Genomic DNA, 72,089 nt, shown 5'->3' with positions numbered 1-72,089 from the left:
AGTGTTCCTCTTAAGGACTGTGGTGCTGCCAGACATTGTGACACCTCTGTTCTCTGTTTCTCTGTTCTCTGTTTACATTTTTGTCCCATTGACACACACACACACACACACACACCTACACACACACACACACACACACACACACACACACACACACACACACACACACACACACACACACACACACACACACACACACACACACACACAAGGAGGCATTGTGACATCACTGATGATGTCATCAGTGATGTCATACAACTGATGATGTCATCAGTGATGTCATAAAAGGGCACGCACACACACACACACACACACACTGATGATGTCATCAGTGATGTCATAAGGGGGCACACACACATACAAGGAGGATTTGTGACATCGCCCGACTCCTCACCCACACCAAATCCTGGCACCACATCACCCCAGTCCTAAATCCTCCCGGTCCCTCAGATCCACCTCTGTCCAACCTCGAACACCGAAACCTCCGCAGTTTCGGTGACAGAGCCTTCTCCAGGGCAGCTCCCAAGCTCTGGAACTCTCTCCCCCCAGACATTAGAGAGTCCCTAAATGTAATCCAATCCCGCCTCAAGACGCATCTCTTCTTCTCTGCCTTCTCTTAAGTTCCCCCTGCCTATCCCTGTGTGTCTGTGTCGTGTTTGTCCATTGTCTGTTGCACCTTCGTCGCCCCGCCCTTTTAGTGTTTAGTGTAAAGCGTCTTTGAGTCCTTGAAAAGCGCTATATAAATCCCATATTTATTATTATTATTATCACTGACGATGTCATCATCAGTGGCAATAGGGCAGGCGAGGCCACGTAGCAGCCGAGCTGCGGGCAAGGCCGCGCAGCGGCCGAGCTGCATATGCCAGCTGCAGGACCAGCTCGGCGAGCTTCAGGGCAGGCGAGGCCAAGCTATGTAATAAAGTGGCACATCTTCAGCATCCCTTCCCTGCTTCCCACTGATGATGTCACGAATGATGTAATTGATGTCTCTGTTGACATTGTGATGTCACTGTTGAAATAATTTACATCACTGATGATGTCACTGCTGACATTATGATGTCACTGCTGACATTTTGATGTCACTGTTGACATTAATGATGTCACAGATGATGTCACTTTGACAGTTACATAATTCAGTTATGGTGGAAAGTAAAATGGTCGCTATGGCAACTACAAGGCGTTTTTATGATGGCTCCATATCTGACAATGTTCAGAACCCCAAACTGTACAAGTGTACCAGTGTACCAAGTTTCATGCTTTTATGAAAAATTGGACGATCTTTTCCCCACGTATCACCTGGACTATACTAATGTACAATGTTAGCTCACACTCCTATCCAGAACTATGTATTATGACATTACAAACAACCAAGTAAGGATAAGAGCCACAGTGCTATAATCATCAATTACCTCAATAATCATGTAACAGAAGTGCCAGGAAAAGAAATACAATTGTGCGAAGGAGAGAAGTAGAGAAGATATTTTCAAAGTCAAATTCACTTGATTTCATTGTTTATTGGTTTTGGCTTCTTGTGTTTAAAAAAATCACACCCTCTGTCGCTGGAAGTGTGCTGACGTAAGACGTTTGGTCTGACCACGTGTCGTGAGAATACTACTATATCCAAATAATACGAACCCCGACTCTCGACCTTCCTATCCCTAGCTATGGCCCCTTATCCCTAGCCCCACCCCTTTCTTGACCACACCCCCTGTCACCACCCAGATTCACCTAGCCACTCCCCTACGGACTCCTTGAACCCTGTCTCTCTATGACCTTCCTATCCCTAGCTATGCCCCCTTTTCCCTAGCCCTGCCCCTTTCTTGACCATGCCCCCTCCCACCACCCAGATACACCTGGAGGAGGAAACAACTTGGAAAACTGTGAATGCCATTGGAGGGAGGTTTACTGATGAATGGTACTAGCTAGTAATACATCCTAGTGTTTTAATCCCAAACATCACAAGCAATGCAAGAAAACAGTACTAAACTAGTAGAAATGCACTTGGAGAGTGCAGACCTCCGCCAAGGCGAACACTCCAGTCTGCTATGATATGCAAATTGTGTGAGTGGCATCAGAACCCTAACCCTGACCCACTCACATGACCACATCCACTCCCCCTACCCACCCCTCGAACCCTGATTCTCTCCAACCTTCCCGTCCTTAGCTACGGCCCCTTTTCCCTAGCCCTGCCCCTTTCCTGACCACGCCCCTCCCACCACCCACATATACCTAGCCACTCCCCCTAGTCACCCCTCGAATCCCGACTCTCTACAACCTTCCTATCCCTAGCTACGACCCCTTTTCTTTAGCCCCGCCCCCCTCCCTTGACCCGAATCGGATCAGATCCACGCCAAAATTTAATAGGTTCTTCGTTGGCCCATGCTACACCCACCAAGTTTCATGAAAATCAGCCCAGTATAGCTAATAATCCTGCTACCAAACAGAGAAACAAACAGACAAACGGATAAACGGCACCGAAAACTATAACCTCCTTGGCGCGAGATTAAAAAAAGAAAATTGAAATTAAATTGCTACATTCATTACATTAACTTACATTACATTACATTATAGTCAAGTTAACACAATCTGATCATTATTGGTATTATCTGGTATGATCAGAGTCTTCCAAGTGATCAATAATTTGGTGTGTACGTGTGCGATACTGTAGCCGTCCATCCACCTGTAAGCATTACTCACGACCACTAACTGCCAAGCCCGAGATGAAAGGAAGCTGATTGAGCCACAGGAAACACAGAGTAGGAACAGGCGTTGCCAGGTCTGCGTGCCGTTCACGCTTGGCCTGGAGATCTAAGCCAAGTTAGGTTCATAACGACATGCACAGGACGTCTGCACGCAGGCAGGTATGACCTCAGTGTTTCCACCCAGCTGGGTCCTTGTTCTTTCTGGACTATCTCGAGAAAATATATCTGGACATTATAAAATCTCAAATGATAAATACATTCGCTTATCCAAAAGGCACTATATCATGGGTGGCCCAAGTGCGAAACTGAAAAATCTAACCCTCCCGCAGTGTCACGCTTTAGCTGAATATAATTCACCTTCAGAATAATATTTAGATTAATACTGGTTACAGGTGTATTCCATGAAAGAGAGGTTCACCTATTAGAACCCAACACAAATAGTGAAGTTGAAGCAAAACAAATAAGAAGTTTGGCCAGGTGGTTCGAGGGAAACACTGCAAAACCATTTACCAGAGGCGTGTGTGTGTGTGTGTGTGTGTGTGTGTGTGTGTGTGTGTGTGTGTGTGTGTGTGTGTGTGTGTGTGGGTGTGTGTGTGTGTGTGTGTGTGTGTGTGTGGTGTGACTAGCAGTACAGCCATGACTATTTGCATTGCAAATTACTTTAACAAGCCTAAATTGCCAATAGTGAGCTCCAGCACGAAGCGTCTGACAGTAAAATTGGCAGCGGTAATGAAAATGTTTTCTGTGTAAACAATACCTGCACAGGGAGAACACATTAAACCCAATAGAGCAGCATCAACAAAAACAGCGACTCAATTATTCATCAAAATGGAACCAGCTGTGCAGAATGTGAACATCCTCTCCGCTTCGCTTCTCCTTTTCACTTCGATACGGCAAAGAGTTTGTCGCTACAGAAGCAAAATGCTTTTGGGCTGTTTTTTCTTCTTCTTTTTTTCAAGCAAGCTGAATTAAGAACACATTTCAAACAAACAGCTTTGGGGAAGAGCTGAATGGGAACGCAAGGAGATGACGTACAAACACACAGTGATTCTTGGTAGCTTCCCAGTACAACTGCAGCCTTGAGCAGCTAAACCAAAGCATCTGGGCTCTTAGTACCTTGCTCAAGGGCACACAAAGGGTGAGGGGACACCTTTCTTTCACTTCATGTGTATTGTTATGTGTTTATATATATATAATATTTATATACAGTATGGCGCCTTTATCATAATGGGGTTTGTAACGGTTTGATGTGGCATGTGTTTTACTTTATATATTATGTGTATGATTGTGTATTTTGAGGATGTGTCTCTTCTTAAGGGACACTTCACCCCAAATCAAAAATATATTATTTCCTCTTACCTCTTAGTGCTGTTTATCAATCTAGATAGTTTTGGTGTGAGTTGCCGAGTTTTGGAGATATCAGCCGTAGACATTTCTGCCTTCTCTCGAATACAATGGAAGTGGATGGCATCGCCTTGTGGTGCGGCAAAAAAATACATTTGAAAGAAAAACTCAACAGCAATGTCTCTTTCCAGAAATCATGACCTGTTTACTCAAGATAATCCACAGACTTTGTTGTGAGCAGTTTCATGTAGGAGCTATTTTCTTTTGACCGAACTACACGCGCTGCTGCTAGCTATCCACTGAACCTAACCAAATTACACCGACTAGCTGCTACTCTAAGTTTGGTAGAAAGAAAATTCTTCTTCTGCTTCTACATGAAACTGCTTACAACATCTGTGGATTATTATCTTGAGTAACCTGGTTATGATTTCTGGAAAGAGACATTGCTGTTTAGCTTTTCAAATGTATATATATATATATATATATATATTTATATTTTGTTTTTCTTTTTTGGCACTTTGAGCACCACAAGCCGAGTTCCATCCAGTTCGGAGAGAAAGCAAAACTCGGCAACTCACACCAAAACGGTCTAGATGGATAAATAGCATGACAAGAAAATATGTATTTTTCATTTGGGGGTGAACTGTTCCTTTAAAGTTGTTTTGTTACCATGTGTTCTTTTGCTGTGTTTCATGTCGTTTCTTTTATTGTCTCTTGTGTGTTTTAAAAAGTTGCTCTATAAATACAGTTTTACTTCGTTTCGAACTCAAGCTCTCACTAGTGCCTACAACGCTGCGTAGCAGCACTATGGAAGACTGTAATTTTGCTCCAAAATTATTTTTCATTAAAACCTGACCACCCACCTTTAGGTGGCGTGGTGCCCCCCTGGGGCTGACATGGCCACCCACCTCACCCACGTGACTACGTCACGTCCTGTCAGCCCCAGGGTCCGTCACTCTACGTTTCTTCCAGCCACTGAGAAGACGTGTTTTTGAAAGCTCCGCGGTTAGCTCTGAGATAGCTCTCACATAGCTTTAGTTACTAGGCTCGTTCCTTCTTATTAGCCCACCTTAAGAGGTTTGCGTGGAACGAGGTAAAAGCAGGCTTCGGGGACCCGATCCTGTTCTCTCCACCGGCGGCGTCGGGACAAGTCATCTAAAAGCTAAGAGTATCTTCCTTAGTTAACTGTTTATTGCTACCGCCGTGTAGTTGTGCTTGCTACCGCCGTGTAGTGGGTTATTGCTGCCGCCGAGTAGCTGTGCTTCGCGGGGTCAGCTCGCCATTCCGAAGTGTCGGCATTCCGATCATTGACTTCTATGCTTTCGGAGAGGCGGCCCTTTTTATCTCCAAAAAATGTTTCGCCGAGAGGTTAGGTTCTGGGGGAGGTTAGGCTTAGGCGTGGGGGGTGGGAGAGGTTAGGTTTAGGGTTAGGGTCTGGGGGAGGGTTCTTTCGCAATGGCGAGACAGATCTCAATTTTGTCGGAATGCCGGTATTTCGGAGTGCCGACATTTCGGAATGCCGAGGTGTCCCCGTGCTTCGCTCCCCCGGCTGGGGCAGCGTTATCGTTGAGGGCTGACTTAGGTCCGCGCTCAAATACTGTTAGGCTAGGTTGCATACGTGCTGTTAGCTTACAGTTTAGCACTAGAACAATAGGCTATCTAGCCTGGGTTCTTGCGGATAGCCTAGATTGCACCCGTGTGGTTAGCTTCCGTGTGCTTGTGTTTTAGGCGCCGGCTTTGTTCTCAAAGCGCGCGCGTTACTCCGGCTGGAGTGGCGCTAGACTAGTTAGCTAGTTGCTTAGTGCAGTTAGCTTCGACTAGCTTTTAGCATCCCAGCTATCTTCACCATCGTAAGCTACTGTTAAAAGTTCAAGCTTACGCGGTGCACTCCCGCTAATTCCTGGTTCAGTCGGCGGGCTTGTTGCGAGTTAGCTTCGCTGAACTCGCGCATGGACCGATCGGCCACCATAAGAAAGGGAGGGACAGTTAGAACCTGTGTTAGCTGTGACGCTACTCTGGCGAGTTTCGACCGTCACAGGGAGTGTGTGTTTTGCCTCGGGCACAACCATGCTACCGATGCCCTTCTGAAGGCTGACTTCTGTCAGACCTGCAACGGCTTCGCCCTGGGCGACCTGCGCGAGAGAGCTTTGCTCTTTGTCCAGGTGGGACCAGCCCTCAGCCATGCACCTCCCGAGGGAGGCGCTACCGCTGGGTCAGACTGCTGGGTCGAAGGGGAGCTGCCTGACGAGCAGGCTTCTCCGGTCCAACCTGAGCAGCAGACGCAGCGAAGCTCCGTTCTGAGTTGGGGGGATGAGCCCATCGATCCCGTGTTAGAACGGGGTGGGCTCTTTCCTTACGACCCCATAGTCGCCCCCCCCCCCCCCTAGACACCCCCCAAGAGGAGATGTCAGGCGGGGAGGACTGGGACGGTGCAACCACTGTCACCTCTCTGGCAGGGGCCCTCTCGGAGACGAGCGTCAACGAGCCCTACCAGAGGCAGTTTCAAGGGGTGATGGCTAGGGCCGCAGCGAAGCTCGGCATCGCTCGGGCCGAACCACCCCCGCCCCCCGAGTCAGTGCTGCTGGGGTGTTACTTCCAGCCGCGCCAGGCACCACAGGCGCCCCGCCCGAAGCCCCTCTTACCCGTCTGTATAGACGTGGTTCGCGTGGTGAAGATGGGATGGGACAAGCCTCAGGAGGCCAAGCCGCTCTGCGGGGGCATGGCTCCTTGGTCAGCTTTAGAAGGGGGGGATAAGCTCGCGTTCGCCGCAATGCCTCCCCTCGAGGAGATGGTGGCCAGACACCTGGCCCCCAACCCCGCGAGGCCCACCTTGCCTTCAAGGGCGTGCCAACTTACAGCCAAGCTGGCCGAGAGGTCATACTTGGCGGCGGACTGGCCCGCCGCCATGTCCAATAACCTGGCTATCCTGCAGGGCTACCAGGCGGTACTCTTGCGGGAGATGCAGGGTGACCCCGCCCCCGAGCTATTTACAGAGCTCAGGATGGCCACGGACTACGCCCTGTGTATGGTCGACTGCTTAGCGCAGAATAGCGGGAAGGTCATGGCCTTCTCCGTTATGACTCACCGTCACCTGTGACTGAACCTCACCCAGCTCCCGGAGCAGGATAAGAGGAGGCTGCTAGGCGTCCAGATCTCCCTGGAGGGACTGTTCGGTCCTTCCGTGGAGGATTTAGCGCAGCGGTTAGAGAAGCAGCAGCGGGACTCCGTGGCGGTCAGTACCCTCTTGCCTAGGCGCAAGGGGGAGGACCGCCGGTTCCAGGTGCAAACGCGCTCACAGAGTCGCCCTCCGGTGCCTCCAGCGCAGCGTACCGCCCCACGCCCACGGGTACGGGCACCACCTAGGGCACCTCTGTTGGATGCGCCCCACCCAGCCGCAGTGGGCCCCGCCTGGGTCCCACGGCAGGCCAGGGTACGCGGCCCCCGCCCCCCCAAAGTGGGGGGGTGCCCGGGGAGCCGGTGACCAGTCCCACACTTAGTCTCCTCCCGGGGGAAGGGGGGGGGGCTATGAGCCCACCGTCGTTGGAGCTCAGCGCTCAACTTCGGGCCGGGACTCAGCAAGGGCCTACCCAAACCGTCACTCACCGGTGCCTTACGCCCGGCGGGGACGGCAGCTCGCCAGGTCTTGGCTTCAGGGCCAGCCTTTGGTTTGCAGCTATAGGGACAAGCCCACAGTTTGGTCGGGAGCTCTCCCAGGGTATCATACCCACCGTTAAGAGGCCCCCAGGACAGGCCCACCAGCACTGGCGCCAGGTGCACATTGTTGGTTGGGAGCTCTCCGGGGGACCACACGAGCGGACAAGTCCGCCCGCGGCGGTCGAAAGAGAGCTTTGCCTCCTTGGTCCCCCCAGCCTGTGAAAGCCGCACGGCGGGGGGGTTTCGCCGGTTCAACACGCTCACAGGGCACGTCAGTAGGCGGAGCCCGCGTAAAGAACCGGCAGGGGGGCATTGCCTTTTCTGTCCGCCCCCCCCCCCATTTTCTTCCCCAACCAAGATACCGGGCCATAACCCGGTACCCAACAATTTACTCATGGCCAAGGGGGCGGGCTCCGCCCCCTTTGGCCTCAAGAGACCATCTCTGTCCAGCAGGCTCGATGCCTGGGAACGTCTGTGTTCCCCGTCCCCTTGGTTGCGGCGTACCCTCCAGAAGGGATACGCCCTGCAATTTGCCAGGCCCCCGCCCAGGTTCGACGGGACCCACGATACGGTCGTGGAAGGGGAGTCCACAAGGAGGTTATTTCGCTCCTCGCCAAAGGGGCAATCTGCTCGGTTCCCGAGGCGGAGGTGCGCTCGGGTTTCTACCACAGGTACTTTGTCGTGCCCAAAAAGGACGGCTCCATGCGTCCAATCCTGGACCTTCGGCGTCTCAACAAGACGCTGAGGAAGCTCCTGTTCCGAATGCTCTCCTTTTCCCACCTGTTCAACGCGTTGAGACAGGGGGACTTCTTTACTTTCGTGGACCTGAAAGATGCATTCTTCCATGTCCACGTGGTCAAGAGGCACAGGAAATACCTGAGGTTCTCCTTCCTAGGGAAGGCTTACGAGTTCTGTGTCTTGCCTTTCGGCATGTCTTTGAGCCCGCGAACCTTCACGGCATGCGTGGAGACGGCCTTGGCCCCCCTCCGCGCGAGGGGGATTCGCATCTTCCTCTATCTCGACGACGCTCTTATTGTAGCAGACTCGAGGGCTGGTGCCACGAAACATACCAGGGTGGTGACCAATCACCTACATACCTTGGGGTTCTTGGTGAACTGGAAAAAGAGCTGCCTCGCCCCAGAGCAGACGGCTACCTTCCTGGGGCTCGAGTTGAACTCCAGGGCCATGTGAGCCCGCCTGTCACCGAAGAGACAGGCTCGCACGGTGCGGACAGCGAGGACATTAAGTCTTTGCTCCTCAGTGTCAGTACATCAGTGCACAGTCATGTTGGGCCTGATGGCCTCGGCACTGCATGTGCTCCCTCTGGGGAGGCTACACATGCGTCCGTTCCAGATCTGGTTCCTCAGGCTACGCATGGATCCGGCCAGGGACCGTCATTGCAGGGTTCCTATGACAGGCCAGGCCCGCCAGGCGTTGGTCATATGGGCAGACCCCCGTTACCTCTCGAGGGGCACTCGATTGGGTCCGGTCCCGCTCAGGTTAGTGATTCGCACCGACGCCTCCCTCTGGGGTTGGGGTGCGGTGTGCGGGAATTTGTCGGCAAACGGCCGGTGGGAGGCTCAGGAGCTTCGCCACATGAATGTGCTGGAGCTGGAGGCGATTCGCCTGGCACTGCTTCACTTCCAGCGGATCATACATGGACGCCATGTGCTGATTCGCTCGGACAACATGGCGGCGATCGCCCACCTGAACAAACAGGGCGGTGTGCGGTCGAGGGCGCTGAACCAGTTAGCGATCTTGTCAGTGTCGGCGGTCTATCTGCCGGGACGGCTGAATTACGGCACCGACCTGCTGTCTCGAGGCTACCCCCGTCATACGGAGTGGTGCCTCCACCCTCAGGTGGTGGAACAGATTTGGGCCAGGTTCGGTGGTGCCCGCGTCGATCTCTTCGCATCGTGGCGCGCGACGCACTGCCCATTGTGGTTCTCGATCCAGGAGGACAACCCCCCGTTGGGACACGACGCGTTAGCGAACGTGTGGCCACGGGAGGGGCTCTATGCGTTTCCACCGATCCCCCTGATCCGTCAGGTGTTGGACAGGGTGAAGGAACAGCGCCTCCGGCTCGTTCTAGTGGCTCCGGTCTGGCCCAGGCAGACATGGTTTGCGGACCTGGTCTCCCTGGCGCAGGGTCCGCCTTGGGCGTTGCCGGTGAGGACCGATCTCCTATCCCAGGCGGAGGGGGAGGTGTTCCACCCCTCCCCAGGCAGGTGGAAGCTAGCAGTCTGGCTCCTGAACGGGACCAGTTGCTAGCCCAGGGCTTGCCCGATAATGTGGTACGCACTATTCAGAGTGCTAGGGCTGCTTCGACCCGCACTCAGTACGCGTACAAGTGGCGGGTCTTTCCGCGTTGGTGCACAAGTAAAGGTGTGAATCCAGTGAACTGCGGTGTGCGACCAGTTCTCTGTTTTCTTCAGAGCTTGCTTGACGCGGGTCAGTCCCCGCAGTCGCTTAAGGTGTACGTAGCCGCGATCTCGGCTTGCCACATGGGAATTGAAGGGAGCCCCGTTGGGGCTTGCCCTTTGGTCTCGCGCTTCATGAAGGGGGCGTGTAAACTGCGCCCGCCGTCACGGTGCGTTTTTCCCAAATGGGACCTGGTTACGGTGCTGGACGGGCTAACGGGTCATCCGTTTGAGCCCTTGGACTCCGCCGATTTAAAGGTTCTGTCCTTAAAGACCGCGCTGCTGCTGGCCTTATCGTCAGGTAAGAGAGTCGGTGACCTGATCGCCCTCTCGGTGCAGCAGGCCTGTATGGTTTTTGGGGATGATGGGCGCAGGGTTACGTTGCGACCTAACCCGGCTTACCAACCCAAGAATATTAATGCCAGCTATAGGTCTATGGTCATAGACTTATCAGCATTCTGTCCCCCGCCGTTCAGTTCGGGTGAGGAGAGACGCTTGCACATGCTGTGCCCCGTAAGGGCGCTCTCAGCCTATGTGGCCAGGACGCGTTCATTACGCGTTACAGACCAGTTGTTGGTCTGCTTTGGGCAAAAAGCCCAGGGCGGGGCCCTTTCCAAGGATCGCTTATCACACTGGATAGTGGAGGCGATCGCGTTGGCTTACTCTGCCATGGGCAAGGTTCCCCCGGAGGGTATCAGGGCGCATTCTACGCGAGGTGTTGCGGCATCCTCTGCGTTGTTGTGTGGTGTTTCGGTGGAGGACATGTGTGCCGCGGCCTCATGGTCCTCTCATCACACTTTTGTTAGGTACTACAGTCTCGACGTGTCCGGTTCGCAATTCGCGCACGCGGTGCTGTCGGTGGCAAGAAAGTAGTATCGTTGCCACTCTAATATGTCAGACGGTCAGGCATGAACGTTGCCATATGGCCGTGGTTCACCGGTTCCTTCCGGGTCGGCCTGTGGGGTGCTCCCGGCAGCAAGGTCGGTTGAATTAAGGCACTAGTGAGAGCTTGAGTTCGAAACGAAGTAAAACATTAGGGTTGTGCTACAACCCAGGTTTTACGAGTGAGAACGAGAGCTCTCACTACCCAGCCTTGCTGCGTCGATGCGTCACGGGGTGCGTCGGATCTCAGCTGGCTGGAAGAAATGAGTGGCGGACCCTGGGGCTGACAGGACGTGACGTAGTCACGTGGGTGAGGTGGGTGGCCATGTCAGCCCCAGGGGGGCACCACGCCACCTAAAGGTGGGTGGTCAGGTTTTAATGAAAAATAATTTTGGAGCAAAATTACAGTCTTCCATAGTGCTGCTACGCAGCGTTGTAGGCACTAGTGAGAGCTCTCGTTCTCACTCGTAAAACCTGGGTTGTAGCACAACCCTAATGTTTTACTTACTTCCTTATCCAGATTCTGTTAGCCAGGCTGTGGATTCAAACCAGGAACACCCCATGCTGCTCACAGTGCAATGGATTTTACATCCGTATTGAGTCTTAAATCTTTTTCTTTCTTTTTCTTTCTTTTACTGGCCAATGGCCAGATATCATTTGGCTTGTCTCCAATGCAAATCAAGTTGTTTCAATAGTTTTCTCGAATGAAATGCCATTGTCTTGGCAGTGGAGTGGTCTGCCGTCTACCTTCTTTTCTAGATATTGACACTTGCTTCTAGAGAAAACTGCCTTGGGAAGAAGAGGATTTAGGATCAAACTGTAAATGTAACTAAATTTTTAAGGCTGAATATAAAACGAAATGGCTTGCTCTCTGACTAGACTCTGCTCTGTGAGTCTCTCCACCTCAGCCAGCGCTGGCTAACCAAAACGAGACTCTGCCCATAGAGCTATCTGCGTGCAAAGAATGCACTCGCAGCTCCAAGTCAAACCAGGATCTTCCTCCTCGTGATGGATAGGGTTTGAAACTCTCTCTCTCTCTGTCTCTCTCTTCTCTGTTTCCTTCTGTCTCCAGTGGCCCTCTCCCACTCTTCTCTCTTCCTCTCATTCACACACACACACACACACACACACACACACACACACACACACACACACACACACACACACACACACACACACAGATCCCCTTTCTTTCTCTTTCACACACATCCACACACAGACCCAGTGCTTCCCTCGGCTCGTGCAGCTCCACCCACCTGCAGATAAAAGCCTATAGTCCACACCAGGGGCTGCTGCTGTTCAGCACACTCCTCAAGCTCCTGTGATATCCACCCAGCAGCAGTGGCTCCCTGACAGAGGTAAGTGGCAGGTCACTCCCGGCACAGCGTGATCTGCTTTTAGTGCTTTGAAGGCCTTTTCTGCTGCCAGTGTGTTTGTGTGTGTGTGTGTGTGTGTGTGTGTGTGTGTGTGTGTGTGTGTGTGTGTGTGTGTGTGTGTGTGTGTGTGTGTGTGTGTGTGTGTGCGTGCGTGCGTGCGTGTGTGTGTGTGTGTGTGTGCGTGTGTGTGTGTGTCCAGCACATGAGTCTGTTTACTGGTGTGTGTTTTTTCTTGCATGGCTTGATCTCCTGCGTCTGACTGGAATGCTTTGAGTTGGATCGTTCTCCCTCTCCGAATTCTTTAGGGAAAAGAAAGCGATTTGGCGCCAGGTGTCACCAATTTCAGATCCTTGGCTGGAAGGACTCGATTGTTTTTGAAGGTCCCATATGTGAGTGATGCAGCTGAGTTTGAGGAAAGGGACATGGGGATGGAGAGGTCGAAAAGCAGCAAGGGTCTCCTCAGTAATCTTTCCTCTCTGGTGTCCAAAAAGATGTCATAAACATCTATTTCACAGAGAGCCTACAGACTTCGAACTCTCTCGATTCTGTTCGATGTTTGCCAAATCCAAAGGAAATCCAGAGTAGACACCTGCGGAGAATAAATCGTGTTACTACAGCATGTTGATAGGATTTAGCCCCTGGTAATGGGGTGTCATGACATCATGTTTTTTCTACACCTAACACGTCTCACTCTGAGCTTCTCCGTCTCCCCTCTCCCTTTGTCAGTGAGGAATGTTAGCGGTGCAGTTTGAGGGGAAACCAAAGGAAAAATGTGCAAATCTTTCCCCTCGGTGGGACAAGTGAAGACAAGTATTGTAGTTTAATTCAAAATGTTACGGGTATCCTTTTAATGTATCACCCATAAATCAGAGAAAATGAAAAATCAGGGTTAAAATCTAGTAAGTTTTAGGAAGGAGCATTTCTGGCAGCATCTTGGATCAGAAAAATGTGTGAGGGATGGAAGCTTTGCGGCCAGGAAATCCTTTACATAGTGTGAATGTAACCAAAGTGATTTCCTTTTTCAATGTGAGGGTTTTCCTTAGAGATTTAGCTTTGGCGGACCAGGCCTTCGCACCTCATATGTGTTCCTGACCCTTGATGAAGATGGGTTCATGGCCGTACCGACCATTGAGGTCACAGAGATCCAGACCTTTGTATTTTGTCCGACCTAAAAATAACTTCACAAACATTCATGTTTAAGAATGAAATAATGTAGTGTTGAAGGCAGAGAGACATGATATCAGAGACAGGGAGCAGGTTGTGAAAAGCACACGGAAAAGGAGGCTGAGACAAAGAGCACATGAGACACACAGTGGACAGAGAGAGAGAGAGAGAGACCAGGCAAGCAAAGCTACTGGAGGAGACCAGGCTGGAAAAAAGGATGCTCATTGCCAACAGTGTGTAGCAGCGACATGTGAAGGGTTCTCGCAGATCACCACACATACATGATGGTGTGTTATCAACAATCAACATTCATGTAGGCTAATTCATGTAATTTCAGTGAGTCTAGATGGACACGGTTACTGCCCACTCTTCGGGTTAACACACAAACACAGATACTGCCGACTGGCACTGACATGGTTTTATTGTTATCCAATGTTTGCTCTCCAAACGTCTTAAAATGCACCGATTTAGATCAGGGAACACGAACAATTTCTGGGTGAGCATGCCCCCGAACCTCCCAGTGCGGTATTTGGACCTCGCTATTTCTAAAAACCCTGCGTATGGCCCTGGATGGGTTCCCTATAAACATTCCTTGTTACTTACCGGTAAATGTCTGATAGTTTGAAATAATAAACTACTGCCAAATGCTTTTTACTGTACCTGTACAGAATCCTACTGTATAATATGCACCATCTCAGAACAGCTGGTTAATGCACACGGCACATGTGAACATACAAGTTGTGAATGTTGGAAATGTTGGGGGTCACAGCGATATCTTAAGCACAGTGTGTGTGACTAAACCTGCTTAAACAAGGTTGGGAATCATCATACAAAGATTTATCATTGTTAAACATACCCAAAGTGTTTATACTGTATCTGCTACTTAGAATAATAATGAAGAAAGTGGTCATTTTTTCCTGGTACCTTTTGGATGGGATTTCTGGTGCGGGAAATTCAAGAAATTTAAGTGAAAGCATAAAATGACAATAAGATTGTATACTTTTCAGTTTTTTTACATGCCTCAAAAACATACAGTTACTCCATTCTCTGCTAAATAAAATTTTCCAAGTAAAAAACTGGTTTATTCTCTTTTAGCATGTTTAGCTGTTCATAACGATCAGATGTTAATCACAGTTAAAATAATCCCACAATAAGCATATCACCTGCCATAAATATACCACACTCCCTTTGGGCCAATCAGTGATAGTAAATTCCTTGAAAAAATAATCCTAAATTCTGGAAAATGGCTGCAGCTCAAACAAATCAGCAGATAAGCTTGTTGATAGTTTTCACTTGATTGCCATAATGCCCCTCTCAGGGTGAATCAGCATAAAGCCAGGGTATCACTGCATTATTCACCGCAAGGCCGTACAGTAGTTTCCAATACGTTTTTGGCAACTAACGTGCGGCGAAATCTTGGTTTTTGCCTGACACTGACATTGAATGAAATAAGTGGCTACATTTGAAAGGACTGTTGGCATCAGTAAGATACTCTCATGGGTTCTTCTAATTCTCGGCACCCTGGAAAAATACAACACAGTTCTGCAGATGTGAGGAAATGAAGTCAAGAAACTCCAGTTTAGAGAGTCTAGAGCTGCAGGGTCCTGGAGTCCGGCCCAAGGATGTAATTTATGGGGGGGACACAGGGGACATGTTGTCCCCTGCACATTTTTAGAAGGCAGTATTGTACCCTTGCACTTTTTTAACCTCTTAAACTCCTCGCGGACATCCTCGGCTGACATGTCTTTCAGAGGCTCTAGCGGGCTCATAAAGCTAATGTGAAGATACTGGTATCATATGAAACTAGAAGACCTACGGCATCCATTGAGATGGTACCCAACCACCTCATGCTAGCTTGTCGGAAAGCGAGCTATATAGCTCCAAAATTAGTCAAAATTTTGGCGAATGGAAAAACTGGCCTGGCCATTTTCAAAGGGGTCCCTTGACTTCAAGATATCTGAATGAGAATGGGTTATGGGTACCGCTGAGTTAGCCTGGGTAAACCCATCCCCCACGTGACCTGCTCTCAGACCTGTTCTCAGTCACTATGGTCTGGATTCCCACCATTGTTAAACGATTTCCTGTGGTTGTTGGGCCCCCCCCGATAGACCACTCCATTACGCAACCATCATCCAACCAGTTTAGTGCACAGAGCACATGCGCAGTGCAGCAGATGGCGTCATCACTCTGCGACCTTTGTTGTTAGCGCATGAGCTAACACTTTTCATTTCAGTACTGCTAGCACGCAAATGGTTACAACCAGCTACAAGAAGAGAGAACATCGCGTGACGGTGGTCAGGGAATGAAAGAGGAACAGGACAACTCAACTGTCTACACGGACCCAAACCTCGATCCCTGCTGCAGATGGCCGCAGATCTGGAGAGATATTTGTGGCTGTGAAGAACAGTCATCATCTATACAGCTGCTGCCAACCTGATGAGGAAACAGGCGTGCTTGTTATGCTGGACACTGAATGCCAGTCTGCAGACTTCATCCTCCAGTGCTGTTCGCCTCAGGACTTGAAGGCCTAACGTTGTACCATGGACTGTATACATTCTGTGCTAATAATGCTAGCATGCTAACATCCTTTTCACACACACACACTGAATATACCGAAATGCTAGATTTGATCATGGACTTAACGCTAATGTTAATCAAAAACGGCCGCAGTCATAACGGTAAGGTGTGTTTGACCTAATTGAAATATTAACGTTAATGCCCTCACATTTCAGCGTGGTTACAGATAAACCTATTTAACGCTAGCTAGCTACAGTAGATTTTTGGAGGCGTTAATGTGAATGTCATGACGTAGTGAGCGTAGTATTATACTGTATATTATACATAATCCAGATGTAACCTAGCTATAGCTAGACGTTAAGAGGTTAGCGTGAATGCGACTGAGACCTGACATTACTGGCTTGATATCATATTCCAGATGCAACCTAGCTAGATAAGCGCCACACTGCTGTATGAGTAGCTACAATCAAATGTATCAAGCCTTGATATCATATTCCAGATCCAACCTAGCTAGCTAGATGTTAAGAGGTAGGAATATACCGAAATGCTAGACTTGATCGTGGACTTAATGTTAATCAAAAACGGCCACACTCATAACGTTAAGGTGTGTTTGACCTAGCTAGAAATATTAACGTTAATGCCCTCACATTTCAGCGTGGTTACAGATAAACCTATTTAACGCTAGCTAGCTACATTACTGGCTTGATATCATATTCCAGATGCAACCTAGCTAGATAAGCTCCACACGGCTGTATGAGTAGCTACAATCAAATGTATCAAGCCTTGATATCATATTCCAACGTGAATTCAGCTGAGGGGTTCGCTCCAGAACGAGACTGTTGCGTTCAATATTTGTACACGTTACTGTGCAGTAGTTAGTGCAGGCTAGTTAATTGTTGGAAGTGAGGTTTTTTAATTCTGTATATTATACATAATCCAGATGTAACCTAGCTATAGCTAGACGTTAAGAGGTTAGCGTGAATGCGACTGAGACCTGACATTACTGAAGTGAATACAAGTGACCTATATTTTTCAATCCTGTCTTTGAATAAAAGTTGTACATTGTGTTATATTTGAAAACCATGTCTTTGCTCCCTTATGTGTTCACAATTACAACAAATCTGTATGGTTTATCTGTTGGCATTAAACCGTGGTATTTCCTTGGGTGATATTCCATATTTGTCATTAAACCTAGCTGTTCACATAAATTTGCAATGATGATCGACCACGTGAGATATCACAAGTAGCCTACTTTTATTAAAAAATAAAATGCAAAGAGAGGTTTCCTTCTCTAACTATTGGTGCGTTCACAAAATATTTACACGAGATTTTTTTTATAAATAATAATCAATAACGTGGATAATGATGACATCTGCAGCTGCTGGACGAGAGACAGAAGAAACTACGAACGAAGATTGGAGCAGAGGACATGACTACAGAGAAACTTAACCGACCAGCACTCTGCTTCAATCAATGAATGCTTATAAATAAACCATACACATGAGAATTACCGTTAACGTTACAGCATTTAATAACATAAATATGGTGATATCTGGTGGTCTGAAATTACTCTCTATCTACAGTAGGGTAACTGGCTCCTATTGTGTCTTATTATTGTAACGTTTGAATCAGCGTTTCATAACTATAATAGCCTAATGTTACTGTAGCCTGGATGACGTCAGCTAATGCTACCCAGCCTTCCAGCGTTTATCTTCCATAATGCATTAAATCATAATCACAATGCGAAGACATTAGCTGATCACCACAGAGCTGCACAGACAAGTTTATCAGATAATTTCGCCGTAAAATGTGTCCAGGTGATCAGCTCTGAAGCCCCGGCTTGTATGGTCCGCTAAAATCCGATTTCGATAGGTGTTATTTTGATCAATATTGTATAGCTGGCTAGACAGAGGAGTTTATCTGGAATCAGTGTGACAAGATCCCTGCTGCTAGCTTGTCTGCCTTTCTGTGTCAGAGTATCTAGCTACATTATCTGCATTACATGCTACACCATGCAAATATATTTCGATATAATTCAAACAATTAGCCCACTGTACTACTGGACTGTGTATTGCTGTGAATAAGTTAGATTTGATTGTGTAAAGTGTTACATGTTATATTTTTAACTGAGCTTTGCAGAATTACCTCAACACAATTGTGTTGTGTATCAGCTTTAAATATCCAATATATACAGCATTAAACAAACGACCAGCAGCATTCAAATGTGCAAAAACGTTATATTTATTGAAATGTGGTGATCTCATGTCACATTACATAATGTTATGCCCAAATGGTCTACTGCCCAGAAGCGTCACTTTACATGTTTGGTAGGGAATTATTTTAATTATGTTAAACCAGCGTTTATCTTCCATAATGCATTAAATCATAATCACAATGCTATGAAGACATTAGCTGATCACCACAGAGCAGCACAGACAAGTTTATCAGATAATTTCGCCATAAAATGTGTCCAGGTGATCAGCTCTGAAGCCCTGGCTTGTAGTCCGCTAAAATCCGATTTCGATAACGCTAGGTGTTATTTTGATCAACAGACCTCAACCTCAACAGCTGTTTTCACTTGAATTTCCTCACGTAGTTGCATAGCCATATAGCTAGCCAGCTAGTAGCTAGCTCGGGAGCTATGCTTTAGAGAGGCCAAATGCTAACGGCTAGGTAGTGCTAAGCCGCTGCAGCTGTTACACGTCATTGACAAAGACGCACTCTCTGATTGGCCGATCACGGCAGGACTGATGTTGGCAGTCACGCCGTCACTCATTGGCTGCGGGGTGGCTGCGGGTCTGCGCGGGTCTTTCAATCGGCCCAGAAATCGTTGTGAATGGCCAGGAGTCTAGACGCTAGTGACTGGGAACTGAGAGAGCAGGTCACGTGGTGGCTGGGTTTACCTAGGCTACCGCTGAGTCTCTCCTTTACAGACATGCACACTTTATGCTAATCCGATGCAGTTTTTGGCATAAAAAAACACACGTGATTGTTTCTTTTCTTTTTTCAAAATGTTTTTTCTACCTCGGGTAGGGGTATCTAAAAAAACTAGCAAAACATTGAATTCCATTTGATGTCTCCAGGTCAAGATGCAGTTCTTTAAAATAATTTGCATTATGCAAAACAGTATATCTGTGAATAACATTTTGGGTGAAGCAAGATTTAGCTCAAGAAACGCATGCAAATATAAATTAATGGTCTTGTTTTGTTTCTTTGACAGAGGCGTCATCCATTAATTTCTGATAATGTACACCTCGTCGTACATTAACCCTTATCCTGCCTTATGCAAAGGATGTGTAATTGGCTCATTTTAACACACATTTCAGAAAAATCACTTTTCACGATGTCAACAGAGCAATTGACTTTGTGCCCTGGCATGTGGCCTAAAAATAAAAAAAATTGCGACGCCAAAGGCCAGATGGCCTTGCCCCTAAAATGACAAAATTCCCCCCCTGTCGCCACCAAAATCTTTCGCTGGCAACCTTGGTTGCCACCGAATGTTGCCCCCTCAGAATTTTGGCTTGCATAATGCCCCTGAGGTACAGTATGCTTGTGTTTCTATAGGCTACTTAAGAGCAACAGATGCCTTCACAATCAGGGGCGTAGTCGAGGGTAAACGCAAGTAAACACAGTTTACTCATCTCTTTGAAATGAGGCAGAGTTTACTCATGTAGTCTATTTTCAGATCATCTGTATCAGTCAGTGAGGGGAAACAAGGTGGGTAAACTACTCACCTTGGATAGTTGGCCCACCTCTGTACATTATTTACCACTACACCCCTGTTCGCAATGATAAAAAAAAAAAGATGAGGAAGGTGAGGATATTTTGTTGGTCCTCACATGGGTAGTTGAGGGTTTGGATCTGGGTTTAGACTATAGGGACTTTTTGGAGAAATTGACTTGTTGGTCAACTTAGAGTTTGCAGTTTAGGAAATGATTGTAGTCAAAGGAGGTCCACACCAGAGGTGGAAAGTACTCAAGTAAAAGTACTCAAGTACATGTACTTGAGTAGTTTTTTTGAGGATTTGTATTTTTCAAGTATTTTTATAATGCTATACTTTTACTCTTTACTTGAGTCATTTTAATATTAGATAATCTACTTGAGTATTTTGAAATGTACACTGAGTAAATGAGTAAATTTAGATTTTTGTTTTGCACACTATGAAAACAGCACAGTAGCATTGGGACTGCATCTGAACAAATGAAAGACAAGACAGACAAAGACAGGGACAGCTTAGGTAACACGTAACATGTTAAATGTGTGAAATGTATTGGGGTACATCATTAAAATATATATATTTTTTAAAGTAACGCCAAATTATAGCTTAGATCAGGCCCAAAAAAACAAGCCCGACCCGAGCATGTTCTGTCTGAGCCAAGCCCGGCCCGAATCCGAAATTGTCTTAGTAAGTTGGCTGTTTGTCTAAAAACTATATCTGTGTTGTCTGTTCAATCTCATGAATTGATAAGGTTACAATGTAGGCCTACATATAACATTCTGATTATAAAATTATAAAAAAGAAAAAGAAAGGGCCTTATATCTGACCACGAGCATGGCCCGGGTCTGAGGAATAGGGGGGGAATTCGGCCCCCACCCGGCCCCGACTCATTGGCCGGGTCAGGTTTGAGCAGAGAATCTAACCTCTACCCAACGCAAATGTACTTTTACTTGACTACTTTGAGTACTTTTAAATAGGCTACTTTTTTACTCTTACTTGAGTAATTTCCTGGACTTGTACTTGTACTTGAGTAAACTTTAACTAAAAAGTAGGATTTGTCTGTACTCTTTCCTCTGGTCCTCACAAATGCGCGCGCGCGCGCGCGCGTGTGTGTGTGTGTGTGTGTGTGTGTGTGTGTGTGTGTGTGTGTGTGTGTGTGTGTGTGTGTGTGTGTGTGTGTGTGTGTGTGTGTGTGTGTGTGTGTGTGTGTGTGTGTGTGTGTGTGGTCCAAGGCCCCGAGGGCAGCTGAGTCTTCTCTCCTTAACACTGTTGGAAGAGGCTGACAGCATTGGCTGGAGATGATGGGAGCTTTGTCTCTCCAACTCCTCACATAACACTGTTGTCCGATAACAATCTTGAACAATATCTCCAGGAACAGAATGGAAACATATCTCAGCACTCAGCCAATAAGCGTTGATTCATTGGTATTGACCAGCAACCGTATCAAGTCCATATGGTTTGGTGCTATGGAACAATAAAAAACGTAGTTGTTGCAATGTTAATAGTTGACTGAGATAGAATGATGAGACCTTGAACTTACCATCATTTCGAGTGCAGATAAAAGTACAACCCTACAGAGAATTAAATCATCTATACATACTGTAGTTTGGGTCCATTTTGCCATGTTTGAATATTTTAGAATTAGAAGTGTGGTTTGCAAAATGAAAGTGAGTTGTGGTGGCAAGGGGTCGTGAGAGCAGCAAATATTGGTGGTTGACCCTTTCATGAACCCTTGCACTTGAGTTCAGATGGGCTCTTTTTCTCATGACCAACTGAAAGACACGAGAGCAAATATGTATCTGTTGTCTGCTAGATTCCTAATGTTTGATTTGTTAATGTCTCTCATTTGTTATTAGTGCCACTCTTGATAATGTCTCTTGATCGTGTCTCTGTCTGTCGGCCCTTATAGGATGTGTTGATGTAGCTCTCAGGGAATGTGCCTCTGGATCCCACAGCTGCACTCTGAGCTGTGATCTGAGCCCATGTGTCTCTGCGCTCTTCCTGCTACTGTGCAGAGCAGCGCAGCTTCCAATCCATGTCACCTGAGAATGGGATTTATAGCCCACACTGTTATAAACCACGTGGAGTCTCTTCATAGAAACACAGATGTGCTGAAAATGACACAAGGCATGATTTTCATTAGATTGAACAGGTGGTAGGTCTCCTCCTTACACACATGCCCAGATTGATTCCAGTGAAAGCGTACTTTGCAGGTTCATTCAAAAAGTTCGCAAATATGAAAACAGACTTTGCATTGAATCACATTTCTCTGAATGCAAGCAAGCTAGAGTGATGTTTTAGGCTAATGTCTCTAAAGCAGAGGTTCTCAAATGTTTTTCAGCCAAGGACCCCTTACAAGATAGAAAATATACCGGGGACCCCCTCATTCTGATTTGTGATTTTGGATTGAATTGTTTCCACAGTAATGTGCTTGACTTTTACATTGATATGTTTGTTAGATTAGAATGTAATCCATGATGTAATCCATCCATTTAGATTGAAAGCATAACATATTTTTGTTGAACTATGAAGCTTTTGCAACCAAAAAATAAGTTTCTATTTTTTATTTCGGCGAAAATTTTTCGCGGACCCCCTGGCAAAGTGCCACGGACCCCTGGGGGTCCCCGGACCCCCATTTGAGAACCACTGCTCTAAAGGGCGAAAGGTCCATAGGTACAGGGGGGGACATGTCCCCCTCTCTTTTCAACATGGGCCAACATTACTGTCTTTCAGAGGCTTCAGCTGGCTCATTTCTAAAGCTAGAGTGAAGCTACTGCTATCATATGGAACTAGAAGACCTACCAAATATGCCAAATATATTTGGTACCAAATATATGTCATGCTAGGTTGTCAGCAAGGGGGCTAAATAACGCTCCAAAGTTAGGCTAAATTTTGGCGAGTGAAAATTTGGCATGGCCATTTTCAAAGGGGTCCCTATACTGTAGGACACCTCAGGCATTCAGGATGTATGGTTTTCCTAGGTATATTGACAATAAGGGGGTTTCTGAGCAATTTCCAGAAGAGAAGTGCTGTCTCTTACACACCTACACAGCAAGTCAGAAGCAGTACATCTCTGATATGATCTACCCCGGGGATCCGTTGTCATCACGGGTATTCAGGCAGTTTTTCCAGATGTCCATAGATAACTGCAAAAAGAAAAAAATCACATTGAAAAATATGAAAATGGAATCAGCTGCTTTGCTGTGATTGTTTTAAACTTCAACAATAGTGTGTGAGAGAAATGTAATTGTTCCACCAAAGTGAAATATCGCTTTAATTTTGCAGATTTATTCCACAATATCTCTTATAGTATAAGTAACGTAGCTGTAGCAGTGGTGCTTGGCTATCCATCCCCCATTGAGACAGAAAACACCATCTGGACAGTAGGGAAGTGAAGGTCATATTTTTTCTATGAGTGGCATATTTTATAGTGTGACTGCATAACACATTAAATTTCCCAGGTTAGGTCGTCATAGTCGCATTACTATCAGACGATGCAGTCGTTTTGCAGCGAGCCCTAAATGATACTTGGCCATTTTATGTTCTCAATAAATCAACTGACACATGGAAGAATGTAGGACATTTTGCAAATGTATAGCCTCCTAAAAACCTCATGACTGATCATTAGTCCACGTCCGAAGTGCTAAAATGTGAGTTAGAAAATCCTCTGGTAAAAGCGTCAAAGAGTCAAAACGTCAGCAATAAATTCAGTAAGAAATCCATTTCCCAACGCAACATATAATCACCACCTAGTCATTTTCAAATTATATTTGAGGGCTCCCAGCTCTCAATATTTACCAGATACCCCTACTCAGGAAGTTTTCATTTGACCACTTATAGCCTGCTTTAGTACCTAGGTTGTGCAATTTGTGGCTGTTTTACAGTGCGTCTGTTTTTTCGGAGATGGGGCATGTTTTTATCAGATGGATCATATGAGGAGAGAGACAGCAAAGGCTTGGAGAGAGAGGGGGGGTTACACCTTGTAAGCATTTACTTTATTTTTGGCATGGAAGATAGAATAAGTGAAAGCAGCTCATTGCACGTTGTGGGCTGCCTTGTCTTTCTGATTTAGGTCTGCTCCATGATCCCCATCACATATACAAAATACGAGTGCAGCTGCAAACTGAAGAATTGTCTGCAAGGATCCTATTTAAAAAAAATAGTAAGATGAATGTGATCAGGTGGTGGAGTTACTGGCCAAGTAGACTGAAAATAGTAATTTACTATTGAAGTATTACACTAGTACAAAACTGGCAAACTAGCAAACCCAATTGTGCAATGACCCTCTCTATCCGGAATGAAACATTGCTCACTCTTTGTGCAAATGACTTATTTAAATCAAAATATCACAAAAATCAAGATTTATTTTAATCTATTGTTCCTTATAAGCACAACATTTGAATTAATCCAATGCATGGAATGTGTGCATTTGTAACGGGTTTAATTTGGTTCATGTATGAATTTAACCAAAACACCACCATTTTCCTTCGTTTTGTATGTGAATGTCTTGTTGAATGTATTCTGTTGTTGTTGCGCGTGAACGCACCCTGATGGGTGTGTCGCTTTGTGCACATGCGCACAGCTCCAGACAGTCGGATGGGAGATGGGAACGAGACCAGGTGTGTCGGAGATGTCTCTGCCTGAGAACGCTTATTATTTATAGTTTATTGTTTATTTTGTATCAGTGTATGCAACAGTTTATTGTTTTATTTATTTTGTGAACAGTAAAGAGTTCTGAGACCCACTACTGCTGCCTCCTGACTCATAAGTGTCGCCACACAGTATATATTAACCTGAACACAACGCAGACGAAACACACCGGCTACACATTGCACCACATGGATGCATGTAAATCAGAAAGGTGTGGTTTTGTTTTGATATAGTATATTACATGTCATGGAGTGTTGGGCAAGTTACTTTCAAAATGTACTACATATTACTAGATACTTTCATTTGAAAGTAATGTTTCTTTACAATATATTGTCTGTGTAGAGTAACTCGTTACTTATTACACTACTTTTGCATTACTTTCACCAGATTACTTTCACCAAAATAACAGCAGTAGCAGAACGACATCGCCGCCCCGGAACATCCCAAAAAATAATTTCAACCATCTTGAAGTCAGTGTAAACCATCCAAAATTCTAAATGTTATCCTTTTCCTTTGTTATTGTCTGTGGTTATTTGCATAAACACACAGTTTGATTAGGAAATCATTGTATCTTTATTTAAATATGCTTTGATAAAAAATAAAAAATAAAGTAATTAAATTTGTAACTTGGTAAATGGCCTGCATTTATATAGCGCTTTTATCCAAAGCGCTTTACAATCAGTAGGTAGTCTACATTCACCCATTCATACACCGATGGCGGCAGGCTGCCACGCAGGGTGCCTACACACCATCGGGAGCAAGGAGAGTTAGGTGTCTTGCCCAAGGACACAGCGACAGCAGCTGGGAGGGAGCGGGGATTGAGCCGCCAACCCTTGCGTCATTGGCCGACCCGCTCGACCTCCTGAGCTAAAGCCGCCCCGTAATTTGCTTTATTTGACAAAGTAACTGGTTTAATATTACTGAAATCATATAAGTTATATTACTGAGTTACTGCTAAAAGTACATGTAATATGTTACTTTTGTAATGAGTTACCAACACAGGTCATGGACATGCAAACTCAGAGATCCAAAGGCAAACTAAAGGCTGGAAAAGGTTTGAGAAGCCTCCCAGGTCCGTTCCTATTTTGCAAGATAGTGGAACAGCTTTGGATGTGGAAACAGCCCTTGTCATGTTGAATAAGCTCTCTTCAAAGGAAATATTTCCTGATTCAAGTATGCATTTTCCCCCATGAAGACAGTGTAGTAAAAGCGCTGTTGGGTCTTTCTGGTGATCAGACACAGGTGCTCTTTGGATACTTCAGGTGTACTGTAACCTGACACTGCCAGATGGTTTGCTTCACATAACCATCTGGGAACTCACTCAGGAAACCGTTTAAAAGGGGCAGGCACGTAAAAAAAACTGGCAGATGATGGGCTGAAGCATCTGTCTATCATGTCTATCACGGCTCGCCTCTCGCTGTCGTCACACCCATAGACATATATAAAGGCTAGATGGCTTACCCGCGCTGCCGGTCAATGGAGAGCGACGTCGTCGCATGGTGGCCATCTTGCTACGGCACCACAGCTTTATATATATCTATGGGTTAAAAAAACGCTAACATTTTATTATTATTTTTGGCTCCAAATTACACCAAACTTAGACCGAAGCATCATCATCATGAGATGAATTCACGCACCTAGTTTCATGCAGTTTCATCCATTTTGCTAGGAGCTATGAGCATCTGTTGTTGGGTTAGTATTATCACATCAGATGATCATAACTCCTAGGGAAATGGATGAAACTGCATGAAACTTTGTGCCTGAATCCCTCTCATGGCATAGATGCTTCGGTTTAATTTTGGTGTAATTTGGAGCCCATCAAAAAAATAGTGTTTTTAGTGTTTTTTTGTTTGTTGTTGCCGTATCTCGGGAACGGAATATGCTTGTAATAAACCAAACCGTTTGTAAATCCGTCAAGATTTCAGCGAGTTATGAGTATTTTTGTCTGTGCACCCTCCAACAGCTACCATAGAACGTACCAGAAAGCCTGCCGTAGCAAGATGGCGGCGCTTCAACGACGCTGGTGACTCCGCCTTAAGCCATCTAGCCTTATATATGTCTATGGTCACACCTACATCATGCCCGTATAGCTCCCTCTGGACACTGATTGGTCCGAAGCACCCAATAGATTGGAGCGTGGCGAGATGGATTTGTCATATGATCGCGATCTCACGATCTTGCGTCAATCCAGCTGCCTCGCAAGGTTAGGTGTACTGTGCTTATTTCATCTTGTAAAGGTTTCATTGCATTGGTGGAATACAATCTGTTTAATGTTGCGTTGGTCATTTCTAAATACATATATCTCCATGTAAAATAAAAACATTTTAATTTTGCACAAACCCTGGATCGTTTTTGAAGGAGACTTGGATTTTATGTTTTTTTATTGAGACCATATTCCACCCATGAGCACTTCACAAGATGGAATATGCATTTTTTCCCCCATCCCTGCTTCCCATTGATTTTTATTTTTTTTATTTTTTTCTCTAAACATGAGAACTGCTGGCTTAAGTATACAAGAACCTGAAGTGGTTCTTAGTTCTACATTGCTATTAAATGCCGTCCGCAGACACCAGATACTCTGTTTTGACAGAACTCAAGGCTAATAGGAAAATAATTCTCCTCCCAGTCCGTTCTCTGCCTGAAAATGAAAATTGTGGTCAGACATTCGGTGACTTGCGGTTCCCAGAACTGTAACAACTGTAGGAAAATCTGTCGATGAGTTGGGTTAAGAGGTCACAGGAGGACTGCGTGTGTATGAGTGCATGTACGTGCATGTGTGTCAGGTCAGAGGAACAGTAAGCAAACAGTGTGTGGGTGCAAACAAATCAGTGGCACTCACTTGGTCTCTACTTCCCTTTTGTGGTCACTTAGTCATTTTGGAACAACCGCTTAAAAATGCTTGGGGCGCCCGTAAAATGAGGCTAATTCAGACCCGTGTCGGGCCGGGCCACTTGTGGGACCCGGATTCGGCCTCATCGGCTCTGAGGCGAAGGGCGACCCCCACCCTCGCTCTGCAAAGAGATCGAGTAGGTGTGAAGGAATGCTGAAAAAGAGTAAAACACACACAGCCTGGAGAGGAACTGGGACGGGTGGAGCAGACATGGATCGCTGTAACGTTTTGCTTTCTTTTTCTACACGGCGAAGGAAAACACGCTGCTATTCCAGGATAGGGTGGGATGGGGGAAAGAACGTCACGTCATTTTTTTTATTGAACTTCTGTCCATCCCAAAAATGTGTGTGTGTATGCAGTCTTGCAGGGGTGAGGGTGTTGTCTGAGGCGCCAACCTTTGCACAGTGGTATTTGCCGAGATGTTTGAGCTGGTTATAAATCACCTGGACAGGGCCAAGACGGGCTGTGGATACAGAGGAAAAACAGTTATCAGTCCAAAAGGTCCAATGCATGTTTAGAATAGTTGTTGTGGTTTTTGTGAGTGTGTGTTGGCGTGTGAGAGAGAGAAGGGGATAGAGAGAGAGAGAGAGAGAGAGAGAGAGAGAGAGAGTCTGTTTGCTGTTTGCAGACTCTAGAGGCTCCATGCATGGTACACAAAAACAATGTTTTATCTTAATCTTAGAAAGTGGTGCCTGCTTGTCACATTTTAGACTTTTCTGACCCCACCCAGTCTTTGGACAGGAGACCAGATTGAACATGAGAATCAGATGGGTCAAAAGCCCAATCCAAAACTGGAGTTTGGCGCTCCCTGTTGAGTCGCTAGTGCCCCACAACCTGCTTTACAGTATGATTGATCCCATTTCATGCATTTCTTTCACTGAAATGTATTGACTGAGCTCATGCTTTTTTTTGCATGCATTTACATTTGTTATTTTCGCCTTCTATTTGAATTTTTCTGCATACTGGGGTTCAGGATTCAATGTATTCATGTGTGATGATGTTAGTCCCCGATAGTAGACATTTAATTGTAGTGAGACCATTTTTGGAAACTTGTCCTCACTGTATCACTGTCATTCTTTTGGTTACTCCATTGTGTCTTACATGTTTCTGTAGTATGTGTGTTGAGCCTGTACTTTAGCAATAAGTTCATGCAAATGTGCATGGCCGTAACTAGCTATGAGCACGGGGAGGTCCGGACCTCCTCTAATATTTCAGAGGATTTTTTTTTTTTTTTTTTTTTTTTTTTTAAATAAAACAATCTGCATGGAAAAGCATGAAAAACACGGGATCGCTTTTATTTTGAAACGAAAGGCAGGTCAGGCAGGAAGTCATCTGACGCCGCGTCCGCGGTAACTTGATTCCGAGAGAGCAGCAGCATGGTGGTGAGTGATGACTGTCTGTCTGCCTGGCGAGATAATTGAAGGTGAGCGAGCGAGTGAACAGTGAGCGAGTGAACGACAGACAGTGAGTGACACTGACAGATTTTTTAGCAACAACCAAGAAAGTAAGTGTGTAGTCTGTGTCTTAAGTAATGTTACCTGTGTGACACGTTGGGATGCTACTGGCTAATCATGCATGATGCCAATTGCCAAGCTCCCGAAGTCAGGTATGCAGGTGGCTATATGCATGGTTTCAGTTTCATGACCCAATAAGTAACAAAAAGAGGTGGTGTAAAGTTAAAAACAACATAATATATTTTATTTTATTTTTCAATCGTTCCTATCAGGAATAAATAAATGTCCCTCTGTATGTTTTTTTTATTATCGATGATGACTTTGTGTGTTGTGTACGGCTTGGGTTGTGTACCTGTGTTTGTAGGTGTCATTTTGATATGAATTTGGCTAAAACAGTTTGTGTTTGTTAGTTACAATTATGTTGACAGGAGAGCTGAGCAGGTGGTGACATGAAAGAGAATATACTGAATAATGACATCACAACAGTATAATCCTAATGTTGATTTAAAATGATATATTACTCTAAATATGGGTAAAAAAGGGGGAAAAAAACCCTCAAATGTTTTTAATCCGCCTCCCCTTGCTGGACCTCCCCTATTTCGGAACTCTGGTTACGGCCCTGCAAATGTGTGCTCTTTATTGCCATAGTATTTTTTCAAGTGTGGTCACCCACAGGGGCACCACACTGTATTAATCCGGGCCTGACTGTATTTCACTTTATTTATTTATTTATAAATGATTATGAGAGCGATGTACCTTTTTTCACTTGAGCACCTGCCGGAATATAGGCCGTAGCTAGGGAATATGGGCTGTAGCTATAGGGAATATGGGCCGTAGCTAGGGAATATGGGCTGTAGCTAGGGAATATGGGACGTAGCTAGGGAATATGGCCTGTAGCTATAGGGAATATGGGACGTAGCTAGGGAATATGGGACGTAGCTAGGGAATATGGCCTGTAGCTATAGGGAATATGGGCTGTAGCTAGGGAATATGGGACATAGCTAGGGAATATGGGACGTAGCTAGGGAATATGGCCTGTAGCTAGGGAATATGGGCTGTAGCTATAGGGAATATGGGCTGTAGCTAGGGAATATGGGCTGTAGCTAGGGAATATGGGATGTAGCTAGGGAATATGGGCCGTAGCTAGGGAATATGGGACATAGGGAATATGGCCTGTAGCTATAGGGAATATGGGCTGTAGCTAGGGAATATGGGCTGTAGCTATAGGGAATATGGGACGTAGCTAGGGAATATGGGCTGTAGCTATAGGGAATATGGGACGTAGCTATAGGGAATATGGGCTGTAGCTAGGGAATATGGGCTGTAGCTAGGGAATATGGACTGTAGCTAGGGAATATGGACTGTAGCTATAGGGAATATGGGCTGTAGCTAGGGAATATGGGCTGTAGCTAGGGAATATGGACTGTAGCTAGGGAATATGGGCTGTAGCTAGGGAATATGGGCTGTAGCTAGGGAATATGGGACGTAGCTAGGGAATATGGGCTGTAGCTAGGGAATATGGGCTGTAGCTAGGGAATATGGGCTGTAGCTAGGGAATATGGGACGTAGCTAGGGAATATGGGCTATAGCTAGGGAATATGGGCTGTAGCTAGGGAATATGGCCTGTAGCTAGGAAATATGGGCTGTAGCTAGGGAATATGGCCTGTAGCTAGGGAATATGGGCTGTAGCTATAGGGAATATGGGCTGTAGCTAGGGAATATGGGCTGTAGCTAGGGAATATGGGACATAGCTAGGGAATATGGGCTATAGCTAGGGAATATGGGCTGTAGCTAGGTAATATGGCCTGTAGCTAGGGAATATGGGCTGTAGCTAGGGAATATGGCCTGTAGCTAGGGAATATGGGCTGTAGCTATAGGGAATATGGGCTGTAGCTATAGGGAATATGGGCTGTAGCTAGGGAATATGGGCTGTAGCTAGGGAATATGGGCTGTAGCTATAGGGAATATGGGCTGTAGCTAGGGAATATGGGCTGTAGCTAGGGAATATGGGACGTAGCTAGGGAATATGGGCCGTATAGGAATATGTAACCTGACGCTGCCAGATGGACGGTATAGCTCCACATAGGTTTCACTAAACCAGTCGATCTGGGAATGAAGTCACCAGACCCGCTGACGGAGGCGGGCACTTTGTCCAAGCTACTTGGCAGGAGATTGGATGACCCATCTGTCTATCACCACTGGTGGGTGTTAACTTCAACCAATCAGATCGCCGAAGGTGCCTGTGTGGATGATCTCCGTGGTATTCATTGATTGAGTCCTCGTGGTCGTAAAGTCACCTTCGAAGCATTTAGTTAGATTATAACGAACTAGTTGTGTGGCTTAGCCTTCCCAAATGTTGAGGGTCGTTTTTTAGAATTTAATACATAGAATTGGGAACGTTACATTCAATTTCATTCAGACTGCCTGTCACTTCCGCGGCGGCAGCCATGTTGAGAGTGAAAAAAACTACAAAGACCATGTACCCACTACTTGCCCAGACGAGCCAGAGCCCGCCTACGGCCGCCGCTGATTCGTCGAGCCGGCATGGCTCGACCAATCATCTTAACTGCCTGTGCGGGTCCAGACCGTCACGGAGAACCAAATGAAATGTGAGTTCACGTGACGGGCGGTTTACCAGGCTAGGGAATATGGGCCGTAGCTAGGGAATATGGGACATAGGGAATATGGCCTGTAGCTATAGGGAATATGGCCTGTAGCTAGGGAATATGGCCTGTAGCTAGGGAATATGGCCTGTAGCTATAGGGAATATGGGCTGTAGCTAGGGAATATGGGCTGTATAGGGAATATGGGCTGTAGCTATAGGAAATATGGGCTGTAGCTAGGGAATATGGGCTGTAGCTATAGGGAATATGGGCTGTAGCTAGGGAATATGGGCTGTAGCTAGGGAATATGGGCTGTAGCTAGGGAATATGGGCTGTAGCTAGGGAATATGGGCTGTAGCTAGGGAATATGGGCTGTAGCTAGGGAATATGGCCTGTAGCTAGGGAATATGGGCTGTAGCTAGGGAATATGGCCTGTAGCTATAGGGAATATGGGCCGTAGCTAGGGAATATGGGCCATAGGGTCTGTGTATTTGGCGGCCATCTGTTTTTCGTTTTGAAAAGAGGAAACGAAAAACGTTTACATAATAAACATAATAAAAAACAGAAAACCACTCGTTATCCATTATCCAATTTAATTTGATGTACTTGTAAATGGAAATTGGGAATTAAAATACCCATGTGGAAAACTCCTTTCTCAACTGTGTGTTCGTTTCTTCTCTGTGACCAGGAAGCGATATTTTGGCAAAGGCATGACCCGCCCATCTCTGCCTCTGATTGGCCTAGCGTCAAAGGTTGTTCATCCAATCACATTCGCTTTGCTTTCCTACAATTGCAAGTTCAACTAGGCTATATGAATATGATCTCATAACCTCTGATTATGCTGCCATTTGCTGACATCATGGTTATGAACAAATTCTTAGATGATCCACAGTAACTTTATAGCCTCAGCAACAACTAACTTTAGTCATTAAAGGATGGGTTTTCCGTGGGGGATATGAATATATATTAAATCTCACGCCCCTAAGGTTTTCGAATCCGTTGAAATTTTTGAAATTGGACGTTTACTCACAGAGATATCAACCGAAATCCACTCTGTGTGTGTGTGGGGGGGGGGGGGGGGGGTGGGGGGGAGGTGCGGGTGCGGGGACTCGAAATACTACATTTCCCACAATGCACTGGGCTCGCGTGGCCTTCGTTTCCATGCCCACCCCTCAGCCATTTGGCTGATATCAAACTCCAGTAGGTGGCGGTAATGCACATATATGTTTGCCAACCGCCATAAAACTCAAAGAAGAAGAAGAAGAAGGCTTCGACAATAATACATGGAGAGAAGAAGAAATAAATCGAAAATAAATCGAAAATAAAATTGCCTCCAAATTGCACCAAATTTAAACTGAAGTATATATGTCGGGAGATGTCTTCATAAAAAAAAATCATGCATTTTAAGGCATTTTCGTAGGAGTTACGCGCATCTGATGTTGTAACTATTTTCTGTAAAAATGTGTAAAAACGGGTACATTGCTCAGCGTTGATTTCGTTACTTCAACCCACCTACTACTAGATGTAAAATTTGACGAGCTTTCCAATGCCGCCAGTCCCGTGTCGGTACGTGCTTCCGTTCCCGAGATGGGGTTAGTTTGCAAGGAACTATGGAAAGCTAATATTAGCTACAGGAGGCTATGCGGTTGAAAAAGATGGCTGCCTTTTTGTTTTTCTTCAGACCTCTGAAGGGGCGTGGAGGACCTCTAGAGGCGGGACCATGGCTCACAACAGTTGTAGTTCATAGGTGCACGACTTCCGCAAGGCGGGGAGTGTCGCTCCGACGCGTTTTGCGTCAGAGCGACATGGAAATAATGTTAGAGATGCTTGATATCTCTGGTTGTAAACAACCAATTTCAAAAATTTCAACGGATTCGAAAACCTTAGGGGCGTGAGATTTAATATATATTCATATCCCCCACGGAAAACCCATCCTTTAATAGAAAAGTATGAATGTCCAGCAGACAACTAGTTGCAAGTAGCCCCACTGATTTTTTTATTCCCCAATAGGCTACATGTAACCTGACGCTGCCAGATGGACGGTATAGCTCCACATACATTTCACTAAACCAGTCGATCTGGGAATGCAGTAACCAGACCCGCTGACGGAGGCAGGCACTTTTTCCAAGCTACTTGGCAGGTGATTGGATGACCCATCTGTCTATCACCGCTGGTGGGTGTTAACTTCAACCAATCAGATCGCCGAAGGTGCCTGTGCCTGATCTCCGTGGTATTCATTGATTGAGTCCTCACGGTCGTAAAGTCACCTTCGAAGCATTTAGTTATTATTACATTACATTACATTACGTCATTTGGCAGACGCTTTTATCCAAAGCGACTTACTTATTATAACAAACTAGTTGTGTGGCTTAGCCTTCCCAAATGTTGAGGGTCATTTTTTAGAATTTAATACATAGAATTGGGAACGTTACATTCCATTTCATTCAGACTGCCTGTCACTTCCGCGGCGGCAGCCATGTTGACGAGTGAAAAGAACTACAAAGACCATGTACCCACTACTTGCCCAGACGAGCCTGAGCCCGCCTAAGGCTGCCGCTGATTCGTCGGGCCAGCATGGTTCGACCAATCTTCTTAACTGCCTGTGCATGACAAGATGGATTACGTCGAGAGAATCTCTTTTGATCTCACGAGGTTATCCATCTTGATTGATTGATTGATTGATTGACTTTATTTGGTGAATGTCAACAAAGATACAGGGGACAGACAATCACCGAGGATAAAAACACAATAAAGCCTGGCTATAATAAGCACTGGCTTATTTCCATTGCGGTCCTCAACAAACAACAGAGAGACAAAAACATCACACGATTGGGAATCACCTTCTATACTCAAATTAAGACTATTACATTATTACTAGATTGAATAGGAATAATGGCACGCTTGAATATTATACAATACATAAACATTTGTTGTTACATGTAAGGCATTAACATACGTAGAAAACAAGAAAAATTAGGATGGGGAGGGAGTGGGTTTGCTGGGAACCGGGGTTTAGCAGTGGGGAGGGGGGGGGAAGCTCGTCCTCATTGGACTGGAGGCTATGTTATTGGCTCATAGCAGCATCCATGTGTCATGGCTCCAATATGCTGTGATCGAGAGAAGGGAGGGGGGGGGGGGGGGTGAGCGTCTAGTGGGTAGTTGCAAGTGCTGATAGGCTGGACCGAACGGCATGGGGGGAGGGTAGATTGTGTGGGTGTGTGCGTGTCTGTTTGAGTGAGCGGAATGCGGTCAGGAATGTCCATATGTCCTTGTGTGCAGTAGGCCTGATAAAGGGGGCCGTTTCTTTCCCGGATGGTAAGCGAAAACATAGCGGTCGCTATGGATACAGCCTCGTCCAAAGTCCTTATCTTGCAGGTGTTTAGGTAAAGGGTGAACTGTGGCTCCTCGTTTCCACAAGCCCCTCCACGGGGAGAATTTTCATACACCAACAGGCAGTTTGGGAGTCCGAAAGAAAAGCAATGATGGATAATTTGGTTATCCGAGTGGAAAGTATATTCCAAATCTTTCCCTCGGAGCTCATCTCTTCAACTTAAAACACTTCAGTCCCGTATTATGACTTCATTATCTCCAGAATCTCGTCCAACTTTCTGTTCACGTCTGCAAACATACTATCCACCTTTTGTATGCGTTCCGTTCCGTATAGAAATAGTCTGAGAGTTCACAATACGAGCCAACTCGTTAATCATATTCATGATAAGGGCTATCTTTGGGCTTTCATTTTTCCCCATTAACATGCAAATTTTACGATAGACGACTGCGATGCCAATTCCCATCAGCAAATGTCCAGCTATCATGAATCCGAATAGGTAAACATCTTCGACGTCCTCAACGGTCAAAATGGCAAGGCATAAAGTCTGCCATTTCATCCATCCGTCCATCACATACCCAGCAGAAAACGTACCATCTGGGCATTTTGGCTCCCTGGAACCAGCGTGCTTCGTGGAGATAATCTTATCAATTGCGTTGAGAGACCAGGTTATTAGTTCCATAATTCCTTCAGATTTTGAAGAGACAGCGGAAAGGAGAAGCTTTTTTGGAGCAGTGGGCAGGCTGTAGGGAAGTCAGAGGAAAAGCAGGAGAGCAGGAGGAATTTGCGACCGTTCAGTCCAAGAGCGAGTAGGAAGTAAGCAAGGTTAGGCTACATGTACAATTATGTAAAATTCCCGTCTTGTACCATGAAATAAAATGGTTCAAAACGTTTCGATGTTGGTGAAAATTAATAGCGATTGTAATTGCTCCCCGACCTCCAAAGTCAGCATCATCATCAGGAATTGCTCCTCCTCTGTCCCTTTGCTGCATGTTCTGCACGACATGTTGCACATAATTAAACAAAATAAACAATTTAACTGCAACGTTAGCTACTAACATTTTCGCTGCATCTTGACATTGAATGAAACAATCGGCTATGCTCATTTGAGATGGCTCTGCTCGCCTGGAAAGCAAGCTAGAGCAGCCGACTCGCCGAGTGCAGTCACCCAATCAGAGGCAGAGATGGGCGGGTCATGCCTTCGCCATCATGGGAAAAAAATATCGCTTCCGGGTTACAGAGAAGAAATGAACACAAAATTGAGAAAGGAGTTTTCCACACCGGTATTTTAATTCCAAATTTCCATTTACAAGCACATCAAATTAAATTGGATAACAGATAATGGATAACGGCTCGTTTTCAATTTTTTTATTATCAAAGAAAAACGGGAAACGACTAATTTTTTGTTGTTCGCTTCACAATTTCAAAATGAAAAACAGATGGCCGCCAAGTACACGGACCCCGTAGCTAGGGATTATGAGCCATAGTGATAGGAAGGTGGTAGAGAGTCGGGATTCGAGGGGTGGATGCACCATGGGCTTAAAGGTTTGCGCTTGTTTTTAAAGGGATATTTTAGCCCAATTGAGAAGAGGTGCAGTTGTAGAGGTCAAGTGTTTAGTGTAAGGTAAGGTTAGGTTAGGTAGGTTAGGTAACAGCAACCACTCATTCACACACACACACACACACACACACACACACACACACACACACACACACACACACACATACACTCAAATACATAGGTGCATTCCCCAGATGTGTGCTTGGCTCCTAATCTATCTCTGTCAGCTCATCATGACATTCCTTTATGTGTCACACAACACACACACACACACACACACACACACACACACACACACACACACACACAAGAAACCAAGAACCTATCCATAAACTGTTGTAAAAAAAAAAAAAAGTGGGGGGCCTCTCTCAGGTCCTCAGGCAGGGCGTTCCATCTGCCTGGGGCATAAGTACAGAAGGCAGCATCCCCTGCTTTAGACTTACTACGAGGGAAGGTTAAAAGACCACTGTCTGTGGATCTGAGAGTTCTTGCTGGATTGTATCCAATTAGCATGTCTTTAATATAGTGAGGTGCAAGGCCATTTAGAGCTTTACAAGTAGCAGAATGTTCAACTCGATTAGTTTTGACGGGGAGCCAACGCAGATATCTACAGTAAGAACAGGTGTGATATGTTCAGATTATTTAATTACAGTGAGAACGTGTGCAGCTGTAGTCGCCTCACAGCTGATTTAGGGAGGCCGGTGAACAGACCATTACAGTAGTCTAGTCTACTTGTTATAAAGGCATGAATCAATTTCCCAGAGTCTGGTTTGGATAAAAAGCCCCTCAGTTTTGGGATATTTTTTAAATGATAGAAGGCTGACCTTGTTAGTTGATTAATATGGCTCTTAAAATTTAGATCGCTGTCTATAGGATTACGCCCAGATTTCTGGCTTCACTTTTGCTCACCAGAGACAGAGAGCTGAGATGAGCTGCAATTTTCTGTCTCTGAGTCTTTGCACCAAAGATGAGTATTTCTGTTTTGTCTTTGTTTAGTAGTAAGAGGTTTTCTGACATCCATAGATTGATATCATCGATACACTGAGTTAGGGAATGTATGGGATGTAGGTCGTCAGGAGATAGGGATATGTACAGTTGTGAATCATCTTATGATCATTTATTTTGTGTTTCTGTATATTCTGTAAGAGTGGGAGCATATAAAGATAATACAAAATAGTGGTCCAAGAATTGAGCCTTGGGGTGCTCCACAATTGATGCCCACTCTGTCCGATGTGAAGTCACCAAAGGACACAAAGAACTGCCTGTCATATTGGTAGGATCTGATCCAGTTTAGAACTGGGCTGGATTCTGACCCACTTTTCCAACCTGTTTGTGTGTGTGTGTGTGTGTGTGTGTGTGTGTGTGTGTGTGTGTGTGTGTGTGTGTGTGTGTGTGTGTGTGCGTGCGTGCGTGCGTGCGTGCGTGCGTGCGTGCGTGCGTGCGTGCGTGCGTGCGTGCCTGTGTGTGCGTGCGTGTGTGTGCATGCGCGTGCGCACCTGTCTGTCTTATTTTATATTTTCCTCACTGAGTCACAGTTTCACAATTATGTTATTATATTATTAGTTATGATGTACATTTGTACTATGTGGGATGTGTGTATTTAGCATGCATGCTAACGCTTAGCTTAAGGAAAAGTGCCGTTACAAAACAGTCACTTTGCATCTCTTCTAAAGCAGCATTGTTCCAGATGATGATTTTTCTCGAAGTCACTGTCCAAAGATGAACAAAAACAAAGCCCACATAATCAAACACAGGACTGGAGACATTTCTCATTCACCACATATTGATTGATGCAAATCTCTGGACAAAGACTGCAGACAACAACTAAACGTCAATTCTTTTTTTATTTTTAAGCAACAAATTATTTTATTTAATCATTACAGTACTTGTGTCAAAGGGAACAGGACCACAATTTGGATGTGAGGGTGTTTGTGTGTTTTGTGGAGTCACCCAGTTGACTACACTAGGTAGAATGTAATCTTACAATTCTCAGAAACGTAGGATTCCTGCAACCTGTGTGTGTGCGTGTGCGTGTGTGTGTGTGTGTGTGTGTGTGTGTGTGTGTGTGAGTGTGTGTGTGTGTGTGTGTGTGTGTGTGTGTGTGTGTGTGTGTGTGTGTGTGTGTGTGTGTGTGTGTGTGTGTGTGTGTGTGTGTGTTGTATGTGTGTGAAGGTATCTTCACTTTCATTTGATGACAGTTCCTTGTTAGCACGTGCTAGCACTTGGTCCAGTCACCCTCGCTCGTTAGCCGCCTGTTCCCATTGGAAAAGAGAAAATCTCTGCAATCTGGTTGAAACACAAAAACCAGGCCCGACCACAGGGCAATTAAGACTGGCACCCGTATCTGTAAGCAATGACATGCCTCCCGCTCTCTCATGGTTTGTTTATGGAGTGGTAGAATCTGCCCCATCTGGAAACGGTCAGGGGAGGAAAACAGAGAAGAAATGGAGATTTGATTATTTTCAAAGCCAGGCTGGAGGTGATAAAAGACTTGTGGCTCATCACCAAGCCGAGCCGGCTGTGGTTGTAAGTGTTGGCAAAGACGTTCAGAGGAGCCGGCGTCCACTCTGGGGCGAGCGGGCTTTGTTGCAGGGGATTGTCATCATCAGGGGGCGTGGAGGTGTCCGAAAGGCTTTCATCAAAGTGGGATGAAGAACAAAGGGATTTTAGCCAGAAAGACGTTGTTGTTTTTTTATGTTGTTTTTTACTTCCCCCTGCTGTCCCCGTCGTTGCTCCACCCCCTCTGCCGATCTGGGGAGAGTTGTAGACTAGCACATGCTTCCGCTTCTTTACACCTGAGAGTGATGGGTTTCACCACCAGGGCGTAGCAGGTGGGAGGATCATTCTATTCCCCCCAGCTCCCCTCCCCCCTGAAGGGGTGCCCCGCCCCCGACCGAACCAGAGGAGGCACTAGTGCAGCGACCAGGACACATACCTTTAATCCAGCTCTCCACCCATAGACACGGCCAATTGTGCCTGTATGGATGCTCGACCAAGGTAACACAAGGGCTTGAACCTGTGACCCTTATGTTGGTAAGCAGGCAATCTACTGCTGCACTACCCAGACGCCCGAGATAGATATTTAATGAGAAATTCCATACAAATCTAAAACATGAAAAAGCCAATTTTGTTTGTCTACAGATGCTTCGATTGGGATCTCCAAAATTTGGAGCAGAAGGATGACATTTTTGGTGCTCAAAGGGAAAATCCATTATGAGAAGGAAGCGATCAGACACAGACTCAGTTATCCGCCTCCCGATCGCATCCTGGAGCAGCTTGACTAACAGTGATTGGGAGAACATAAACAACTGTGATTTTATACAGCACCAGTGCATTTTCTCCTCATTGGATGCAAAAGCTCTAAAACATAAGAGTTCAAAGGCAGTTTCTAATGCCTTGTAAATGGATAAGCTCCAGGTTTTGTCCCTTGATGACACGAAAGACTCTCCAGTTTCCAGCTTTGGAAATAAATATATTGTTTACTTTCACAAATATTGGCTGTACTGCGAAAGATGAGTAATTACACTGGATTTCCATTTCGGAGTGGGCTTTCGCTTTAAACGGCTTGATACATCTCAACCATGGTAAATCCTGTTAGCTGAAAAGAGCTTTTGCAGTACCAGCAATAATTTTTAATTGAAAGATTGTGGTTTCAATCAAAATTTTTCACTGGCAATCATCTCTAAAATCTGAATCAGAAATTGTCCAGCAGAGGGAGGAAAAGTTTTCTCTTCGGGGAACTGTGATGACTCAAAAGAGCAACATGAGAACTTGACTACAGCCCAGTCGATGTGATGAAGACCAGAATAAAGGGGGATAGGAGGAGTGCTTGGATCCATGTAGCTTTGTTTTGGCCTGTGTGTCTGTTTTGACCGGTTTGAACCCCTCTGCACTACAGAGGCCTGTTTTGTATTCTTTATTTTAACCTGATAGATAGTGTCAGATAAAGTGTCAGTCAAGAAAAGTACACTAAACTGACTTCCAAATGCATTTCCGTCAAAAAACGTTTGCTTCTTATAAGTTATTTATACTAGTTACTTATTAAGTATCCACAAATACAATTTGACCAAGGTCTACCCCATCATAGAAGTTATGATAAGTACGGTATGTATTTCTTCTCTCCTTATTCACTGAATATGCCTCGGAAGCAGCTGCTCTCTCTTTCTCTATCTGCACCCACATATGTTTTGTAAAAGTAGAAGTATTCTGTGATATTATATATATATATATATATACATATATATATATTAGGGCTGTCAGCGTTAACGCATTAATCGCGATGCGATTAAGGGCCGACCATAACGCGTTTTTTTTTAATCGCATGCCGCTATTTTGTCCCTTCGTCGCACCCGTACTTGTAGTCAAGCCAGTCGCAGCGGTTTCCTGTCTCCTGCCTGTGCAGGCACGGAAGAGGAAGACAGCAATACGCCTCTAAATGGCTCGTTTTACTTTAAAAAACTCCCAAATGGCACAGTATTTGTGAGGAAGCCGAACTAATGTCAACGTTATGTTACCTGGTAAATTCTTAAAAATCGTATTCCATTCCAGCGATGGTTGTTATATTGGCAATGCCGGCGCTAATGTTAATGCTGATGCTAATGTCTGTTTGCTCATTGTAGTAACGTACAACCAGGGAGCTGGAATATACGGAAGCCGAGAACGGCCAGGTGTTTATTTATTATTTTTATGACCGTTTTCTCGTGATAACGACTTATTATTTCGTTATCTCGAGATAACAAAATCTGTTTTCTCGTTATAACGACTTATTATTTCGTTATCTCGAGATAACAGTTTTCGTTTTTTTCGTTTTCTTTCAGCACCATGGAGCTGTCCAGGTAGTGTTGATTAGGGGCAATCACCAAATAACCAGTGTTAGTATAAGTAGTATGAGTGTTCTTCCTGTACCGGTTATGTTTTGATCTAAAGTATGTCGTTTTCAAGCATTAGTTTGGCCATTTGCTATGGATGCAGTTGTTACAGGAGCAAAATGGCATAAATAACTAGCCTAATTACATGATGAACAGTAGGCCTAACGAACGGTATTTCATGGCATAAACATCTTCAATCATGTTGAATTTGCTGCATGGAATTCTTGCTTGTTTTTAGGCACACACTCGTCATCAGGCTATTTTCTATAGCCTATATCTGATGATGTCCATTTTATTGCACGCACACCCGATAACTGGTTTGCACATAAACACATGATGATGACTGATGAATGAATAAAATCTGACTCATCTGCTTATTAATAACAGTGCCAGTACGCACATCACAGCATTACGCAATGCATGGAGAGAGGCAGAATCCATTCATTTTTCATCTTTCTGAGGTCAATTTACCTGTGCCTACATTCACCCATTCACACACCGAAGGTGGGCAGCTGCCATGCAGGGTGCTGGCACAGCCATTGGGAGCAATTTGGGGTTCAGTGTCTTGCCCAAGGACACTTCAACATGCAGACTGGAGGAGCTGGGGATCGAACCACCAACCTTCTGATTAGTGGTCGACCTGCTCTACCTCCTGAGCTACAGCCGCCCCATCTTTAGATCAAAACATAACAGGTGCATGAAGAACACTCATATTAACACTAGTTAGCTGGTGATTGCCCCTAATCAACACTACCTGGACAGCTCCATGGTGCTGAAATAGTGCACAGGCTTCCCAAGCATGATGGGGAATAAAAAAATAAAAAATTTGTTATCTCGAGATAACGAAATAATAAGTCGTTATCACGAGAAACACCTGGCCGTTCTCGGCTTCTGTAGGAATAGGAAAACAGTCCAACAGTCCAGAAGTTACTGCGACTGCGAGCCACATGACCCGCTGTGGGTCCGACAGCAGTAACATTTTATAATAACGTTTAGTTGTCATTGATAAGCCTTTAGTTATTGATGAACTAATCATTTACAAAACATTAATATACATTTGTAGATTATTAATAATTGCTATGTTAACATCATCATCATCATCATAAAAGGGAGTAAGTGGGCTCTGTCTGTTTGTTTGTGGCCACATTGTATGAGGCCACAGCTATGCCATTTTACATGCGATTAGGATGAAACTTTCAGGAAGTATAAACAGCACCCCTGCGGTTGACCTGACAGAGCCCGATTCTTTAATTAGGTAATTGCCCAATTACCTAATGATGTGATGTCATCAGTGATGTCATCAGTGATCATCCTTCCTGGCTGAGGTTATAAGTTCAGTGATGATGTCATCAGTGAGTGATGTCATCATCAGGGATGTGATGTGAAGTTGAGCAATTGTGCACTTTGCATACCAATAGAGCAGGCAAGGCCACGCAGCAGCCAAGCTGCGGGTGAGGCCACACAGCAGGCGAGCTGCAAGGTGGGCGAGGCCGTGCAGTGCCCCAGCTAGCAAGCCCAAGTCTAGGAATCAATGCCTAGTATCACAAATGTGTTGTAAGTAATTTATCAACTTTTATTAAATAGTGTTCCTCACCTGTTATAAATTATGCTTACATTATTTACAATTCATTTACAAGGCTTTCTGCATCCCCTAATCTAAAGTGTTAACAATTCATCACACATTGTGTTAGATACAAGGGGGTAGCTCCGTTTGTGAAAATTGAAGCCAATGCAGAAGTGTCTCAAACTTGCATTCTTTCGAATGGGCTGCTGGTTCTGCTTTAAGGTCAAATGGGTTTTGCGTGTCACAGTTGCTCTAATTTCTTTCCTATTAGACATCTGGAAAACAAAACACGATCAATGGATATGAATGGATGAGATGTTCTGTATTCAAATCCTTTCTCTTCAAAGTAATTAATAGCAACAGTGCAGTAAATGGTGTATTTGCTTTGAATACAAAGGCACCCAGGCATAAATTTCCAATGGAAATACTTAAATCAAGTAGCCTACAAGTATTGTGAAATTGTGCTTACACCATGAAGCTGGTGCCACTGAGGTCAGACATCGGGGTAGACTGCTACTTTTCCACTAATCCATTATGTAAAACATGGGGTCAAAAACAGTATTTGTTTGTTTGAAACCGGGGCCAAGCCGAGAATCTTTAATGAAAAAGAAATGTTGTTTAGGGATGAAATTCAAGTGTGGTTATTCAGTGTGGTCCTCAAAATTTCCAGTGTAGCGTGATGTCTGCAACGTGACAATATCTGTCCTGCTATGAGGTATTTAACCAAACCCAACAAACATTTTCACGTATAACGACCGTGTGCTGTACGTCAAACTGCTAAATCTAGTCAGGGTCTAATTATATATCCGGAATGGAAATCGTAGCGACGTAATTCCTCTACTTCCCCACAACGTTGAAATATGCCGCTCCCAACACGTGCGTTCAGTTACGGCAAGAGAAATGGGACAATACACCACAGGATTCAGGAAGTTTGTGATAAATACAATAAGAGACATTGCTATGGGCACTTATATGACATACACGTGTTTTCATATTAAAAAAAAGAAAAGGGCGTTCAATAAAAGTCGTCATTGCACGTGGAGGGCACGTCACACTGTGACTATCTGATCACACAACAGGTAAATTGTCAATCAAATGTCATTTTATTCAACAAAAACACAAAAGACACCTACATGTGGTGTTTTCAAAGCAATATGAGATCAATATTTTTTGTTTTGAAGTGACAGTCTAAACGTTACTTTGGAGGAACGTGGAGAGAACGTCAGACTTTCTGGGTAGATGCCAAACCACAATTATATCGTCTGGTGACGTCGCGGTCAAGACGATGTTTGCTGGGAACCAATCACCAGAATAAAACATTGGCATTTTACATGCAGGATATGTCCAATATCACTGTAAATTTGACAAAATATGTTTCTAAAATGTGGCATTTCATGTATACAATCAAGAAAACAAAACACCAGTTAATTATAAAACCTCGCTGCCTTTCCACCGTTAAACGCAAATAAAACAACTTTGGTTATGTTTAGGCAAGTAGAACAACTTTGTTATGTTTAGGCAACAAAGCACCTTGGTTTAGGCAACTAAAGCAATGGTTAGGGTTAAGGTTTGGATTAGGGTTCAAACCTAAAGTAGAAACATGACGTGCCTCACTCAGGAATCGAAGGCGCTGGTCCAAGTCCAGGTTCTACAGGTCCGCCAATCGCACCCCAACTCCCTTGGCGTTGTATTGCCACACAACGTTAACTCACAGCTAACAGCTATAGCTAACAGCTATGTTCCAGCTCTGATCCCCATGGATGGTGCGGATGCATGTATTTACATAGGGGGGACGCGCATGTACAGGGGGGTGGATTTGCGCGTAACACCCCGCAGCGCCACCCGGAAGTCAGGTCTTTGTTGTCGTCATGACGTCACACTGATTCCTCGTATAGAGCGGATGTCTGCGCCAATTCTTCCCTTTCTGTCATTGTTTACAGTCCAACGGCCTCTCATATGCAGGTATCTGTTTATAGAGATTAGCCAAAAAGTTGTCTTGACCTAAAACACCTAGTTACAAACGAGGGGGTGAGAGACACTGGTCGTTATTATTATGATTATTTATTAAGTTACAGTTAACATAATCACTAGTGTAACAATGTTGATGTCCAACTTATTAATTAAGCTCGAGTCTACGGGCATATTATCACCATCGACCATTGTAACATGAATTGACAAAGATTACAAGAAGAGTAGGCTGTTTGACTGTTGAAAGTAGCCGAATTACCTGGCCATAGTGCAGGCTGTCGGGCACTGTCTAGCAGACCGCTCCTTCTCCGGGCCAGCTAGTAGCTTGGTCCCTCTTAACGCGGGCCAGCTCTGTCGTCTGGGAGATGTGAGAGTCGTCCAGGCCTCACTCGTTCAGGTGTTCCCCACCAAAAGGCAGGACTAAAACATTAGTTGTACATATGTCCAGCTAGCTCCTAGCTAATCTGTCCTCCTTGAATTGCTGTCCACCTCACACTGGAACCACTTCCCTCTAAGACAGTGGTTCTCAAATGGGGGTCCGCGGACCCCCAGGGGTCCGTGGCACTTTGCCAGGGGGTCCGCGAAAAGTTTTCAGGTAAAAAAAAAAAAAATGTAAAAAAAAAAAAAAAAAAATTTTTTTTTTTTTTTTTACTTTATTAAAAAAAAATGATACATGTTACTTATTCCTTCTCAAACTACTTCCTACATGGTGCTAGTCTATCAAAAATATATTGGCTGTCATTGATTGTGTTGCATAGTGGTTTTCTGTACTGTTGACAAATTGTGATATTGTAAGTCGCTTTGGACAAAACAAAAGCGTCTGCTAAATGACGTAATGTAAATGTAATGTAATAAAAAAATTATTAAAAAAATTGTGCAAAATCTTCATAGTTCAATGAAAATAGTTTATGCTTTAAATCTAAAATAGTTCATGGATTACATTCCAATAACAAACCTATCAAATTAAAAGTCAAGCACGTTACCGTGGAAACAATTAAGCTTAGCCCAAAATCACAAATCAGAATGAGGGGGTCCCCGGTATATTTTCTATCTTGTAAGGGGTCCTTGGCTGAAAAACATTTGAGAACCTCTGCTCTAAGAGACCCAAAGGTCGCACTGTGACATCCTCTTAAAGTCACAGGATCATACGTCCATCAAATAATTCAGCATATTCAACGATCAGACAGCCAGAAATACATATAAGTAAACATTATCATATTTGAGTTGAGGGGAATACTGCCTAGGGCCTAGTGTTACGATCAGTAGGCCTAGGCCCTAGGCCTACTGATCGTAACACTAGGCTTACCCAATGCAGTTACCGTTAGCATCCACCAATAACCTTACAGTCTATCTTTGGCTTGATTGTGCATTTACTCACTTATGTGTTGTACTGTAAGTTATCTTTCTAAGCAGGGGTAAAAGTAACTCACATCAGTTCTTTATCTTCTTGGTCTTCTCCCGCTGTCTGAACTGGCGGACCCACCACCTTGGTGTGGTGCACTGCCGTCTGCAGCTCCACGGCTTGGTTTCTGGGCTTCCCAGATTGTGTATCTAGAAACAACGTATTTTTGTTATGAAATGTTCATATTGTACATTTCCATGGATTCTAGAAACGTACATCTTATTCTGGCGACTGGGCTGATTTACAGTAATTGAAGGCCAATTGTAGGAAAATGTTCTCTCAATATGACAAGAATCTGGCAAAGAAAAATAACGTTGCCACCTTAAAAAATAGCAGATGCAGTGTGATCAGACTGACTAATATGTGTTGATCATGAAACTGAAAATGTCCTTCAATCTGCTCTGTGTCTCTGTAACATTCGGTCACCTCGAGAGGCAGCCGTGCCGAACACTGCATCCAACTTTCCCAGACGAACTCTATGATTCATGGTTGCAGCTTGTCTCGGTAAATGAAATGGGATGTGTTTTGGTCTGCTTTCTGTCAGCAGGCTCGTGGAGATTGACATGTCCATGGAGGTCGGGGGGGATATGTGTTTCAAAGCACCGATCTCTCTTCTTTGTTTTGCCGACAGTTTTTCGTCTGGCAATAACTGGCACTGTGAGAGGACAAGGGATTCTGACCGCAGTCCGCGGGGTCCAGTTGAGCAAACACATGGGTGACATCATCCTTGGTTTTGAGAAAATCTATACTTAAGAATGCCGTGTGTGTGTGTGTGTGTGTGTGTGTGTGTGTGTGTGTGTGTGTGTGTGTGTATGTGTGTGTGTGTGTGTGTGTGTGTGTGTGTGTGTGTGTGTGTGTGTGTGTGTGCGTGCGTGCGTGTGCGCGCGCGTGTGCGTGTGTGTGTGTGTGTGTGTGTGTGTGTGTGTGTGTTTGGGAAACAACAGGAATTATTTTTCTCACACTCTGTTCAGTCTGACCATAATAGCACTTGACACACTTCAATATGTTTCACTGGTTGGCCATTGAATGATCAGGTCTTTCCATTCCCTAATTCCTACTAATGAAAACTCTCATAAACGCAGTGGTTCAGACGTTGCCATATCCAAGGATATCCACTTACTTGCAGTCTGCACTTATGGATGCATACAATCCCACAGCTAGACTCTCTGCAGCCTCTGTCCATGGTGCTAGATCTATACATTGCAAATAGCGAGTCCTTTACCTCCTATGCTGTAGTTCTGAATAGTCAGTTTTACCTCTTCATCAAATATCACTGGCTTTAAAATGATCAAAACCTCCTTCATCAGAGGTTTTTGGAAGGTGCACAGTATTTTCTTTAATAATTTCATCAATAATTAAGCCCCTGTTCTGTGTAGCCAAAAAATAATGCTTTCATTGTAATTATGTCACCTCACCTAACACACGTTTTCCATTTGAATATTTAAAAGTGTTCTTCTGGTGGTACTGCTTTGAATGAACCAGCAAGTTTTACTTTATATGAGCATATCAAGGCAGGTTACTGTTTGTACTGTTTGGGTTGTATTTGAGAAATACTAATAGTGATAATAGATATATAGAAGTAAATGCCAGAAACACGATAAAACGTGTTAAATTCACACTTCAGTTTGATTCATCATCAATATCTTGCTGCTCTGCCCAAGATGGAGAGAGGTGTGTCTCAGAGACACTGTATTGGGGCCAAGTTATGACCGCCGGTACAGATGGCAGCTCAGTGTTACAAACCCCATCCTTCTGTGAAAAGTCATGGTGCATCGCTGCCATTCATCTGTCATTCATCAAGGGAGCTTTATTTTTATTTTTTTGCAGGGCCCCGAACTGCAGCTACAGCAACACACCCGTCTGGATCCCTCACATGGCCAGCGTCCCACTCATGCCTTGGGAAAGCCCCAGAGGAGCGGCCCAGAGCGAGGGGAAGTAGAGGGCGACAAACCAAAGCCACGCAAAATCTAGCCAGGGTCGCTGAGCCAGAGAGGGGGAGAGCAGGGGGAGAAGGCCTATCCGCTTTGAGAGGAGGAGACCATCAAGGTGAGAGGTGATGTCGAGCTCTGTATTGGAGCCTACCTGTCTGTGTGCTGTTTCCTACTTTCCAACACTCCCCACACACTTCTACTCATATCTGCATTCTGGATTGTGTCATTTTGACACTCTTCCAATGTAAAAGTCCAAGCATCACTGAATGCCTACCAGCTCCAGTGGTGCTGCTCTGTAGCTGAGCCTGATGAGACGCAAAGCAAAAATACATTTTCCTTATTGCAATCAATGAAGTGTCACATCATGATTAAACTGGAATGCCATTGATTATTTGGAGCAGGGGAGAGCAACACAGAGGCTTATAAGATCATGTTGTGTTTAAAGGAGAATTAGTAAGGTATTTCTGTCTATCAGCAACGAATTTCACTATTGCAGCAACATCGACAGCTCTCTGGCGTATGTAGTTGACATAATAGTAATAATAAAGTAATGTTTTCATAATAGCAACGATAGAGATTCAATAGAATTGTCTAATACTGCTGTGTCATTTGTGAGTTTTTGTTCCAACACAGAGTAGCCGACAGGCTTGATTGAGGCTTGAACGTGAGTTTTGAAAGCCAGAAATCTCAGCATCTGGCAAAAGTAATCATTTAGTCATTGGTTTTGATCAACACCAATCAACCCTCGATGCACAGATAGATTATGGTTATTTTGTTGTATAGGTTTCTAAAATGGTTACTGGAAAGTCCCATTTGAATCTGTAACAGAGTGATTATATTTGATCTGTTCAGTAATGTTTGTTCGCTAAAAATGTTCTATGCTATAACTTTGTTCACAATCTAATGGCTCACTTTTCTAGTACTTATGCAGAAAAGTGTAAGGCAGCCACATTCCTTCCAGCTCTTCAAAAGATCAGCTTTGATCTCTTTGGTATACCCCTCTAGGTCCTAGAGGAGTATACCAAAGAGATCAAAGCTCTAGGTCCTAGAGGAGTATACCAAAGAGATCAAAGCTCTAGGTCCTAGAGGAGTATACCAAAGAGATCAAGCTCTAGGTCCTAGAGGAGTATACCAAAGAGATCAAAGCTCTAGGTCCTAGAGGGGTATACCAAAGAGATCAAAGCTCTAGGTCCTAGAGGAGTATACCAAAGAGATCAAAGCTCTAGGTCCTAGAGGAGTATACCAAAGAGATCAAAGCTCTAGGTCCTAGAATATACCAAAGAGATCGAAGCTCTAGGTCCTAGAGGAGTATACCAAAGAGATCAAAGCTCTAGGTCCTAGAGGAGTATACCAAAGAGATCAAAGCTCTAGGTCCTAGAGGAGTATACCAAAGAGATCAAAGCTCTAGGTCCTAGAATATACCAAAGAGATCGAAGCTCTAGGTCCTAGAGTATACCAAAGAGATTGAAGCTCTAGGTCCTAGAGTATACCAAAGAGATCAAAGCTCTAGGTCCTAGAATATACCAAAGAGATCGAAGCTCTAGGTCCTAGAGTATACCAAAGAGATCAAAGCTCTAGGTGCTAGAGTATACCAAAGAGATCGAAGCTCTAGGTCCTAGAATATACCAAATAGACCAAAGGTCTAGGTCCTAGAGGAGTATACCAAAGAGATCAAAGCTGATCTAGAGAAGCAAATACCACAGCGGAGGAAAACGTACATTCAACCACCCGTGTTTATTTTCACACCATGCTCTTGGCAGCGCTTGGCCAGTCACTTCAGCATGGACATGTTTAAAGGATTACGGCACCCGGCGGACTCCTCTGTGGGGCCTCTTGCTACATCTCTTAATGTGCCTTGTATGTAATCCACGTCAAGGATCTGTAGTCCAGGCATTTTACGCAAATATGTGGGTCAACCTCACACTAATTGCAACAAAACCAAACTCAACTGATTTTGTATCCTCAATATGTCCTCAATGAAGGAAAAAAAGTGTTAAGGAAATGTATGAAGGGAAAGTTTTGAAAATGACCTAAATATGATGGTAGCCTATGGAAGCCTATGGAAGCCTTTTTTTTTATGTGCCATAAATCTCATCATTTATATCCTGTATGTGTTTTTTGCTTCAAGGAGAAAAAACAAACAAAAAATAAATGTTAAAAAATAAATAAATAAACGTTTTTGGTAGCATCATATAGGTAATTTTCAAAATTGTCCCTTCATACATTTCCTTAACACTTTTTTTTTCCTTCATTGAGGACATATTGAGGATACAAAATCAGTTGAGTTTGGTTTTGTTGCAATTAGTGTGAGGTCAAGTGACATTTTTACTGGACTACTGAGGCTCCAAGGTTTTTCCTTAGTGTGTTCAAATGGATGTGTAAGCCATGGGAAGGAACAGCGAGAGGGAGAATGCACTCAGAAGATAGAGTTTCTTTGGGTTTGACCCTCAATTGGAAGCGGGTCTTGGAAGACTCAATGCATTCTACAAACTCCTATCTCCTGCTTGCTTGTGTGGAAAGTAAAACAATGAGTTGAGCGACCTCCAGTGGTGAAAGAAGGGAAAGACCCAATAGGAGGGATCAGCCAATCGGCATTTTGGTAAACAAACAGCGTCACTGGGTGGAAATGGGACCCTATGGAGCCAGCCTTGAGTGTCTCACTCTAGCCGGCTGTGCTGTTTACTATTTTAAAAACTGCGACAGTTCACACAACTTTAATATGACGTGCATATACATCAGACACTTGAGCTACTTCTGCTCTCACTCAGAATGTCAAAATATAAGCGATATGATGTATAGTTTTAGAGATATTAACATTTGTTTGGCACAACTCATACTAGTTAACTACTGCGGGGTTCCGCATTTCTGGCTGGTTGTGACGTCACGCTCATTCGTCCTAACAGTGCTCACAAACCACACACAGCTGCAGGCACAAACAGAAGTGTGTCAAATATCTCTCTCTCGCTCTCTCTCTCTCTCTCTCTCTATCTGTCTCTCTCTCTCACACACACACACACACACACGTTACAGGAGTCATAGTGCTATCGCACAAAGTAGTGAGTTGTAATAGTTGTTTTCACATTTCTTGCAGTGGTGATTACTTTCCTGCTGTGGTCGCTGATAGAATAATAAGGGAAGCAGTGGTGTATACTTAACCACAATTATGTTTGAATGTTTTCGAAACCTCCTCCTTCCAGGAAGAATGCGTCCATTGTGCAGTGTGTTCTGTTATAAAGGGGAAAGTATTGGAAATCAGGGAAAAAGTAGAGTCCGCACACTGCGTAGACTTACTCCCAGTAGATTTATTGCATGGTTTTTATGTTTCAATCATTTCGATCTTCATCAGAATCGTGATCAAAATGATCGAAACATGAACCATACAATACTGGGAGTCTACCGTTTCCTATCAGTCGACTTCTCTCCCTCATGAATTCCATTCATGATGAGATTCCTGTAAGACACACCGTGAGGAAACCATGCAGACATATCTGCTCCTCTGGGAGCCTGGAGTGGCCATTGCGCTCGAATGAGACGCACCACCACCAGAGCTACCTCTGTGCATAAACAATGACAAATATTCCATATGTACACACCCCTAGCCCAGGCACAAGGTGCCACCAGGTCTTGCTAAGGTCATCTGTAATTTGGTGGAGAGCCAGGTAACAAGGCTTACTTCACAGAAGACCTCCCTCGGGAGCCTGGTATGTTCTCGTAAGAGTCATGACCCCAGAGGCATTAGTGACTTAGTAATTCATCACTAAGGAAACTTTGAGGAGGGTGAAAGGCTGCAGCTCCATAGACTGACTGACACAGGACTCAGATCAGGCCTTAGGGAATGTAGGGCACGGGCACAGCACCACCCAGCATCACCCAGCAGTAAGCGGCAACAGTCCTATGCACTGAAGGACATGGAGCTCATGACTCCTCTTTTTCCTTCTTTGGTCAATACAATGGCGTTGCCCTTGTCGATACAATGGCATTGGTCCCACCGAGAGCTAGCGCAGCCCATATACCTGCAGATCCCTCTGCAGGCAAATCCAAGCTTGGGAGGCAACGCCACCCTGAGCGTGCCTCCAAAAAATGTGGGCACCAGTGCGCTGTGGATGCCATCGACCCCAAGAAGCAGAGGCACCATCCTCCAAATTAAACTGGGACAAGCAAAGCCTGAGGGCGGCTTGTCTTCCCCTTTTTTCCCTCTTTGTCTCTTGAGTCAGGGAAAAATTCATGCTCCACCCCATGAGCTATGAGAGAGCCCAGTCTTGGCGACGGGTTGCTCAAGACAGCTTGGTCTGTAACCAATGGAGGGAGTCTGTTGCCCTGCGGGCATTATGTCCAATGGAGCACTGTCAGGGCTCTGATGGGCACCACGACCGACACAGCGCTGCCTCACCATCCTGGGGAAGGTGAAAGGGTGCAGCTCAATAACCAAATGGTGTGGCCCCTGGACCAGACTTTAGGGTGGAGCACAGGCAATACGCACCAAGGCCCCTATCGTTGCATCGGTGCAGTTTCTAGGCCGAGCGGCAGGCGCAGATCAAAGCAGTGGGCGTGGACAGGCGCACTTGATATCGTCGTGCTGGCGCTAGATGCAGCCCAAAGCATTACAACCACGCCTTTTAGGCGTAAAATTATGCACCGTCATGCTCATTGGATAAGTGCAATAAACGAATCGCACGCTTGCCTTTTTAGCTCCAATTCCAGTGATCCCGCAAAACCAGACGAAAGCCAAACGCTCTGCCCCCCCCCCCTCCCTTCATCCAGCCTGTCTGTCTGCATTATAGGCTATTATTCCATATTATTATGCTTCTCAAACCAATCTAACTGCAGTTTCAATACTGCAAGCATGTAAATAGGCTACACTATAGCAAGATCAAAGTGAAAATAATGTTCTATGCATCAGCTAGAAAAATATAGCCTATTAGATTGGTGAAAGTTTGTCCAGAAAGATATCATTTTCTCTCGCCTGCTGCAGGAAGGATGATGCACATAAATATACCCTACATTATGTCAAGTCATTGCATGAATGTGTTTTTATTGTAAAACTAAATGTGAAATAGGGCCAAGTTATTGGAGGGACATCACAGTATAGCAGATGCCATTAGAAGCGCGTTCCGAAGCGCGTTCCGCTGTTACTTCTCTAAATCACGTTAACTCGACAAGGGGTATATATAGGCCCAGGAGGACATATATGTTTCACATAGGGTGGTGTTTACATTTCGATGTTTTATTTGGTCCAATATTGAAATGTTGACAATGGCAGGCTGTGTTACCATTACACATTAATTTAGAACTACCTTTTATATCTATTTTGGCTCATTTGGTGGCTATTTAGTAGCGAAATGAAGAAACACAATGCATGCTGGGAACTCAGAGAGAGAGAGAGAGAAGGGTGACAGAGAAGAAGCAGTGAAGGCAGAGAATAGGCCTGCTTTTCAAAAGCGCAAAGCGCTAAATGTAGGCCAGGTCCCAAGATATCACTAGGCTGGTATTTAGCGCCGACACGCCCACTTTGGGACTGCGCCACGCCCATTCGGCCTAAAGCGCATTTGGCAGCCTAAAGCCTATTGCTATCTTGCCGAAACAGGCGCAAGGCACGTTTTTTTGCGGTTAAGGCCCGTAATAGCGCCGATGGCCTGTGGGAGAATAGAGCCCCAACAGTCCTCCTCTGTCGAGGCATGGAGCATGCCCAGCTGTGGAACCCATCGGCCCCCAAGGGGCGGAGGCACCCTCTCCAGGTCACCCTGGCCATGAATGAACCAGGACAAGCAAGCCTGAAGGCGCCTTGTCCTCCAAGAATTAAGGAAGTTCCCCTCTGACATCCCCGTATGTATGGATTGTATCCACAAACCAATGAGAGAGCCCTGCCTTGGAGACTGGTTTCCCAAGACAGCTCGGTCTGTAATGGACTGAGTCCGTTGCCCTGCGGGCACGTGTCTAGTGGAATTGCACTGTCAGGGCCCAACGGCCACAAGTGACTGCCCACTCCAGCCCTGCTTCACTCCCCTGGAGAGGGTGGAAGGGCCAGTCTGACAGACTGACTGGTTTGAGCCTCGGACCAGAGCTAAAGCGGGGAGCAGAGAAATTAGAAATGATTAATTGATTAGAGAAATCACTACCAGCACTTATGCAAACTATTAATAACTATGGTCTAGCTTCAGGTTACAAGTTAAACATGCAGAAATGTGAAGCAATGGTTCTAGGAGCCCCTGCCAGCAGAGAACTGAAAGATAAATATGTATGGCAATGGGATAAGGATAAAGTTAAATATTTGGGTATTGTTATACCAAAGAATATCAAGTTAATATACGAATTGAATTATAACTGTCTTGAAGTACAAATTAGACAAGATCTAAACAGGTGGAGAACTGCTATTTTATCGTTGGGTGGAAGAATAGATGCAATCAGAATGAATGTACTCCCCAGGTTTTTGTTTTTATTTCAGACATTACCTGTGTGTATAAGTGCAAGTGCTTTTAAAACCTGGGATAAGATGCTAAGTAAATTTGTGTGGGATGATAAAAAACCGAGAGTTAAAATGAAGACACTTAAAATGGCTAAAGAGAAGGGAGGACTTGCTCTCCCCAATCTAAAGCACTACTATTATACAGCTCAAATGCAGCAAATATGCACTTGGTTAAATGACAATTCTGAAGCAAGGTGGAGGTCAATAGAGAAGCATAATATGTGTCATGTCTCAATAAAAACCACACTTTTTTGTACAGAGAACCCACGAAAGACAAAAGCAACAGACAGTTCATTGATTAGAAATACTTTGGAGACTTGGAGTCGAATTAAGAGAAATTGTGAAATGAGGGATGACCTTATTGCACTGAGAGAGATACAGGAGGACCCTGACTTCACTCCCAATACACATGGTATAACTTTCAATATATGGGCACAGAAGGGACTGACTATAGTTGGACAATGTCTAAATGAGAATGGAATCATGTCATTTGAATCCTTAAAGCAACTTTATGATTTACCACACTCCCACCTCTTCCGATATCTACAAATAAGAAGCTACATTCAGAAAAGTAAAACAAGAGGGAAGACCAGAAATACTCTTCATCCACTGGTTCAATTTTTGGTAAAGAATTACGGCAAGGTCAGAATACCACACCAAATCTCAGCAGTTTATGCTATTTTAGAAAATAGCCATAAGCAACAAGACACAAAGGCAAAACTAAAATGGGAATAAGAACTTAATACAAACATATCGGAGGATATTTGGAAGGAAATTAACCGGAATGTACACACAATGACAGCCTCTCCTTATTGGAGAGAGTATGCATGGAAAATACAATCACGGTACTTTATAACACCAGTACAACAAGCTAAATATAATGGTAACATTTCGCCAAACTGCTGGAGGGAGTGTGGTGAACCTTATGCCAACTTTGGTCACATTTTTTGGTCCTGCCCAGTATTACAACCGTTTTGGAACAATATACAGAAGGAAATTAACACCATCTTAAAGACTGCCATCCATCTGAATGTAGACTTTGTGCTGTTGGGCAGAACGGTGGAAGAAATACAAAATAAAAATGACAAATATTTAGTAAGGATACTGCGCATAACAGCTCTGAAGCAAATAACAAGAAATTGGCTTCAAAAAACAAGCCCTTTGACAGACAAATGGAGAGAAACGGTTCAACAAATATACCAGATGGAGTATTTAACTTATAAGATTCGGGGGAATCTGAAACTATTTGAAGATAGATGGTCTAACTGGTCAAACCACTATCAGGCGGTGAATTAATCTCTCTCAGTGCATCTAGATAAAATACCAATAATGACCTGAAACTAGTGAATTGATGTTTCCTATACTAATGCTGACAGTCACATAGGGGAGCACTACCTTACTTTGAGTAAAGGCTATATATTTTTTATTTTTGTATTTTATTTTATTTTATCTTTATTTGTATTTGTATTTTTTGTCTTCTTTTTTTCTCTCTTACAGGTACTTTGCATCTGTACTTGTATCTGTAGGTTACGTTGAGTATCACAGGGTGAAGCATACACCCATGTCATGTATGGAATGTATGTTAATTGGTATGTATGTATGTTTATAAGCATTTGTCATGTCTTTATTATATATACAAAAAAGAAAAATTGCCATCACTACAAGATAATATGGGCAAGATGTATGTAAATACAAGATGACAATAAAAAGTATTAAACAAAATAAAGCGGGGAGCAGGCAATACGCAGCAACAGTCCCCATGTTCTGAAGGGCCAGGAGCACTGTGCTGCACATTCAAAAGAGCCTTTTTCCTTCCCCAATGCCTCCCCTACACGGAGGCCATTACAAGAGCAACACTCATTTAAGTCAGCTTAGCGAGTTAGCCCAGGAATGGGATGATGAGACTGTGCCTGCACTTGGTGATTCCAACCCACTTCTCTTTTGGCTGCCTGCTGAGTTCGCCCAATGAACGTGGCAGAATGTTAATGAGGAATGCTAAAGCCCTATACTCCCTCACTCCAATTGGCAGGTTAAATTCATGCAGGAACTTATTATACACCGGGTAAAACTTTCTAAAATTAATAATGAAATGTCCTTTTTGTGCTGGCGTTGCAAAAAACAGAAAGGGGAGTTTTGCCATAATGTTTTGCTCATGTAATTTGTTGTTAACATTTTGGAACTCTGTAATTGACACGATAGCACTATGTTTAAACATTCACATTGCAAAATCGTCTCGCTTGTGTCTTTTGGGCACAATCAATATGGACCCTTGGAATGAATTTCAAAAAAAATATATTGATCTTGCTTTGATTGCTGCAAAGTATGGAGGGTGGATCGTGCCTAAATCAAATACAATACACACAACTAAATACAATACACACATTGAAATACAATACACATATTGGAAATACAATACATATATTGAAAATACAATACACATCTGAAGAATACAATACATGTGTAACAATAAATACAATACCAAAATGCTTAAATACAATACACATATTGAAAATACAATACATATATTGAAAATACAATACACATATTGGAAATACAATACATATATTGAAAATACAATACATGTGTAACAATAAATACAATACCGAAATGCTTAAATACAATACACATATTGAAAATACAATACACATCTGTGTATTGTATTTCGATACATGTATGTATTTGATTATGGCACGAATCACCCATGCCAAAATTCAATACAATACACACATTGAAATACAATACACATATTGAAAAGGCAATACACATATCAAAATACAATACACATATCGAAAATACAATACAGTTGTTGGATTTTCGAGATGTGTATTGTATTTTCAATATGTGTATTGTATTTAAGCATTTTGGTATTGTATTTATTGTTACACATGTATTGTATTCTTCAGATGTGTATTGTATTTTCAATATATGTATTGTATTTCCAATATGTGTATTGTATTTCGTTGTGTGTATTGTATTTGATTTAGGGACGATCCACCCTCCATAGCAAAGAAGTGTATTGCAATCCATTGGAAATCAGATTACCCGCCTACAATATCACATTGGTTAAATGAAATCTCTAGCTACGTTCCATTAGATAAAATATACTATAATATAAGACATAAGAGTCAGGACTTTGTAAAAATATGGCAACCACATATAGATTTTATGGCAAGAAGGGCAGCTTCAGGTACTATTGTTTGATGGACAGTGTTTCTTGTAGGGATGCACGGTGATATGATTTGCTGTTAATATCATAGCGCATCCCTAATGAATGTATTATTGTGTGTGACGTGTATGTGTGTATGTAGGCATGTGTGTTTTGCTTTATTATTATTTTCTTTTTGTTGTGTTGTCGTTGGGCGTTGCCGCACAATGGTGGGGGGGGGGGGTACATGGGGGCGGGGAAACAAGAAAAAATGTGTTCAATTATACTGTAAAAATGCTTGAATCTTTGAAAACTTAATAAAAATATATATATATAAATTCATGCAGGAGCCGGGTCCTGGCTGGCCATGCATGCACGGTCCAGCCCCGAGCAATATTAAGCCTTACATTGGCTTTATGACCCCACTCTCTAGGCATCCTTATCCCACCTGTCAACTTTCAACAGCCTAAGTTGATGAGAGATGGGGAGGGAGTGTATTTTTTCTAAGTAGGCCTCACTCTGCCAGAGACACAGGGAATGATCTCCCTACTCTGCAATGTCATTAGATACTAATGCCTACAGACTTTGCCCTCTCCTCTGCTTCCTTCAACCAGCATAGTATACATAATATACATGAATGCTATGAACCATCGGGGACATGCCCAATGGCACCACTTATCCCTCATCTTACATACATCCCCAATATATATACACATATACATAATATGTATTAATATTATTATTATTATTATTATTATTATTATTTGTATGTGTGTGTGAACCATGCCACATATTTGACACACAATGCCCCCCATGGGAACTCAACAACAGAGACAAACCCTAGTGTGAATGTTTTGATGCCTTCTCATTAACAAACATCCCACACTTTCCTCAAATATCTTTAAGATACATCACTCCTGGCATCTTATCATGTGAACATTTCTGAAGCCAGAGTCTGATGCAGGGATTGACTACATGCATAATGTTTATATGGGTGAGCTACAGCCCACCTCTTTTCATTTCATTGTAATTTTTGTATTTAATTAATACATATGTAACCCAGGTTTCCTGAGGGAGACTTATCTCCCTGCAAGAAGCCGCTCCGAAACAGGCTTCCAATCAGATTAAGTAAGGGTGCCGCACCTGAGAGTATATAGCCAGGTCCGGCCAATCAGCGTGCAGGCACAATTGCACCCAGGTGGTGCTAATCCACGACAACTGCACTGGATCAGATAATCTCATCATGAATGGAATTCATGAGGGAGAGAAGTCTCCCTCAGGAAACCTGGGTTACATCGTAACCATCCGGTACGCATTGTGCTGACTATAGACCAAATCACCGTGACGTCACCATGTAAACAACATTTACTTCCGGGTACCACTTCGGGAAGGCGCCAGGTTTAAATTTGCGTGTTGTCAAATAAATGCTGTCAAACTCTCATTGTTTTCGGCCGACTACTTTCAATTTAAATGTTCAAACGGTTGGTAAACATGCTTGTCCGACGTATCTAGCCTTTCTTCTGTGTTTGTTTTATGTAGTGTTAGCTAGCTAATAACGTTTGTTTACAACTGTCAAACTCGCTGTTTTTTTGCAGACTCGTTAACGTTACGTTACAGACAGAGGCTACTGACGCCGCTCGGATACAGCTCGGAACCCGGATGTTGTAGCTGTAGTAAGCCTGTGCCGCCGAATCCAGAGTTATCTTTGCTCATGTTTGCCCTTTGCAATGGGAATTTAGAATAATCCAAATCTTGACCCGCTCTTTATGGTCACTGGACTCCCAACAACACTTAACACGAACAAACCATTTTTGTCTTCTTTGTCTGTTTTTGTCTTCAACACGTCAGTTTGTGCAGAGGTAACCGGAACCAGGGGTAACCGGAAGTAAATGTAAACATCCCCGCTGATTTGGTCTATACTTTTTTCCTGATGCTGATTGATTGTTTGTCCTGCACCTGCAACACAGAGTGGATGTGCGTGCTCTTATTCTGTATCGGAAATGCCAGCATGAAGTTGGTATCGTTTTAGCTGCATATCACATGGCCCCGTTTCTTTTGACTTTTAATAACAAATAAATCACAAAATAATGACACAATATTAGTTGAGATAAGACAAGATCACATATGACGGCTTATTGATTTTGTTTATCTTTAAAGAGCTATTTTGTCATACACACATGAACAAGCACACAATTTTTTATTTTATTTTTTTATTTAACCTTTAAAATTGTGACCTCGCCAAGAAGGCAGCAAAATTACAAATAAAATTATGCATGTTGGTAACATAGAAATAAAACAATACAAAAACACAAAACAAATAGAACAAAGACTATAGCATCAACAGTGTAGTTCAGGAGTGTATGAAACATACATGTGACATAAGACTATAATCACAAGAACATGGCCCAATGTAAAAGTATGGGTTGCAGAAGGCATAACATTCATAAAGACAAATTATACATTGCTGCAGGAGCAGCTTGAGGTAAGAACCTCTGACAACTTCTGTTTAAAACTGGACGGCGAAATCAGGGAGACCAGTTTGAAACTAGTATGCAGGTCATTCCAAGACCATGGACCAAAATAAGAGAGGCTCCTTTTACCAGTCTCAGTCCGCACAGGTGGCACTCTTTAGATTTGGACACATTTAAATCTAGAAGAGAGCGATCACACCAGTCTACAAAGTCTTGTATTATAGGTCCATGTGATTGGTCTGACTGACTGAGAAGAGATAAGATAACACTCATCAGCAAATTTTATAATATGGTGATTTTTATATTTGCTAAGACAGTCGTTTGTGTATAAAATAAAAAGAAAGGAAGAAAGAACAGTGGAAATTAAAATCGATTTGGAGCTTTTTCCATTTATACTTACTGTCTGAGTTCTACTAGTAAGAACTCAACATGGACACAAATATCACAGTGCAAAACAAGCACTGCAAGCAAAATATCACAGTGCAAAACAAGCAGGTGCAATTAGTCTGGCAAGGTATTTGTCTGTGAGTATGAAAATAAACACGGGTTGTGCAGTTAATTATAACAAACCCACAAATAGTGTATAAGCAGAGTCACGTTACGTAGACCCAAGCTAAATATATACACTCAAAATAAGAGCAAAGGGTTTCAGGTTTTGCCCAAGATTGCAAATGATGATAAACGTCCTACTGAAATTAATGCAATCTGATTAAATATCAGATGGTATTCGATTAAATATGCCTGTGTACAAAAGAGCATTACAGCAAGTAATCTCTGACCTCTACTGGTGACTAGTAGGAATTGCAATTGTTTTTGAAAGGCAGCAGGGTGGTGAAGTAATCATTGAATGATTGATTGGTATTGATCAACCCCTCACATAAGGGTATTTTTGTGGTATGGGTAAGGGCTAGTAAGAAATATGTATTTCCCCTTCAAGACCAGTAAAAATATGCATTCCCCCTTTAAGACCTACTTCCAGTTCATCCATACCATGCACAGTCAACAAATATAACAATGCTCCGGCGTCGTTGTTTATGCTATTGTGTCTAATTAGATGAGAGATGATAATCAGAGAGTCTCCTTACGCCGAAGGCGGAGACAAGTCTGATACAAGCATGTTGCAAATCATCTTTTATACAGACATAGCAAAACATGGCATTTCTGCAGTGGGCAGATAAGACTGGGACCCTCTCGTTATCATGATTTGGCAGGGCGTTTCCCCGATGCTCTGACATATCCAGCAGAGGCCCACCACTTGAACTTGAACATTAAAAATCGTGGTTCGGGGACCCTAAAAGTAACATAAAACACAAGTTCACATCACATTATAAAGCATAAATGAGAAAATAATAAAATATATGGATATAATATTATGACAAAATCTTCCACAACACCCACTGCCAGAATTCCCTCTCTTTGAAACACTCATGAATGCACTAGACTAGATCAATGTTACCAGATCAACAAGCAAGATAAACAATATTTGCACTCACTATTGATGCAGCACAAAGCATAGATCCAGGCCTATAGCTCTAAGCAGCTATCTTTGCTCTCTAACAAGATGCAACAAGAATCAATAAGGTCTTGGTAGTCCTGATTGCTCCTGTAGTAGAAAACAAGTAAATGTTAGGGTTAATAAATGTTGTGAGGCTTTATCAAGATGTACCCTGGAACTAGACATCATAGCTACCACAGCCCAGAAGACATCTATTCTTTTGTAATTACTAATTACTCACTGACATCTCTATGTAAAACTAGGAGGATATCTTGACAACATTGGCATGCAGTAAAAACCGGCAAGTCAAAAATAAGTTTTAATTCAATGGTTTCCTATTTGTGTATAATAAATAAATATAATCAAAAACCCAACTGGGCAAAGCAGCTTAAAGGTCAAGGATGACAGCATCACCTTAGGAGTGAGGACGAAATAGGCAAAACTAGAGATCATCATGTGATGGGATCACACCAGCCGCCACGGCCACGTCTTAAGGGGCGTAACATGGGGGGGAGTCGGGGGAAGGGACACTCGGATCACACCCATTTTCAAACTCGACCTTCGTTTTTATGTCATCAACTACACACCTGTAAAGTTTTGTGGCGGCATCTTGCACGGTTTTGACGCTGTCGCAAAAATGGTATCAATTGTAAGCTTGCGGTGCCAAGAGACATACAGTATCTGCACTGTGTAGCTGCATTACCTTCTTACCACTTCTTCTCTTCTCTACAGCAGAAAATGGCGGCAGCACCCCTCCATTCTAACTATCTACTCCTGGCAGCATTGCAGCTGTGTTTCTTACGGCTGGCTCATGGCGGGGCATATTACGCTCACAAGCAGCCACCTCAACAACACCAGCCCTTGCCGCAATATGATGGGTATCCTCAACAACAGCAGTACATGGGGAATGAGATGCCAATGCTGCCTCAGTATGGGCAAGATCTTCCTCAGCTGCCATTGCACATGGGCAAAGAGAGGACACTGAGTGAGGGCAAAGGTGAGGCTGCACCACAAGACACACATATTTTGGACAGAACAGGCCAATCATCAGTCAGTTTTGACACATCTAAACAGTTAGATAATCATCATCATCTCATCTCATCATACATAAAATTGCCAAAGTGGGCTCTGTCTGTCTGTCTGCGATTTTGGTCACGTTTTTGGTCCCACATTTTGAGATTAGTGATGATTTTGGTCAGTAATGATGTCACAATGCCTATGATGTCACTCGAGCACTCGATGTCATCAGTGATGGTCACTCGAGCAATTGTGATGTCACTAATGATGCCATAGGTGAAGTCTATGTGCGGACTCTAGTTTTCTCTCACTAATGATTACTCACTGACGTCATCAGTCATGCGAAGTTGAGCAATTGTGCGCTTAGTGATGTTACTCGAGCACTCCATGATGTGATCAGTGATGGTCACTCGAGCAATTGTGATGTCATCAGTGAGTGATGTCATCAGTCATGCGAAGTTGAGCAGATGTGCTGCATCTCCTGACCTCGGACAGGTCCTCCCTGCGACAGGCCCATACAATGGCCAAAAGCAAGGTTACAAGTATCTCTAGTATCACCAAATTTGCTCAGATGGCTCACAAAAGATTGTTTTTATTCTTTACGTGCTCTGTAAAGTTTGACCAGTATTCACACAGTTTAATATGTGCACAAGCAGTTGCTCCCAGTAATCATTCATTCAAATCATTTATGACATTTTGTTTGGGATTCAACTTTAACTTTTAAAGAAAAATCATTTATGATTTTGTCAATAAATAAAGATGGGTGGAGATTAATGTTTGTGTCATGTTACCTTTGTTGCAAGGACAATGTAAAGCAGCAAAAGCACTAACTTAGGTATGAGGAACAAATTCTCATTGGTTAGCATTCCAGAAAATATTTGGGTCACAGATGTTACCAAACAAATTTGTCATGGTACACTTTGGCATGTTGAGAGGCAGTATTCCTGCTCTGGGTCTGGAAGTCGGTACCATCTGTAATGCAGGCCTCATCTTTCTCGTTCCAACCACTCCAGACAACCCCCTTCTCAAGCGTTCTGCCCTATTCACTATACAACATCCTATGCTACTTTCATACATGGTAATTTTGTTCAAAATATGGTATTGGGCAGCTTCTCTGCTTTTAAATTTGTTGTTCATTTAACATTAATTAAACCAGAAATGCATACTGTATGATGATTGATAGGTAAAATTGGATTAGCATTGTTTTAAATGTTAAAGCTTATAATGGCTACCTATAGTTATTATGGGTTCAATAGTATCTCAAGCCAGACTATCTCTTATACATTCTGCGGATGCATCATATTGGCGCTGTCGGGGCGAAAAATCAGATCTCCAAAACAGCAACTTTTCAAGAAGTAAAAAAAAACTTGTGCTCTTAAAATACTGATCATCACATCGTCAAAGTTGGCACGTCTTCATTATAGTCAATTTCCTGCTGGATGTGTCATTACATTATTCCCATCTTACCTGAATAAGCATCTTTCCTGAATAAGCTCAAATCATGTTACATGATTATCAGTCTGACTTTGAGGCACTTTCTCCCAGCCGAGCAACCCTTATGGAGTGCACGGGCATGCGCTGCTGCTGCTCTGGCGGCGGGGCCACGGAGCAGCAGCAGCGGCGCTCCCAGGCCGAGAGAGGGGCTCTGTCATGGGGATGAGAAGCATCTCTCTAATGTAAACATTATTCTCATCAGAAACCACTTTGATTTGCATAGTTTAAATGAGTTTGCAGCCTAGGGGTAACTCAAAAACATTTTATTGATCTATTTACGCCAGAGGAAGCCAGGATTAAACAAAGCGATATCTGAAATACACAGCCCGACTGCCCGTGTGTGTTTTTCGGGTATAGAGTCTTGCCTGGGGGGCAGATGGAGGTAGGTTAGGACTAGCCTGGGTAAACCCATCCCCCACGTGACCTGCTCTCAGATAGTGACTGGGAACTGAGAGAGCAGGTCACGTGGGGGCTGGGTTTACCTAGGCTAGGTTAGGACTAGGAGCTTCGAGGTTTGAGTGACAGATTGAGGGCAAATGGTGTTACGAGAATTACTCACAAGATCGTTTTACTGCTTTTCCATTTGTTAAATTGTGTAAAACCCACACAGAGACGTGAAGGTGACCAGTGGCATTGATTTATGACAAAAAATAAAAATGTGAAAAAATTGACATTCGAGGCCCCGCCCCGACAGCTTGGTCAAAGGAAGTTGGGGGGAAAAAATGCTTCAGACCAGAGGAAGTTCGAACCGATGCAGGTGATTGGAGAAATACGAGCTCCGGGACATCCGCCCATCGCTCATTATTTTCCCTGAGTTTCCCTTTCCGCTTTGGTCAAGCTTGAAGTACAGACGGGTAGATGGAAGCATTTGAAAATTGCAGGAGCCAAATCGTCTGTTTTAACCCATTGATACCTGATGCAGCATTTGCATGTATATCCCTCACTTGTGTGTGTATCTCTTTAAAGGCCCAATTATACTCCATTTTCATCCGTAAATAAGGGCGTCCGTTTCAAACGGTGTAATCGTCACTGCCCACATACTTCCATGCGTCTTTCACGTTGGTATCTTGTTAAGCAATACATCCACCAGTGGGCAGTATAGAGTCAAATGCATGAGTGTGTGTGTGGTTTTCCTCCGTTTCATGCGTATCCGTAAGCTTTCAGATGACGGACAGAAAACGGACGAAATGAACGCAGAGTACGGACAGAAGGCTCTGTCCGTCTCCGTCTCCGTCTTTAACGTTGAGTATAATTGGGCCTTAAGACCGCGAACCACATGACCCTAAAAAATTTCTGCTTTGAAAATATGGCCACCGAAAGAAATTCTGCTTTGAAAAAATAGCCACCCTAAAAGATTTCCGCTTTGAATATATGGCCACCCGAAAAAAATTCCGCTTTGCATCAGGTATCAATGGGTTAAGACACTAGGGCAAGGATACTCAACTTGCTTTGCCTTGAGGCCACTTATGACAAGAGGCTAGGCGCCAGTTAATAAACATACATTAATATAATATACAATTTTCTGTAGCGGATTGTAGGTTTTTGTGTGCCAGTCGGAGTTTAGTCTGACAATTGTATATGCTAAGATGTTTACACTCTGCCATGAACCCACATAGCATCAATCTGAAGCACCAAGCAGAATGCAAACAAATAGTCAGAGTGACATTGCAAACACAGGGAAGCTCAATATAAATCGAGTGTTGGAGGTACAATGAAAACCACTCACAAAAGAAAAATATCCTTTAAAGGCAAGTCCAAATAATCAACCAAACTAGATGTAATTCACCCAAAATATAATTAAAGGTAAAAAATCTGAACAAAAGTTCAATGGACAAACCAAAAAGGATCCTGGAGCACACGATTCACTGGAAAATTGCTTTATTCAATGACTAACGTTTCGACGCCTGCTGCGTCTTCATCAGAGTCAATGCCTATGCACATGCCTATGTATTTCCATTTCTATTCTATTTATATTCTATGGCTTATATTATATTGTTATTTATAAATGGTGGCTGGCCATAGAGAGCCGCAGGGATGACGTATTTTTGTAGGCTGAATGCGGAAGTCCCGAACTTCCTGGTTCTTCACTGTTTCTGTCTATGGGATTTTTGAATGGGTTTTTGGCCGATGCTTCAAATAATGTCTGTGGGCAACGCAAGTTTAATCAAATGTGAACCAAGGTTCAGCGGGATAATCTTCACAGATGAGGACCACTTTCATGAGTTTTGAAGCGTAACTGCGAGCCCTAGAGGTAAAAAGCTCGTGCTAAGCTAATCCAGAACTACACACAGTGTCGCATAGGCGTCCACGCATTGATTGCGAGAGAAAGAATTTCCGTGTTCACTCGTGATGACGTATAATATCCGCGTCGACATTGTAGTCTCATTTAGCCGTTTGCTAGCTAGCCACCCTTTTAACGGCACATAAAAGCTTCAAAACTCATAAAAGTGGTCTTCATGTGTGAAGATGATGTTACTAAACATTGGTTCGCGTTTGATTAAGCCAGCGTTGCCCAGAGAGATTATTAGAAGCATCGCGCCAAAAACCCATTCAAAACTCCCATAGGCGAAAACTGTGAAGAACCAGGAGTGTTAGCATCGATGATTTCCGGACTCATTACTGCGGCTCTCTATTATAGCCTACTTCACTGTGCTGTTTGAGTGCTATTGGCTCACTGGGTTTGGGCACCTCCCATTCCTAGCAGCCAATGACGGACTGCGATGTGTATTGGGGAGGTTTTTTAAAACAAGTTGTTTTGCTTGTCACCCTGTTTGACTCTGATGAAGACGCAGCAGGCGTCGAAACGTTAGTCATTGAATAAAGCAATTTTCCAGTGAATCGTGTGCTCCAGGATCCTCTTTGGTTTGTCCATTGAACTTTTGTCGTGATACTGTCCTGTCCTGAGAGCACCGACCTCCTTTTGTGGAGGGGCTGACGCGCAAGAGACTCCTTTTGTAAAAAATCTGAAGTTTTAACTGCTGTATCCGTTTTACATGAAACTTTTTACACATGTTCAGCTGTCCTTACTCTACAAATCTGCCTCAAGGACCCCCAAGGTCCGCCTGGACAGTTTTTGAGATATTTTGAACGTTTTGAAAAACACCTTTAACATCTCCTCCTACACCGTTTTAACAATGATAAAAAAAAAATGTAGCATCGACAGACCTATCTCATTAAGTTGTTAAAATATTGTATATCTACTGTCATTTTGAAGATTTCTAAACATGTGAGATGGCTTGTCATCTAAATGGTCATAATGTCATGACATCATCACAAAACTTTGGGAACATGTTCAGATACAGAGGGGACATATTTGGACTGTGTCCTCTGAACCACTGACAGATAATAATAATTATCATTATTGCCATGCGGTTTACCATACCAAATTCAGTCATGAGTGGGTGAGTGAGGAACTCTGACTAATTTGTTTTCTTGAGCACCTCTACCAGATGTACATTCTACCAGGTGTCTCTTCTCCTTTACAGGAGAGACCTTCCCCAGAGGAGCTAAAGGCCCCCTTCCGGGAGAGACCTTCCCCAGAGGTGCTAAAGGCCCCCCTCCTCCTGGTCCTGGTGGAGAGGGACCACCAGGAGTTCAGGGCCCTCCGGGACCCCAAGGCCCCTCTGGACTGCCAGGCCATGGATTGCCAGGCCCTCAAGGAAAGCCAGGGGCCCCTGGTCCCCAAGGTTACCCAGGAATAGGAAAACCTGGAATGCCAGGATTGCCAGGAAAACCTGGTGGACCTGGATTACCAGGACCAAAGGGTGAATTAGGCCACAATGGTGGTGAGGGACAGATAGGACTGCCTGGACCTTCAGGGCTCCCAGGTCCCCCTGGTCTACCAGGGATTGCAAAACCAGGAAGCCAGGGGCTTCCAGGACAGACTGGACCTCGAGGGGAGCCTGGCCACAAGGGTCTACATGGACTTCCTGGTCTCCCAGGCATCAAGGGGGACAAAGGACTTGGTCTGCCTGGTTTGCCCGGTTTGAAAGGACCTCCAGGCCCAGCAGGACCCCCTGGACAAGCAGGGCTCCCTGGGGTTGGTAAACACGGCTTGAATGGACTTCCTGGACAGCCAGGTATTCCAGGAAAACCAGGTCCCCCTGGAGAGCCAGGGTTTGCAGGTCCACCAGGAGAAGTTGGTGAACATGGACCACCAGGCTTGCCAGGAATTGGAAAATCAGGAATAGATGGTTTCCCAGGGAAACCAGGGGTCCCTGGAGGGAAAGGAGAACCGGGCCCCCCAGGTCTACCAGGGGGTCCCGGCATGCCAGGTTTTGCTAAGCCAGGGTTTCCAGGACCTAAAGGTCACAAGGGACATGGTGGTCCTCCTGGATTTCCAGGCCCAAAAGGTGACAAAGGCCATGGAGGCCTTCCAGGGGACATTGGTCCCCCTGGTCCCAATGGTCTACCTGGTGCACCAGGTCCAATGGCCCCCCCTGGGGGTCTTGGCTTCCCAGGGCCAAAAGGAGAATGTGGCGCTGGGGGACCAAAAGGACCACCAGGGATGAAGGGTGACCTGGGGCCTTCAGGACTTCCAGGACAACCAGGTTTTTCAGGAGAGGGTGGACAACCAGGACCCAGAGGTTTGCCAGGGCCCATGGGCCCTAAAGGAGAATCTGGTCATAAGGGCTTACCTGGTATCTTTGGTGCCCCAGGATTACCTGGATCGAGAGGAGAGGGAGGACAACACGGAGAGAAGGGTCACCAGGGACCAAAAGGGATTCCAGGACTTACAGGCCCAGGGGGGCCAATCGGTCCTCCCGGTCTCCCAGGACCAAGAGGCGAAACAGGCTCATCTGGTTTACCTGGGTACCCTGGTGATGGGAAACCAGGACTTCCAGGTCATATGGGTCCTCACGGTAAGCCTGGCATCAGTGGCCCCCCTGGCCTTCCTGGACAACCAGGACAACCTGGACCCCCTGGTCTTCCAGGACTGTCTGCTGCATATCCTGACCTCGGACAGGTCCTCCCTGCGACAGGCCCATACAACGGCCAAAAGCAAGGTTACAAGAAGCCAAAGAATGGAGGGGACATTGGTGCAACTGGCCTGGAGATGCCAGCGTTTACAGCCAAGCTCACGAATCCCTTCCCTCCTGTCGGCTCTCCCATTATCTTTGACATACTTCTGCACAATGGTAATCAGGACTACAGTCCCCAAAACGGCGTCTTCACCTGTAGTATACCAGGGATCTATTATTTTGCTTACCATGTCCACTGCAAAGGAGGAAATGTGTGGGTGGCACTCATGAGGAACAATGAGCCAGTAATGTACACATACGATGAGTACAAGAAGGGCTCCCTGGACCAGGCTTCTGGGAGTGCCGTGCTCCCATTACAGCATGGGGACACTGTGCATTTACAGCTGCCATCTGATCAGGCAGCAGGACTTTATGCTGGTCAATATGTCCACTCCACCTTTTCTGGATATTTATTGTATCCAATGTAAAAAGTGCATCTAAACAAAGGAGAGAATAAGGACACATTAGCCACCGTGGTGTCAATTTCTCAAGTAACTACTTCAGGCTCAGAGGTACTGTGCACTGCACAGTGTGCAGTGTGCAGTGTGCCGTGTGCAGGCCCAGTGGAATGGTCTTGAAATTATGCACTTGAATCGGTTCGCTATTTCTCTACATTACATCTTAAATGAAGTAAAAGGAGCTGACAAGAGAGTGACACACATGGAGTAGAAAATGTACATAGATCATAACCATTCATGTTGGTTGTGGTATGTAAGCAAAGTCTGCCGTTTGTGTTCTGGATTGTAAAGAGTAGAGGGGAAAAACAAATACTGGGAATCTGGAAGAAACTGTGAGATCATATGGATCCATCACTTTCACACAATTATTTCCCCCCCAAAATATAATCTGCCATGTTGCATGTGCTGTTAATTGTTCTTTGTATTGCAGCTGCCAAAGTATCTCAGTTGTCATTCTTGTTCATTTGCAATGAGGATTAGATCTGTTACATCATGCATTCATTATTATATGCATCCACGCATAGTAGCCTATATCAATACTCAGAGCTGGAAAATTGTCTTTTATGTAGGCTTTATATTGCAGAAGCCAAGCATTCATTCATTGTTTTATTCACATATCGTATCAGCGCAGAATACTTCTCTGAACATCTGTTTGTATTATGGTTATATATTTTGAAGGGAGTATTGGTCGTCATTGTACAATTAATTTACTCACATTTATAGCAATATACATTTGGTTTATATTTAATTTTCTCCATGCTTTCAGGAGGGGTTGAACTTGTCATGATATAATAATTGTTTAGGATACATTGTGTGATGCAGTCATTGTTTTCTTATTGAATGTTGAAAATTCAGCTATTCCATGTAATGGAATGGATATATTTGTCTGACAAAAAGTGTATTTTTGGGGGGCGTCCAGGTAGTGTAGTGGTAGATTCCCTGCCTACCAACACGAGGGTCGCAGGTTCGCGCTCCCGTGTTACCCCCAGCCTGGCTGGTCGGGCCTCCATACAGGCATGATTGGCTGTGTCTGCAGGTGGGAAGCCGGATTAAGGTCATGTGCCCTGGTCGCTGCACCAGCACCCCGCCCCCCCTGGTCGGTCGGGGTGCGAGGAAGGGGCCAAGCACAATTGGGGAGAAAATGGGGGGACATTTTCAGAAAAAAGTGTGTATCTTTATAATTTTATTCAAGCTCGCAATTTAATTCAATTCCCATATCACATCAAATGCCCAAAAAGAAAATAATTTACCTGCTAAGATGTTGACTAAGACTTGACATTGACATTTCCATAAATTAGAATCTCTCCCCTATATAGACAGTTTTATCTTGACAACAAAAACATTCAAAATTGAACCCCAGCTCACTTCCTGTTGCAGTGTTTGCTATGGACAGAAAGGGGGGAAAAAACATTAAAGTGCAGGACTGAGCATTCCGTGAAAACCGTCTATATAAGTTTTTGAATGACTGTGATAGCTCTCTCAGATCAAAAGTTATGAGTATTTGAATCTGTCATGTGTCTAAAAGCAAAATGTGAGAAGAATGGCTTTAGACATTCACCAACTGTATTTCTACGGTGGCATTCCACCAAAACCATAAAGATAAATACTTTCCCTTTTGTTTTATGAAAATAATTATTCACCATGATGTAATACGATGAAGTTAACCAAATCTCTCAAAATCTCAAAATATCTGCAGAACCCATTTTCAACCTTCTTTGGCTCATTACCAGCAATTTGCAGCAGCGACAAGTGAAGGGTTTCTGCAGGCCACACATATATGATTACATGATTTGATTTGCCTTAGAAAACTCATTTTGTAGTCTAAGCAATAATAAATCCTTTCAAATGTATTGTCAGTATTCTTCTCTGTAATTTATTTGTTTGACTACTGATTACTTGGAATAGTTTTCTAGATGTTTTTAACGGTAAATGGGGAGATTTCATTCCAAAATGCAAAATGTACATTTTATGGGCAAAAATGAAAGAAATAATGTTTGACTTCATAACTGTTTTAATTTCTGGGATTTTGTCTAATTTTGGAATGAAATTCTTTAAATGTAAAGAAATTGGTGTGTTTTTTCACTTCCACTTTTTTCTTTTTTTCTTTAATTTGGACAATGCTGCAGCATACGCAAATGAGAAACAAAGCATCAAATGTGTGAATGTTTATTGCCTTGATTAGTTATTTTTTAATAAAGTCAAATCAATAAACTGAAAACATTGGCCTGCTCTTCTGTTATCAAAGATTATCATCCTTATGCCTGAGCCTAAGCCTAAGAAGTAGGCCTATACAGCAGCCTATGCTACAGACATTTTTTGTTACCTTTATTTATTCAGGGGAGTCTCACTGACAGCAATGCTCTTTTTCAGGGGTGCCCTGTTCATATTCACACACATTCACATCTGGAAGCTGAGCAGTACAACCACAGTCTCATCTGCTAGCCACTGAGCAGCTCCACTGGAGTGGTTGGGGTTAAGGGCCTTGCTGTTAATGAGGAAGGGGCAAGCACTGCCTTTTCACCCAGATTT

The 72,089-nt window shown here is 44.2% G+C and overlaps 1 protein-coding gene across 2 annotated transcripts; it reads left to right on the top strand.

The window, feature by feature from the left end:
• Positions 1-12,264: 12,264 nt before the first annotated feature.
• On the top strand, positions 12,265-71,771 carry LOC310772947 (uncharacterized protein). Of its 2 annotated transcripts, none has more exons than XM_083632905.1 (4): positions 12,265-12,360; positions 47,893-48,111; positions 62,306-62,567; positions 67,567-71,771. In XM_083632905.1, exons 3-4 carry the CDS (start codon positions 62,309-62,311, stop codon positions 69,528-69,530), a joined length of 2,223 nt encoding a protein of 740 aa, XP_083489031.1. In that variant the 5' UTR covers positions 12,265-12,360; positions 47,893-48,111; positions 62,306-62,308; the 3' UTR covers positions 69,531-71,771. The 2 variants fall into 2 exon arrangements, with proteins under 2 accessions (XP_083489031.1, XP_083489030.1); XM_083632904.1 differs by having other exon boundaries at positions 62,303-62,567.
• The last annotated feature ends 318 nt before the right edge of the window (positions 71,772-72,089 follow it).

This window comes from Poromitra crassiceps (genome assembly GCF_964638095.1).
Source record: "Poromitra crassiceps genome assembly, chromosome: 3".
NCBI lineage: Eukaryota > Metazoa > Chordata > Actinopteri > Beryciformes > Melamphaidae > Poromitra > Poromitra crassiceps.
Note: the sequence above shows the minus strand (reverse complement) of the source record. Positions and strands in the feature narration are given on the sequence as shown.

Excerpts from the sequence above, each read along its gene's own strand:
- LOC310772947 (XM_083632905.1), top strand. The coding sequence starts at position 62,309 with ATGGCGGCAGCACCCCTCCATTCTAACTATCTACTCCTGGCAGCATTG. Across the intron at positions 62,568-67,566 it reads GACACTGAGTGAGGGCAAAG|GAGAGACCTTCCCCAGAGGA; the intron begins GTGAGGCTGCAC and ends TCTCCTTTACAG.